Source organism: Homarus americanus, unplaced genomic scaffold (genome assembly GCF_018991925.1).
Source record: "Homarus americanus isolate GMGI-L3 unplaced genomic scaffold, GMGI_Hamer_2.0 scaffold5434, whole genome shotgun sequence".
NCBI classification, from domain to species: domain Eukaryota; kingdom Metazoa; phylum Arthropoda; class Malacostraca; order Decapoda; family Nephropidae; genus Homarus; species Homarus americanus.
This window is the reverse complement of record NW_024722814.1, coordinates 88,305-160,393: the sequence shown is the minus strand read 5'-3', so window position 1 is coordinate 160,393 and position 72,089 is coordinate 88,305.

The following is a 72,089-nucleotide window of genomic DNA, read 5'->3' as shown; positions in this document are numbered from 1 at the left end:
CAGTACACGTTTCTTAGTATTTACGACAAACTTCATCTGCATCTAGTAGAGTTCACGAGCAGTTTATGTACATGAACAGTTATGTAAAATGGCAGTTGGTTCACGACCTGCTTCGTACCCAGACCTCCTTGCGAGTCACCGACCTTGTTGACTCAAGCTTCACCCTTTGTCCTAACTATGTCAACAATATAAAATTTTCTTTAAAATTTCACACATTTTGCTAGCGCGGGACAAGAGCGGCTGCAGGTAACGAGAGGTGGAGTCAACACTCGCCTTGTCAACTGCGGAGTTACACGATGAATATGGGGTGCACAATAAACTAGCTGGTGTACATGGGGGGGGAAAAAAAAATACTCATCCACGCCATCTTGACTACACACAACACAACACACACACAAATAGGTGATCAGTATGGATGAGCCTCGACCTCCCTGACAGAACATTACCGATGTTATGCGTTGTATCATAAAGTTTGGGCATTTGGATGTATCTTTTGTTATCGCAGATGGTAAGTGTAATGTATGAGAACAAATATACTAGATTATTGATAATTACAGAGGTCAGCAGAATTTATTATTTACAATTTATAAGTGGGCAACATACCATAGGACGTCAGTGATAATAATTTAACAAGTCATTAGGGACTCTGTAGGAAGTTTGAGCAACCAATTATGGTGGCCTGTGCGTGCGGGGACGGTGTGTTGCTAAACGTGCACAAGTAATTAATTTGGGTCAGGAGGGAAGTGGTGATTGCTTGGGCAGGTAGACGGTGTTCGTAGCTCACTCAGGCGTCACAGGTCACCATTAACGCCTCAGGGAACGAAAACACGCTATCGTTCTGCCCCAGGACGAGAAGATCTGATGAACAGGTTATTTAAATATCAGTGATTTATTTTTTTGTATATCAACACGTGTCAGTATTGTTGAGGCGTCAGTTGTCTAATTAAAACAGTCTTGTGTTCCCTGTCAGCAGTGTTAATTTAAGCTTCATGTCTCAGTATAGTAAAACATTATATTGATACCTTACTAGAGTTACAACTATATGTTATTGATAATGTTAAAATGTTGTTATAGTTATTGTCCACACATAAAAACACAAGAGCCGTGAGGTAAAACACACACACACACATTAGACAAATAGGGAACAAATAAATGAACACAGTGAAGCGCTTTAAAACACTTCGCTATCACAGCCGACTCAAATCACAACAGGAAATAGTCGCTAATTCTCGACCAGTTCCCCAGGACTCGCCCTGTTCTCTCATAAACGTTTATCCCTCACCTTCATATGAATCCTACACTACACGGCTCTCCACCATAATATTTATAAGTTATCAGTCTTGTGTGGAGGTCAAGGGCGACGTTTACCACTCGAGAATAATGATGCATCACTTAGGTATCGTTTTTATTACCTTGGGGGAAATATGTAAAATGTTTTATGGTGTTTGATGGTGTGTGTGTGTGTGTGTGTGTGTGTGTGTGTGTGTGTGTGTAAAAGAAGTCCACATAAACATACACGAGTTAACTATACTATATAATGTAATAAATCACATATCCTAAAGTAATATCGTCGTCTCTTTAGTCTGAGGAGAAATAATTTATAGCCAAGGAAGAAACAAACGGTGCAAGTTGTCTCATATGTGTTACTTACCGTCTGCACCGTGTGTTGTTTACTGTCCTTGACTTATTTATCTCATATGTGTCAGTTGATTCTCTTGCCATGTCGTTTCTAAAGTGTCACTTGTCGTCAAACGTGTTGCTTAACATATTTTATTTGTCTTTAAACTTAATGTCCCGTATGTGTCAATTTGTCTCGTCTAAGATCCCCACTTTCCTGGTATCTTTGGTCACTGATATAGTTAACATATAAGCCTCCTCGGTAACTCGGCTTCATCTCCCCACACTGATATAGTTAACATATAAGCCTCCTCGGTAACTCGGCTTCATCTCCCCACACTGATATAGTTAACATATAAGCCTCCTCGGTAACTCGGCTTCATCTTCCCAATAATTAATCAGCCATTTTATTTGAATTGTAAAATCCATTACCCAAAATGAACCGAATGATTAATTACGCGTCGAAAAAGCAGCAATTTTAGTAATCAATTGATGCGCCATCTACATAACTGAGGCCGTCAGGCTGCATCGGTAACACCATTATTTGTACTACTTACTTTTCTCGCGCCGACCGACACCCGCCTCCCCGACACCCTTCCCCTCCTGACACCCGCTTCCCCGACACCCGCTTCCCCTCCCTGACACCCCTTCCCCCCTCCCTGACACCCCCTTCCCCACCCGGGACACCCGCCCCCTTCGGGACGCCCCCGGGACGCCCCCCCTCCAGTGACGCCCCCCTCCAGTGACGCCCCCTCGGGACGCCGCCCCCTGGGACCCCGCCCCGGACACTCCCCTCCCCTAGGACACCTGTTTGTTGACACTCATAACATACACTGTGGGTCGTCGATAAAGGGTTGTATAATAAAACCAATACACAAGTATACATTTAAGGACGGTTAGGCTGAAGAGCTGCCAGTAAACAGATTAAGGAAGGTTAAAGTGGCGTCAGGTAACAGGATCTTGCAGGTAGGCGGCTGTGACCTAAAGAAATTATTTTTTTAATGTCTTGTGTAGATGCTGTGTAGTTCGTCATTACCTTTATCGTTCATATCCTGTTAGATGATTTGTTATGTTACCTACTTTAATCATTACTGTGATAAACTACTAGGCTGTATTAAAGATCATTTGCTATAAGGAGCTGTCTCTTAGTTTTTTTTGTGATACGTAATGTTATGTCTGTAATGTCAACAGTTTCTTTTTTTTACCCAGTCGTACGGAGAATGACACTCGCCAATTACACGTTATATTTTTTATTAAACTGGAACAGCCATACAACAGGGTTTTAATTCATGACATAATTAATTATTTGCTGGTCCATTATGGTGATTGTTGGGAGAGCCGCCCTCCTACCTTCCGTAGTCCCTCCTTCTCCCTCCCTCCCTCCCTCCCTCCCTCCCTCCTCCCTCCCTCCCTCCTCCCTCCCTCCCTCCCTCCCTCCCTCCCATCCTCCCTCCCTCCCTCCCTTCCATCCGTCCGTCCGTCCTTGTCCCCCTTCAATCCTCTTACGCCCTTAATGACAAACTAATAATAAAAATGCCCCTTAACCGTTCATCTATATTGGTGAAACTGTCCTAGCTAACTCCTTATGTATTTACTATGAAAACAATTATATGTCATAGCTCTTTAGATATTTAAATGCTTTCATCAGGGGAGCTTAAGAGAGATATCCAACCCTCACTTGTTCTGTTACGCCAGTGTTATTATTATTCAGCAATTAATATATACCTCTAACTCTCTGGCAAAGTAAACTGTTTTAATTTCATTTTCAATTATTCCAGTTTTCATTTATCTCCTCCCTCTCATTTCCCGTTCTTTCCCTCTTCTCCTCTTCTTATAGTCTCTCCTTTGTCTCATTCCTTCCTCCTATTCCTTAATCATGTTCTCCTTCACCCTTCCAGTGTTCCTCACCTCACGTGTCCTTCGCGTTTTTAACCTCTTCTTCCTCTCACTTTCCTACAGCCCTCCTTTCCTCTCCCTCGGCACTACTTCCTCCTCCCTGTTTTCATAATCCTCTCATTTACCTTCATTATTCCTCCCTGTGCCTGCTTCTCCTTCGTTCTTTCTTTTTCTTCTTCATTCCTAACTCCACTTTCTTCCATCTCTCTCTTTCATCTCTTATATTTTCATTCCTATGCCTCTTCACTACTGACCCTTTACTTTTCCTATCACAAACCCTTCATTTTTCCTCTCTATTTTCCTTTATTTCCCCTTATTCATTCTCCATTTCTCTCCCTCTCCCTGCTTTATCACTTCTTCTCTGCCTATCAATTTCCTGCCTCCCTTCACCCCTACTTTTATCCCATGGTAAATGTATCAGTTACCCTCAGTAGAGATAAATGTTGAGTCATCGTGATTCAGCATTTATCACATAAGCGAGAGAGATTATAATTTGCGGACCTTTAGTTAAACAAAAATATGAGAATATCACAGTGATATTCCTCAGAGAAAATCCAGAAAATAATAGTCTCAGGCAGAAATATGAAAAGACTCTAAATCGATAATATGTCTAAAATAATAATTTTAATATTGTTCATCTGCGAGAAACGTCAGAAGTCGTTTATATGACAAAGATATCGTTGATCAGTGGTTCCCAGTATTGCATGATCGCGACAATAATATTCCATGCTGACACAGTCGACCAGAGCTATCAATTTTCTATAGGTATCAATGCTATTACTTAGTGTATAGATATCTATCAAACAGGTGAATAAGAATTAGTTGGTGAGCTTAGTAAACGATAGGGAAATGTTGGGATTGTTATCGCCTACTCAGGCCTTAAATTCTCCCTCTAAATAGACAGTCGAACTTAATATGTTCCTGTCTCCGATAATAAGACAGTAACTTAAGAACGTCTGCGTATGTTAAGAAGATGTTTAATGGCCAATTGATGATAATAGACGGAAGAGAGAGTAGACCAGATAGGAGTAACTTCCCCGGCATGGTGGAGGTACAGCTATAAATTTAACACCTATGATGGAAGTTGACAGAATTCATTACACCTCATTACACCTGGGCGAAATACCTGGATATAAAGTTAATTAAGGAGCGCCGGTCACGGGGACATTTTAATTTGTGTTGTTTCAGCTGCATGATGAAGTAATCCTGAGAGTCACCGTGTTGGTTGGTGTTAGCAATGCAGTTCCAGTAAGGCAAAATATGAGGAACCAACATATGTATTTAGGAGCTTCGTTATTCATGTTGATCTTCCATGACCCACAGCAAATAAAAAATGAGGAAGGTGATAAGAGGATAAGAGACGGGTATTCACGGTGGGGGGGAGGGAAGAGGATGTAAGAGAGTTTAAAGTTTTAGTGGCGAGAGTGAGTGTAGAGGCGAGTTGGAGCCACTGTATATCTTGCCTTGTTGAGGCAGAGGATGTGGCTCAGTGATTTACATGAGATAAACTACGTGTAAATCACCTACAAAAGATGATAACATTATTGGTGTCTACATAAACACTTTCTATTATCTTAAGTAAGAATAAACATAAAATTCTTTTACATAGTCACAAAGATAGCTTCCTAATCACCAGATAGGTAAGGGGCAACTTCTTGAAGGTTAAACTCATTTGGTGAAACACAACTTTAGTACATTGCCATGGTACACGGCGATTAGCTATAACCTGCACACACAACAAACCTGACTCACCAGCCACAGCTGACTAGGAGTGCCCCTCCCGTGGTAGTGTTCCCCCATCCATAGTAGTGTCTTCCCACCATGGTAGGGCCCTTCCCGCCTATAGTATAATAAACCTCAACAGGTCAAGTTCAGGGGGTTAGGTTAGGTTCAGGAGGTTAGGTTAGGTTAGGTTCAGGAGGTTGTGGTAAACGGTGTAAGAAAGTGTCCCTGTTGGCGGCACCTTCAGGGGAGGAGGGCGGGACACCTCCTCATTATGGTGACTTTTATCGTCTTTAGTATTGCAAGTGTCGCTGTCACGGCTGATGAGACCCACGAGGAGATGGTGGTGGCGGAGGAGGAGGAAGGTCGGAGGTGAAGGAGTAGGAGGGGGAGGAAGAAAGGCAGGCAGGAGGAGGAGGAGGAGGAGGAGGAGGAGGAAGAGGAGGAGGAGGAGGTCGGGGATGGAGGTGGCGGAGAAAGTGAAGAGGAGGATTACGGCAGGCCCTCTCCAGCCATCCTCGTCAAGGCTTCACTGTCTTGAGATTCTTTTACAATAAAAATTCTACGGACAACCTGCGAATTCTCCCAGCAAGGTTAGGTTAGGTTAGGTTAGGCTCGGCTAGGCTAGGCTAGGCTAGGCTAGGCTAATATTGTTTATGTGTTGAGGGAAATATAGCTCACGTGAAGTTATACGTTAAAATACAATGGAAAATTGAAAATAAAGGAAATTGACCCCAAGTAGAATGGTTGTCGGAGTGTCGTCTGCATCACCTGGGACAACTCGTGGCCGCTGACGCTTATCGCAAGTGTCAATAATATCTCAAGTGTCTTCAGCTTTACTTACTTTCTCTTCCAGGCTAGAAGATGGTGTCACAGAGAGATGGTGGATGGTTGTAGTTGTGGTAGAGAGATATGGTGGATGGTTGTAGTTGTGGTAGAGAGATATGGTGGATGGTTGTAGTTGTGGTAGAGAGATATGGTGGATGGTAGCAGCTATGGTAGAGAGAGATGGTGGATGGTAGCAGCTATGGTAGAGAGAGATGGTGGATGGTAGCAGCTATGGTAGAGAGTGATGGTGGATGGTAGCAGCTATGGTAGAGAGAGATGGTGGATGGTAGCAGCTATGGTAGAGAGAGACAGAGGAAGGCAGGTCCATAACAAAGGTCTCCCTACCATTCGTCGACTACCTGGCCTCGCACTGGTTATCCGCTATGCAGTTAAGGCAAGTTCCCGTCTCTACCATAATAAAAAATATAAATATAAAACTAGAGAACAGAGTCTAGTCGTGTTGGTACGGACGAGAGTGATCCCATCAGGTCCCTACCATCTGACCTTTACGTAATACAATAAATATAAATATAAAACTAGAGAACAAAAATATAACCACTACTCTTTATTGATGTCTAGTCGTGTTATATACGTTTAAAAAATGACGAGAAACTAAGTGATTTTCCTTATCAGGTAATGACCCACGTGATCTGATAAGGAGACATGTTATGTAGCTTTCACGTCTTCCTGTTTCCTCTGTGGGTAGTGGATACAATAGGGCAGTGTAAGCCACCGATAAGGAAGGTGGGTTGTCCTTTTTAATTTAGACCGACCTTAGTTAGCCCCACCTAGAGCTGTTTATTCGTGTAAAATTTTAGAGAACCAGGTTTTGTTGGATTAGGTTGGGGTGGGTTGGGTTAGGTTAGGGAAAAAAATTTATGTAAAACGCAAAAGGAACCGCAGTCACAATCAAGGGTGGCGGGGAAAAATATACCAACTTGGGAGGAAACACTGGGGAAATGTTTGTTCATTAAAAAAAAGACAGTGGACATTTTTCTCGGTAACTTGTTCAGGGTTTCACGCACTGGGGCTTGCTAACACAGCCTCACAGGATGAAAAAGTCAGGTCTGAACAAGCGTTAGGGAAGAGATCGACAACTGACACGGGAAGTTGTTGTAACCCTTATGATGACAAAATTAACGTGAAAAAGAAACAGGTTGGTGTTGAAAATGAGAGGAAGACTAGTGATGTCAGCTGAGAGACAAACTAGTGTTGTCAGCTGAGAGACAGACTAGTGTTGTCAGTGTGAAAACTAGGCTGGTGTTGTCATAGTGAGAGACAGGCTGGTGTTGTCACTGTGAAAACTAGGCTGGTGTTGTCAGGGTGAGAGAGAAGCGGGTGTTGTCATAGTGAGAGAGAAGCGGGTGTTGTCATAGTGAGAGAGAAGCGGGTGTTGTCATAGTGAGACAGACTAGTGTTGTCAGAGGGAGAGACAGAAGCGGGAGACAAGTAAGAAAAACTTAGGTCATCAACGTTAGCGGAGTGAGAGTGTCTGGCCCTTAACTTTACCACAGCGACGGAAACGTAAGACATGTTTCCCTCCCTTTACAAATTCAGTTTTCATCTTCGTCAATAGTTTAGTCGTGAAGGCATCTGTCCATCAGGGAGAATAAATTGAGTGTGTGACGCATATAAAGTTCTGGAGTATAGGAGCTCTTGAAATTTTTATATTGAGAGACCTAACTTGTTGGATGGAGTGTATGGGAGTTCGTGGCTGTCACTTATGGTAGACTATGGTGATGGTTGACACTTATGGTAGACTGGTGAGGGCTGACACATATGGTAGACTATGGTGCTGTCTGTTCTGTGTGGCAGTGTGGTTGTAGCTATCGTTTGTGGCAGACTGTGATCGTGTCGGCCATGTGGCCGTGGTGGAAGCTACTTATCTTACGCCAGGCGCACATATTTCACAAGCTGTTGTGTCTCAGAGAGAACCCTAGTGAGACAATCTTCACATCAAGTGTACATATTTCACACCTGGGGGAACCTTGAGGAACATATCTCACGCTAAGTATACATATTTCACAGCAGTTTGTGGCATATGTCTCTCGCAGAGGACAGATGGGGTGCATATCTCAGGTGAAGTATAGATATATCACAGCAAGGGTCGCCTATATCTTCCTCAGGGCATTATTGTGTAATATATACTGTAGACTTTTTACCTGGTGTTATAGCTTGTTTACATCACTTTTCTATCGTTCGATTTGTTGAAAGACGCGTGGATCGTGGGATTAATACATATCATCACACCCACTGTTGATGTCAAGATCATATCCTGCTGGAAGCCTCAGTGGACCGTAATGATTCGTCGGTATTAAGTGTTGATGCAAATGAAACTGTTTTAGTGCGGTACTGTGATGATTATGGAAATGCTTTAAGTGCAAGATAAAGTAAAGAATAATGTAGATATAGATTATAAATTCACTTCGCTGATGAATCTTGGGGTCTTACTTATTCATTATACACTTTAAACGATATAAATACCTATAAGTCATTCATTATCCCGATCAACATGTATAAAATTGTCCAGAGACGAGAAAGGGCTGTGTGTGTGTAGGTATATATTCGTTTGTTCTAACTCGGGAACTCATCTCCTTAATGCTTTAATCTTCAATATTTTCCTAAGTCACTTTTCAGTCTGGGTCAGCAACAGCCGCCAGAGATTATGTTCCTAATATAAAGTTGCAAGTCAGGTTATCTCCGGAGATTCCCAGGAAATTACCTGAGACGGAAGATGAGTCAAGTTACCTGTAGGTGAAGTTTGTTGTGGTATTGTTGTTTCTATCTTGACCTTCCTACCGTAGACTGTCTGTGTGTCTTACTGACTGTCTGTGTGTGTTACTGACTGTCTGTGTGTGTTACTGACTGTCTGTGTGTCTTACTGACTGTCTGTGTGTCTTACTGACTGTCTGTGTGTCTTACTGACTGTCTGTGTGTACTGCTGATTATCTTGTAATGCTCCTGACTTTATATGTTGAGTACTGCTGATTATCTTGTAATGCTTCTAACTGTGTATGTGGTGCTGAGGGTCTGTGTAATGCTGCTGACACTGCTACAAGATATATGAATAAACTAGATCGTAAATAAACACAGTCATTCTCAGTCTGACGAGGAGTCACAAAGTTTACGACTAATTTGTTTACAAAATTAAGGTTAACATGAAATAAAAGTTTATTTTTCATGCAAACTCGAAGGGAGAAAAGCTTCTCTGCTAAAAAAATGATGGAGTTGACGTGTTGTGATGTAGTTAAACTTTGAGCGTACAACTGGAGAAGATACGAAAAAATTACACCGGGAGGTTATTGCTACATCAAAGTCTTGGGAGGACTTCTGGCCTGTGTAAGACGAGGACTTTATCGTGATGCTGCACCGAGTTACTTGACCGTTGTTACACACACACACACACACACACACACACACACACACACACACACACACACACACTTCCCCTTGCCATGGATATCGATGTTAGAAACTCTTGCAATATATTAATAAAAAAAAAATGACAGAGAAATTCTTAAACATACATCTGTTATGATCACGACCATAATAATTTACTGATTTTTTACTCCCTTATTGATCTTCACACGAATATAGTGATAAACTTGACACTGGTAGATGTGTGGAAGGCAACATAGACACTAGGTACTGAAGCTGTGTCACCACCCACCACAACTCTGCTCTTCACTCACTGTCTCATCCTAGCTGCCTCACGGTCCCTGCACGTTGTCCTGTTAAATATAATTAAAATCTGACGACCCGCACTAATATATTTCCAGGTTAATTATGAGTGAAATTTTTGGTTAATATAATAAATTTACTAGTTATGATTATGCTAATGCATCATGGGTCGAAAAAGAATGTTATTATTATTATTATTATTGTTATTATTATTATTATTATTATTATTATTATTATTATTATTATTATTATTATTATTATTATTATTATTATTATTATTATTATTATTATTATTATATGCCATCAATCTGTTTTAATTGTAAAGAAATCATTGATACGACTAAAAATATTAACGCTCTGGGCGTGAGAGAGGAAGCCGTCAGGATGGATGTATTCCTTAGTAAGCTTGACCTCGCCCGACTCCTCAGAGTGTTACTAGCTCAGCGTGTATAACGTGAATAACTACTGAGTCGTTGAATAACTTAGTGAATAATTTGGGTGAATATTTATATAATGCTAAAGGTGCTGTTGCATCCTGACACATATGGTCCAAATTGACACATATGGTCCTAATTAGCACATATTGTCCTAATTTCCTCGTCCTTGCCCCTAACACTTGCCACCAGAGACTACTGCCAAAGTTATCTTCCACAGTTGCTAACCTTTACGTTGATGTTACACGAATGATTTTTGTCTGTGTCCTTTGTCTTCTCTCATGACCACTGCCACCAGCTGATGCCGTACAGCGACACAAGCACCGGAGAGCAAGACACCCCACCGAGGTGAAATGTTTTACTGTGAGAGTTGGGGAAAACAGAGAATTGTTTCTTTCGTAGTAACTTAGGATAACTAATTAATGGTAGTTTTTATTCGCCGTAAGTTTGTTGACTTAAGTTCATTGTTTCTTATTCTTAGACTATTTTTTTTTACTCAGGGTGTCACAAAGTTGATGTCAATTCATACCACACTGCTTATATCTGGTGTTGTCACTGGATCATAACTCTTGATATATGACAACATCAAGAGCTCTTACAGTAGATGTATCTCACTGACGATGGTACATTTGTAGACGTTTTCTTACCGCACTCAGCTGAGGTCGTTACTTAGGTGACTCACACACTTAGATGAGTATATAACCTCGGTGAATACATAATGTGAACGTTTCACTATATACCCAGAGAGATATTGTGACGTTGATGTGGTTGACAATAAAAATAAACCAAAAAGATTATATAAATAGCCTGTTATGTGTACACTAACATCATCTCTCACCGTCAACATATATTTCCTCGTTCAAGTTATTCTCTCTCGCTATACATATATTCTAACGTATGAATTAATTGTTTTAATTTAAATTTACTTAATTAACAGCGGGATAATGGAGTTGCCAGAAGCATTAATATGATTTCGTGAGAATAATTAATTAGAATACAAATATAAACACTATTTTAATGTGGCATCGTAATACAACACTGCAGGTGGACACAGGTTAAAGGTACAGCCACTTGATGGTGTGTCGGCCTCGCTAAGAAGAGTAACGGCTGGACTCTGTTGACAATCTTGTTTATTGATGCACTCAATTCATCCCGGTAAAATGGTGTAATAAAGTACACAGCGAAAGTTATTGTGTTGTTCCCAGTGATTGGTGTGTGTGTGTGTGTGTGTGTGTGTGTGTGTGTGTGTGTGTGTGTGTGTGTGTGTGTGTGTGTCCAGTAAATACTATAAGTGTGTCGTGTTTCTCTGTGTTAAGTTAACTCAACTCTCACAGTGGGGTAGAGAGTCGAGATAAGCGGTTTAGTGAACGTTGATTACGGGAACTAAGACAATTGAATGGTCGCCTTGGTGTTAATTAGCTGTTCTTTAAGTATACCAGACCCACTGTACCATTAAGGCTACACCACTTGGTACAGTAAACAGCTGAGGGAGGGGGACCTACAGGACTACATAATGCACTGCTGACGGAGGGGATGAAGAAGGATAGGTTGGATTGATGGCATCTCTTATACTATATCGCGTTAGTCTGATGGCCGCCCGTCACCTTAAGACGAATTTAATACGTCCTAACCCAACCTAACCTAACCTAACTTAACCTATTCATAAAAAAAGATGAACGTCAGATTCTTTTAATTTTTATGTGAAGAAGGTTTTTCTTTCTTCTTCACACGATAGAGTTTGTTACATGAATCTATGATCTATGGTAATGTACATTGAGATGTTAACAGGGACAGTCTAGTAGATGTACAGTAGTAGTAGGTAAGGTAGACTGTAGATGTAGTAGTAGGTAAGGTAAACTGTAGATGTAGTAGTAGGTAAGGTAGACTGTAGATGTAGTAGTAGGTAAGGTAGACTGTAGATGTAGTAGTAGGTAAGGTAGACTGTAGATGTAGTAGTAGGTAAAGTAGACTGTAGATGTGATGGGATTAGGTGCGGTGGTAAGAGTATGACGTTACATAAGACCTAATCAATACAGAAATAAAATATCTCCCAGATGTAATTGTGTTGTGAGTGAACTGATGTTTGGCGTTACGTTCACATAATCCAAAGCTCGAGGCAACACACTTTTGGTGTTTCAAAACCTGCCACTAAAACTTTCTCGACCAGAAATTGTGGAGTTAGGCACTCCTGAATAGCGACACACACACAGTCTCTCTCTCTCTCTCTCTCTCTCTCTCTCTCTCTATGAAACAAGTCATCTCTTAGTTACCTTCCATATACGTTAGCTCGTGTCACTACCAACTGTTTCATTACCTAAGGAGAATCAGTAACAAGTGTTCATCATACAGTTTGCAACAAGACATTCCCTTGTGACGTACCTTGGAGTGAGTTTTGTTTACTTATTGCGATGGTTTTCAAGGAGTGTTAATCGTGTAGTTTTTAGGCCATAAATAGAGACTCGTCCATATTTTTTTCTTATAGGGAGAACACTTAAGCTCGTCAAGATACGGTAAATTAATATGGTAGGTGTCTGGGGGGGGGTACCTCATGGGGTCAACACAGGACTATGGTAGGTGTCTCAGGGTTACGATATAAGACTATAGTATGGTGTAAGTTTCTTTACGTCAATTGCCTCTGTCTACCCAGCAGTATTGGGAACCTGGATGTTAATCAATTTGCGGATCGTGTTCCGGGGTAATGGTTAGCCAGTGGAGTTGGCGAGTTGTCCGGTCTTTTCGGACTGTTCCTTAACACTGGGTCATACAGCTCGTTAACTCAGGGTGTGGTTGTTGTGTTGGCGACAGCTTCTACACCTTAAACAAATTCACGCCTAGGTGGCCCTTGGGCCGGCCATCCTCGGCACACGAGGGGCAACCATTATTATTATTATTATTATTATGGTAGGTGTCTCAGGGGGTCAATACAGGACAATGGTATGTGTCTCAGGCGATCAACACATGATACCTGACTCCCACAAATGCACCGAGGATCGCTGCCTCTCTGACTGAGGTGTAATGTGTGAACGTGTGAGGCTTCAGATATTATGGAGAATATAGTGTTAAGTGTGTTGTGTGCGCGTTTGTGTGCGTGTGTGTGTTGTGTGTGTTTATGCACAAGAGGAGGAGCATGTGTATGGCAACAGAGAGGCTGTGTTTGAATGTGTGTTTAATGTCACAACAACCTTGGTCAAGCACGCCTCCGAAGCGGTTTCCTCTTGGTGAATATACGCATGTACTCTTGTTTATTTATTGATTTTATTTTATTTTTTTCAGCTTTTTGGTGGCCAGTTTAACTCTTTGGTGTAAGTTTAAATCTTTGGTGTAAGTTTAACTCTTTGGTGGCCAGTTTAACTCTTTGGTGTAAGTTTAACTCTTTGGTGGCCAGTTTAACTCTTTGGTGTAAGTTTAACTCTTTGGTGGCCAGTTTAACTCTTTGGTGTAAGTTTAACTCTTTGGTGGCCAGTTTAACTCTTTGGTGTAAGTTTAACTCTATGGTGGCCAGTTTAACACTTTGGTAAGTTTAACTCTTGGCAATCTTTTATTTCTCTTTGGTGTAAGTTTAACTCTTTGGTGGCCAGTTTAACTCTTTGGTGTAAGTTTAACTCTTTGGTGGCCAGTTTAACTCTTTGGTGTAAGTTTAACTCTATGGTGGCCAGTTTAACACTTTGTTGGCAATTTTTATTTCACGTCAATATGTGCTATATTGTATTCGCGTATCATCAACATTTCGCTTTATCACCTTCCTGCCAGGTTCCCCAGTTATCGTAAATCAATACTGCGTCAGCTCGGCCCTCCAGGTTTCGAGGGCGTGTGTGTGTGTCTTGTGTTCCTCAGTGTTTAAATATGCTGGTCTAAGTCTCTGTGATATGTGTGTACAGTGGCGGTCCCTGACACCATCTCTCCTCCCAACACCAAAGTCTTATAGCGATGATATTTATTTTTCTGACGTTTAAAAAAGTTCTCTTAGCTTACAATAAAAAAAAAAACTACAGTGATTATATAGTACATTTGCTCCTTTAAAAAAATCTTATCACCAAGTTTCCAAATATTAGGTAAATCACTTTAAAAGTTAATTTCACAGGAAAAGACGAAAAGATAAACTGACAGACTGCCAGAGAGGCTTAACACCCGGGAGGAGGTTGAGGCGTAGAAACGAGAAACGCTCTCTGTGGACGTTTCACATTCTTGTTTTATGTATGATTTATTCAGGTCGCTTTGCTGTGCCTTTGTGGGTAAAAAAAAAACGCGCTAATGTCAGGTTGTGTGTGTGTGTGTGTGTGATATAAGGTTCACTGATCCATCACATTACGTTAAGTTCACCGGTAAGCAAATCGGTTCACTGATTTTGTAGCTCGGAATTCTCTGCTTTTCATTTTAGGTTTCACAATATTCTCATACCTGGCCAAGCCGGAGGTCGAATCGCTCTACTGTATATACATTAGAGTATATTACGATACCTAATTAACACTCTGCACAGTAAGCATTTCGGTATTCAAATCAGCTATACCAAAACATTATCCTGTGAATATATAATGTGTATACAAAGGTCACTCCACAAAGGTCAACGGTCTATCACAAGAAGTCACCTGTTTCCTGTGGTGCTGTGGTGGTTTGAAGAGTCCAAGGTGTGTAAAAAACATTAATTCAATTAGTTAGAATAATAATTAATCCCTGATAGAAAGGCTTGAATATACGAAGGCTTGATTATTAAAGTTTCTTATTGCGTGTGGTGCAGCAAACAAGACTTAATTATATTAGTTATATGCGTGTTATGCTGTGTTGAGTGCAGGAGACTTTTTGCTCAGGTAAGAGACTGAAATACCTGGCGAAGAATGACACAGGATTGTATTGGCAAGATGTAAGATGTGAACAATGTGTAACTCTGTTCCTGTGGATATTGTCTCAGACTTGTAAACAAGAGTGACAATAACACACTAATACCACCACAAACTTCAGCCAATAGTTCAACACTCCAACTATTTAATGATGCTTTAACAGTCACAAAGTAAATTGATAACACTGCCAATCAGGTTTTCTGAATACGACACCAGATTTAGAACTTGAGAAAAGACTCGATATATTGAAGAATCACGTAATGAGTTTGTCAGAAATGTAAGAGCGAGGATGGTGGAGATGTCGACACAGACAGACACACAAACTCCATCGCTAGAATACCACTGATGTGACTTAGAACTTATAGAACTTTTTCCCCCGTGTGACGCCTCGTGCTGTACACAACCACTAAGGACATCGACTCTGAGGGGAATATTGGAACAAGATAGGGAGAAATATTAAGTAAATTTAGAGAAATATAAAGTAAATTTGAGAGAAAAGCTCAAGAGAACAGGAGACAAAAAGGCGAAAGAAGAGAGAATGAAAGAGAAGGTAAGCAGTTGTCGGAAAGAGAGAGAGAGAGAGAGAGAGAGAGAGAGAGAGAGAGAGAGAGAGAGAGAGAGAGGAGGGAGGGAGAAAGACAGGAGGGAGAGAGAGAGGAGGGAGGGAGGGAGAGAGAGATTATTAAGGAAGACACATAGTTTCATTAACGTGTAATTGGATCATCATTCAGGCGACATGAGTTACGTTATAAAGGTCAAAGTCATGCTGGTGTTGGGTATGGCAACTTATTATCTTAATTATTGTTTGATGGCATAATTTTCCTGTGTGTGTGTGTGTGTGTGTGTGTGTGTGTGTGTGTGTGTGTGTGTGTGTGTGTGTGTGTGTGTGTGTGTGTGTATGTGTGTGTGTAATAATAATAATAATAATAATAATAATTAACGGTTTATTGAAAAAGTTCTGCAGCCCGAAGGCTGAAAATATACATTGGGCATAAATGACTATTACATACATTGGTGGTTTAACAAAAGCCTTCATTAGAGAAAGGTAAAGGAACATACAGTGAACATACAGATTAATGTAGGTGTTGAACAGCAAACACGTAGTGTAGTAACTCTCTCCCAGATGGTGTTAGGAGGACCTGTGGTGTAGTACCCTCACAGATGGTGTTGTGTTTCACGTGGTGTAGTAATTCCTCTCCACGGTGTAGTGATGGTGTTGTGGTGTGTAGGTGTCTCACAGATGGTGTTAAGAGGGGCCTACGTGGTGTAGTAATTCCCTCACAGATGGTGTTATGAGGGGCCTCACGTGGTGTAGTAATTCCCTCACAGATGGTGTTATGAGGGGCCTCACGTGGTGTAGTAATTCCCTCACAGATGGTGTTATGAGGGGCCTCACGTGGTGTAGTAGTTCCCTCACAGACGGTGTTCTATGAGTGAGGTGTGGTCCCAGGCCTTCCTATCGTAGACGGATTAACACATCGCTGTTGTTGGGTCGGGCCGTTATCACTGGGTACCTGGGACCTCACTGTGTGAAGGTCAACTTGGGTACCACTGTTACTGTTGAGTTGTTCTCACTGACTTAAGCACTGTTCACCACTGTTCACCTCTGTTTAACACTGGTTCCATTCCTTTCCTAAATGAAATAGTAACTTCTAGCGTGAACTTGTTGATATTCCGGTGGGGAGGAGGGTTCAGGGGAGGGAGTTGGTATGGGCCAACTTAACAGTTGACCTGGCTGCTCCGAGAGGAGCGCCAGGCACGTCTTGACCCTTCGGTGGTCAAGGATGAAGTGTGTGTGTGTGTGTGTGTGTGTGTGTGTGTGTGTGTGTGTGTGTGTGTGTGTGAGCGCGCGCTTTCGAAGCAAAATTACACGTTATGAACATAAAATATAAGCGTGTAATATGATGATGTTTCCAATCTAGTCTTAGGTTAGGTTAAGTTAAGGTTAGGTTAAGGTCAAGTTAGGTTAGGTTAGGTTTAAACACATAGACACTTTAAATGCTGTTTTAGTCACCTTTCACAAATAATGACACATTGATCAAAATGAAGCAAGTTTTCCGAACCATTATTCGCATTATTCTCTCCAGTGATGTAATTCAAGACAAAGATTCGAAGTCTTTCATCGGATTAAAAATAAATGATGTAAATTTCCTCACTAAATATAAAATAAGAATCAATTACTCCGTCTGTGTATCATAAATGCTGAATCTGTTTTTTTTCTGTAAGACTAAAAGATTCATAGTCTATCTGAGTCAGGTTGTGTGGTGATTGAGTGTGAAAGATAGGATCAGGTACTTTATTTGGCGTGAAACAAGACAATCTAACTCCATCCAGCGTGAAACAAGGGATCCGAACCGTTGCTCATCTTACAACAAAGGATCTAACCTTTATCTGCCGTGAAATAGAGGATCAACTTTTGTGTTTTAGCCCAAATAACCTTCAGAGGCCAACTTGTGTCGTGAATCGTCTCTATACAACGCTTATTATGATATATTTTAATGTTCATATATCTATCTTGATATATAACTTTATATATTCATACTAAGATATATAAAATTGACTGAAAAGGGATATTTTAATTGTCTAATAGCTGACGATAAATAGTTACCGATGTTTATTCCTCTCCCGCACTGTGCAGTCTCCAGAAATGTGGTCATGGGAGAGTTGGTGCAAGATAAGTGTGGGAAGTGATTGGAAGGGCTGAAGCAACAAGTAAGAATAACACAAATACACACCCACTAACTCAATATCTTCAACTTGCATAAACTGTGTATATAATATATATTTTACTATCCTTAAGTGTGCATTATACACTGAGTATAATTATTATTAATAGTAGTAGCAACAGCAGCAATAATAGTAGTAGTAGTAGTAGTAGTAGTAGTAGTAGTAGTAGTAGTCGTCATAAAATTAGAGTAGCATAGAAAGCATGATTCACCGTAGCCTAAAATAGTAGTAAATATGGCGCTTATAAAATGACAATTCGCAATCATTCGTGTAGTAACCATCATGATCATTAGTATTCGTGTCTTGTATGGCCAGAGACAGCATAATATATTCAGGTAAGACAGGTGGGGTATTGCCTCGTATCGTATCGGTTGCTGGGCTGTCAATACAATATGTTGCTACCAGTGCACACCTGTTGTCGTCACATATCGAAGCTGTAAACATGACCACAATGGTACCACAATGACAAAGGTCTTTAATGGTTCTATTGACAATGTTGCCAACACTACTGTAAAGGCCTGGTAATTGATATGTATGTATATTATGTATGCTGTATGAATATAAATGGAGCACATACATAATATACATACAGCATACATAATATACATACACTTACCAAGCTTGGATGTTGTTCATGCGTTGATAGAAATTGACTCGTGGGTGTGATTCCATTTCAATATTCATAGTTCGTCCTTTTTTGGCATCTGTTAACATATTTTGGTATAGAAAACTGTTGACCTATTTTTATCGTATATTTAAGAACACTCACAGGTTTGTCATAGGATACTCTACCTACATAAAACTCTTGTGTAACTCAATTGTAATTATCACTCGGCTGGGACGTCAGAGGTAAAACTTCTGTAATGTAATCCGTGGGTTTGTGAGAGAGAGTGAGTGGGGGAGGGAGGGAGGGAGTGAAGGAGTGAGTGAGGGAGGGAGAGAGTGAGTGGGGGAGTGAGGGAGGGATTGAGTGAGGAAGGGAGATGTTTAGGTAGAGGTAATTGAGACTGAGACGAGTATAGGGTAGGAAAAGAATTCACCGTTAAAATAAAAATAAAGAATGAAGGTTATTAAACGTTACTCATAAAATGCCAAGGGAGGTGAACCTATGTATTATAAACTTCATTAATAAAACACAACGAATAGAAAGGTTGTTACAGTCACTCAGAAAACTAACTGTACTCGGGGTGATCGATGAATTTCAGAATGAACACTGCGACTCCTGTTATCTCGGTAGGGTTGTCAGAATCCTTTGTCCATTGTGTCATATTTTTTCAACACAATTTTGTATCGATAGTTTTTTGAGTGTATGTTCACTGTGTATTATATGATAGATCGTGAAGAACATTAGGAAACTCAACCTATCAGCTACTTGTATTATGTTGGTAGGATTTGTCGGTAATATAAGTAGGATTTATAAACGAGTGATGCAATATCGGGAGGATTTTTCGGTAACATTAGTAGGATTAATAGCGAGTAATATAATATCGGCAGCATTTATTAATATCAAATTAATACAAGCAATTAACAGCATTATAGGTAGATAAAATAATCTTAACATGATGTATTATTAACAGGATTTTATTTATGGGTCTACTGGAATTGGTAATGGTTATGACTGAGACTCCTGACAAATACCCATTTTCACTGTGGTTAGGTTAGGTTAGGTTAGGTTTGGTTAGGTTAGGTTAGGTTAGGTTAGGTTAGGTTAGGTTAGGTTAGGGGGCCTATTAGTACAGGGTCCATTTAACCAATCACCAGGCAGGAGAGATGAAGGGAAAAATATGACACTGAGGGAAAAAATGATTACAAGGGTAAGAAAGGTGAGGTAAGAGAGGGGAAAAAGGGTGAGATACTACAGGTAAGAGGAAAGACTGAAGAGGAAGGAAGAGGAAAGACTGAAGAGGAAGGAAGAGGATGAAAGAAAGTGAAAAAAGATGAAGTTAGAGAAAGACTGGGAGGTTCGCAGTCAAATTAATATACTCTGTTATATTAAACTTAACACAGCAGACACAACACACAGCAGACACAACACACAGCAGACACAACACACAGCAGACACAACACAGCAGATACAAGACAGCAGACACAAGACAGCAGACGCAACGCAGCAGATGCAACACAGCAGAAGGCAACACAGGAGACACAACACACAGCAGGCACAACACACAGTAAACACAACACAGCAGATACAACACAGCATATACAACACAGCAGACACAACGCAACAAACAACATAGCAGACAACACAGCAGACACAACACAGCAAACACAACACAGCAGACACACACTCAACTCATATTAATCAATCCAAGTATTATACTTATATCTGAGGGTTGGCGACCACAGTCCTCCACTCTATAGGTTCTCGGGCTGTTATTTTACCAATCCTCTTAAGGTTTTGTATCTCTCTGGGCACACAGCTTGTAATTTCATCCATCCCAACAGAAATAACTAGATCAATGGACGGAAATAACTGCATAACATTTTGGTACTGGGGAAGTACATTGGTAGTTTAGCATTTCATTGGGATACCGTTTACTTTATTATCAATAAAGTACTTAACATAACCTAACCTAACCTAACCTAACCTAACCTAACCTAACCTAACCTAGCGTAACGTAACCTTGATCAGTGAACCAGGTGGCAGAATCCGTCTAGCATTAACGTTGATCTAATATCATGTCGAGTTCTCCGGCTGCGTTAAAGGGTGGTGCTGAGAGTTGTGTGGTGGTGATGATGGTTGTGGTGCTGCTGGTGGTGGTATTGATGGTTGTGTGGTGGGTATGGTTGTGGTGTGAGTTGTGTGGTGGTGGTGATGATAGTGTTGGTGGTGATGGTGGTGTAAGTTGTATGGTGTGGTGGTGATGATGGTGGTGTGAGTTGTGTGGTGGTGATGATGGTGGTGGTCGTGGAGGTGGTGAGGGTAGTCGTGGTGGTGATGTGTGGTGGTGATGGTAGTCGTGGTGGTGATGGTAGTCGTGGTGGTGGTGATGGTAGTCGTGGTGGTGATGGTTGTCGTGGTGGTGATGGTAGTCGTGGTGGTGATGGTAGCCGTGGTACTGATCCTCACCGTAAGGAGCAATATTATTGTTTACACAATAGTGAAGCATCAGGGCGGAAAATAGTGACCATAAAATGAAACTCAATATCCGACAACCTTTGTGCCGCGTGGTGAGTGATGTGTGGTGGTGATGTGTGGTGGTGTGTGGTGGTGATGTGTGGTGGTGGTGATGTGTGGTGATGTGTGGTGGCATTGAAGTGTTGGTAATGTGTGATGTGTGGTGGTGAAGTGTATTGGTAATGTGTGATGTGTGGTGGTGAAGTGTTGGTAATGTGTGATGTGTGGTGGTGAAGTGTATTGGTAATGTGTGGTGATGTGTGGTGGTGAAGTGTGTGTGTAAGTGTATTGGTAATGTGTGATGTGTGGTGGTGAAGTGTTGGTAATGTGTGATGTGTGGTGGTGAAGTGTATTGGTAATGTGTGGTGATGTGTGGTGGTGAAGTGTGTTGGTAATGTGTGATGTGTGGTGGTGAAGTGTATTGGTAATGTGTGATGTGTGGTGATGAAGTGTGTTGGTGATGTTTGGTGGTGAAGTGTGTTGGTAATGTGTGAAGTGTGGTGATGAAGTATAGTAATGAAGTGTATTAATGATGTGTGATAGTGATGTGATGATGATGAAAGATTAGTGTAATACTGTAGGTTATTCGGCTGTCATAATAAAAGCAACACAAATATTCAAGTATTAGATCAAGTCCTTTACCGCACGACTCATCACTCTAGCAACATTAAGCTTACACAATGGCGGCAGAAATTAGTAAAGCAAAACACACAATTGTCCCTCTTTATCGTGAAATAGTCCTCAATAGACCACAACATAGTCCTCAATAGACCACAACATAGTCCTCAATAGACCACAACATAGTCCTCAATAGACCACAACATAGTCCTCAATAGACCACAACATAGTCCTCAATAGACCACAACATAGTCCTCAATAGACCACAACATAGTCCTCAATAGACCACAACATAATGTATTCCATATGAATATTATATTATAGTAGAACTCTCCCTCCAAGACTACACAATAATTTCTGACTAGGGATTCCATAGTGATGTAAATAAAATAATGTCTTGGCTCAAGGCTAGAGGAGGTCTGTATGTGTAAGCCCTATACGTTTCCACCGCTGGCAGATAATAACGGGGCATAAGACCTCAGAGTCCCAAGAGATATGTATCCATCAGAAATTATATCATGATGACTTGGAGTTTCATAATCTCTCTTAAGACTCGTCTATAATTACGTTATACGGGTACTCAGCTTCGAGAATTAATTATTAGTTTTAATTAGGAACAGAGAAAAAAAAATACCATGCCGAGTATCAAGTGTCACTGAATTAATTAAAACTTATTAATTTTCGTCTTGTCCTTGTGTCTGGCGGGGAAGGGTGGGGGGGAGGGGATGGGAGAGGGGGTGAGTGATGGGGGATGAGGAGGGAGGGAGTGGGGGGGAGGGAGGGGGTGAGTGATGGGGAGGGGTGGAGATGGGGATGAGGAGGGGGTGAGTGATGGGGATGAGGGAGGGGGTGAGTGGTGGGGATGAGGGAGGGGGTTATAAGTTCAAGATAACTTCCTCTGTGACATAAAATAATATCAGATCAATAAATCGTCCTTTATAGCGCTGCCCTTACTGACCTCTGTACTAAGTGGGAGTGTCTTGAAAGCCTCACCTGCCTGTAGTGTATTGATGAGTGCATACTGTACCTCTGAGGTCTTTATCCTGTTGTAAGTTCAACCGGAGATTTCACTTGGACCTTTAAGGCTCAGCTGCCACGATACACTATATAAAACACGTCCAGACAAGAAAAAGTGACAACAGACTGACACACTGTGGTTCATAACACCATAAAGAAAATAACTTCATAAAGGTGTTAAAATTAATTATAAGTATACTCATTTATATGCTGAGTGTTAAAGGGAAATATGTAAATTACTTGAGTCCTCATTAATGGCCGGTAGTTGAGTTATTTATCTAATTCTAAATGACGGATTGCTTGGACATTTTTTTTTTGTAATTTAATTTATTTGTTGTAAGTGCAGGGGAAAATGACATACTGTAGTAGAGAGCAGGTCGTACGGCGAGAGAATCAGACTAGTGTAAAGAAGATCCTCGATTATACAATTGGGTCCCATGGATGAGAAAAGAACCTTGAAAAAGACTGACTACCAGGGAGATAAAAGAAATTTGAGAGTTTGAAAGTGGTCAAAGGTCCAGGAAATCCTCAAGACAGAAAGTTGTAAAACCCTATGGGGGACCTTTATCATAAATACATATACAGTACATATTCATACATGAGTACTTTATCAGCTAACTAAAGTAACTGTGGGTAGTGTAGTAGCAAGGCTGTGTGATATATGGAGAATAAACCTAAAAATAAAGACGTCTTAGTAAAGTTTTTGTTGCCAATGCTGATTCTTGGTAAAGTGGCTCCTGGTGGACTTTGTTTAGCCTGACGAGGAAACTTTGGTTATATAAAGTCCTCTCATCTATCCCTTTATTTTGTTTTTTCTGGTGTGTCTTTTTCTTACACACACACACACACACACACACACACACACACACACACACACACACACACACACACACACATTTTTTACGAATCCACACATATATGCACATCAAAACTCACATACTAGTGCATATACGGATTTATACATATTTTTTTCTACGACACCAACACCCAAACACACCTAAACAAGTTCTATGTATACACGCAAATACTCATACACCCGCACATACAAAACATTATTACAGTATTATTATTATTATTATTATTATTATTACTATTATTATTATTATTGTTGTTGTTGTTGTTGTTGTTGTTGTTGTTGTTGTTGTTGTTTATTATCCATACAAATACACATATACACATACATGAATACACAATACACCCACGCAGGCAACAGGGAGCTCCTCTGTACCTCACACCACTACTGTAATACACGGCACAGCGAGAGGAACAACACTTTGACCTTCTGATGTGACGCCCTCAAGGCTAACCTCTCTCTCTCTCTCTCTCTCTCTCTCTCCGGCGCTTCAAACCATTCTTCATTCTCCACTGTTCTTTCCCCTTCAATTCTCTCTTTCTCTCTTTCTCCCACATCCGTTATTCGAATATTTTTTTCTTTTTATCTCCCTCACTATCTTTCTCCTCTCACCCAAATTTCTCCTTTCCGTTTTTCTTCCCCACTACCTCTTTCCTGCCTAAATTAATCTCTTGTCTCTCCCTTCTTCCTATCCTCCCTCCGTCTCTCCTTCCACTCTTCCCTCCCTCCCTCCCTCCTCCTCCTCTTCCTTCCCATTCTCTCCTCCTCCTCCTCCTCCTCCTCCTCCTCCTCCTCCTCCTCCTCCTCCTCCTCCCTCCTCCTCACCTCCTCCTCCTCACCTCCTCCTCCTCACCTCCCTCCTCCCTCCATCCCTCCTCCCTCCTCCCTCCTCCCCCCCTCCCTCCCTCAAACCCTTTACCATTTCTTTCACAGCTTCACCACCCTTTTTTTCCCATCACTAGTACTTCAATCTATGCCAACTATCAAGTGTTATAATATCAGGTCACTTCGAGGAGCCACACACTTAAAGAGAGGATAGCACTCAGCGAGGTAAGCAACAGGTGAAGTTAACTGGCCGGGTAATATATTTCTGACTTTGTTGCTCCGATTAGATTCATCAGAAAACAACTTACACAAGACATTGCAGTGAAGGAACAAGTATATCTCACTCATTAAGGTGTAGCTCCACAGTGACATATTCACCTATGAATTGCCAGGATAACAAAGAGCTGGTCATTAGGGAGATGTGACAAGTAATTAGTGGTAATTACTACTAGAATTTCACTTACATTTTTTTAGGGGGAAAACACTTATATTTCAGTAGAGTGAAATTCTTTATAATTTATAGAAGATAATCGGGGGTATAACGTTACATATGAGACTTTATTAACATTATTTGTGGTAAGAAGTAAAGTTTTAGACGATCATGTACACACAAACCTTATAAATCCTGAGAACATAAATTCCTGTCAGCTGAAATAGTGTGTAGCCATGGGACGAGGTGAAAGAATAATGAGGTCGCGTTTACAATGAGCTTTCTATCACTGACGCTTTTTTAAACGACATGAGGTGAAGTTTACAACAGTACCACTTCTGTTTCCTTAGGTTTAGGTGAATTATGGAAAGTTGTAATGGTGTAGACTTAGTGATATAGGATCTGACTTCATAGATCTGAATTTCGAATCATTTGAATTTGAGGTTTTTGAGGCCAAATGATGAATCAATATCTTGAAAATCATTCCAAAGGTGAGATTTTATTTTTTACAAGTGCAGTTCGAAAAACAAATATCCCACCTTGATTTAAAATGATATTATATGTATACTTCAATGTGGTATTTGAGAGTCAAGTTTCACATAACTGCACTTGTTAATTAACCGAGAGTGGCAGGTGAAAATGATTTAATAGCTCAGTATCGCCCGAAATTCAACTTTTTGAGGACGGATCGTTAATCAGCATGATGATGAGGGGGGGCAATGCAGACTAATACAGGTACAATGAAAAAGCCATTTGTTTTTAAATCGCTAAATTGTCTATATTAAAACGTGATAACTTTCTGTAGAAAAAGATAAATTCATGCAAACTCTCAAACTAGTTACCCGTTTACGTGCTGATTAAGGACCAATACCTTAACACTTCAATGTTATTTCAGACTTTGAGACTTACTAACGACTTACAGATTAATTCCAGCCACAACTCAAGCGTCATTAGTAAGTACAATCCGTAATTAGCACCATAAAGATTCCTATACTGACATTCTGAAGGAAATCTATTTATTTTTTGCGTCTTGGCGTAAAAATATTAAATCCTGAATTAGTTGAAAATTGATGCGTCTTCAACAAGCTAAATATCTGTCATTTACACCTACTGGTGATCAGTGAACAGTGGTGATATTAATTTGAGGATCATTAGCACATGTAGAGGAATCCGTCAAAGTTCCATCTTAATTACTGAGGGTTGGCGGCCACAGTCCTCTACTTTATATATTTTGAGGCTGGTGTATGATGCTGTATGTTCACTTGAGGATAGCTTAACGTCTCACAGCACTTATTTCTACATCATATAAATATAAAAGGATATATACACACACACAAACATTACCACAATACTCTATATATACACTAATATACACATCCACCCCCCACACGTGCATAAACGCTCTACTTAACCTTTAAAAAAATATTCCCTAACAAATAAAATTAATGTCAGCATTAATACAGACTTACTGCAGTATCAAATATGGTGATAAAAGTGAAATGGGAAAACGTTGTCGTGTGCTCAAAACTACGTGGTCATGATATAAAAGTTCCAATTAGTGGAGATATTTGTAGGCCGTGGTGTAAAGGGTGAGCCGTGGATATTTTTGGTCCTCGTCTTAATCTGCAGAATGACTACTTCCAACTCCAGTGATTTAGGTAATTTATAGGAGAGCTTTTGTTACTGCTATGATAACTAACCGAGTCATAACTAGTGCTGCCTCGGGGCTCTTAGTATTACTATTACCATTATCAGTATCATACTATACTGTTATATCATTATTGTATGTTCGTTTTTGTCCCAGTCTTGGTGTTACTGCGTATTATGATGACACTACTACTACTACAAACAATAATAATAGTGGTTTCCCCTCGTGTTCAAGGATCGCCAGCCCTGGGCCACACTTAGACGTGATTTAGATTTAGGTATAGAAGCTGCCGCCAACACAACAATGAGCTATATGACCCAGTGTCAAGGAACAATCCCAGAAGACCGTACATTTCGCTAATTGCTCTGGCTAACCATTACCCCAGAACACGACCAGTAAAACCGATTAACATCCAGGTTGCCAATTACTGCTGAGTTGACAGAGGCAAATGGCGTAAAGAAACTTGCCCATAGTTTCACCCTGCCCGGGGATCGAGCTTAGGTCCACTTGTGAGGCCAGCAAGAGAGACGAACCGACAGAGTCAGAGAGAGAAAAAAAAAAGAAAAAAATATCGAATGCAATTTTACTCACTTGGATGATATAACGTTGACTCTCTCTCTCTCTCTCTCGCACTTGATCACGTAAAAGCTTGATGATGGCGGCCTCTCGTGCTGCTTCTAATTCATGACAACCAGCCTTTCATGTGGGAGCTTCCGCCTTTACAACGATTACTCAAGACTCTACACTAATCTCTTTATCCCTCACCCTCATCATCCCAAGCTGCGTTCTCTCTCTCTACTTTGTAATTAATGTTTGCTAAATATTATCATTAAAATAAAGGTAACAAATTATATTCTCTTCGCTTATATAGCGTCTGGATGGGTGATGTTAGTTCATTTGGTGGTCGGTACACACATGTCTGTCTCTAGGTATTGTCAAGTGCATATCCAAACATATGTATGTTCGTCATCTTGATGTTATCGAACACGTGTATCAAGATGTGACAACAGCTGATAAATATAAGTATATTGTCTTAAGTATATTTGAACACACACATACATAATAATGGCTGCCCCTCGTATAACGAGGATGGCCGGCCCAAGGGCCACCGAGGCGTTAATTGTTTAAGGTGTAGAAGCTGTCGCCAACACAACAACCACACCTTGAGTTAACGAGTTTCATGACCCAGTGTCAAGGAATAGTCCGAGAAGACCGGACAACTCGCCAACTGCACTGGCTAACCATTACCCTGGAATACTATCGGCAAATCTATTAACATCCAGGTTCCCAATTACTGTGGGTAGACAGGGGCAAATGGCGTAAAGAAACTTGCCCATGGTTTCACCCTGCCCTAGGAACGAACTCGGGTCCGCTCGCTTGCGAGGCGAGAATGCTAACCATTACACCACAAGTCGCCACACACAGGCATGCATATATATGTGTGTGTATGTATGTAGTGTATGTATGTATGTATGTATGTATGTATGTATGTATGTATGTATGTATGTATGTATGAATGTATGTTATGCATATATCCCCCAGAACATATTTGCTAAACTTGATCTCAGTGCAACTATTTCACCGACATTGAATATTTCGTGCAAATATCAGTTAACTTTCGGGACTATCAAGTAACTCATGTCAGTAAGAGATCCAGGGAGTTGAAGGCGGGTTAGAGGCATCACTGCTCTCCATCGCCATCACTGTTCTCCATCACCGTCACTGCTCTCCATCACCATCACTGTTCTCCATCACCATCACTGCTCTCCATCGCCATCACATCTCAAACTGTAAACTCAGGCATCCATTCATTGCAGGCTCGACTAAAGGTGTCCAGGCGCCAACTCGCGATCCTCACTGGTATTCTCTATGCCAGATTTAGTTCATAGGGAGAATATTTAATGTCAAAACTCGTGTACAGGTAGTCGGTACACACACACACACACACGCGTACATCACTTGTTGACGGTCACTTATAGACTCCAGCTGTTGAGAGAGCGGAGTGGTCTGCTTTAGATTTACTCTGTCTATATGCATTTAATTTGCAGACATTGTGTGATGTAAACAGAGCCGTCGTGCAGGTGTGGCTCTCTGGCTCTGTTGTGACCAGTGACACCCAGACAACATAAAGATTATTCGACTTATTTTTTTTATTATATTGGGAACATAATTTTTGTCTTTTTTCATCACGCGAGACATAGGCAATAGTTTAGGTTAGGTTAGGTTTGGTTAGATTAGGTTTGGTTAGATTAGGTTTGGTTAGATTAGGTTAGATTTGGTTTATTTAAATACCCGATAATATGATAAATTTTTATTTCAAAGGTAATTAGCATGAAACTCTAAATTATTTCTACCGTAAAATCCAATTGGTAGATTTTTTTTCCATTTAGCAGCGTGGAGCCATAATTTACCTCCATGCTAGAATTACAAACTTGAATTTTTTGTATTAACTCTGAAATAAACTGCAGCTTAAATTTCAGCTTGATTGTAATTTGAATATTAAATGCTGCAAGATATCCCTCCTTTTTGTGATAAATCTTATAGAATCGTATCATCTGTCTAGTGAGAACCAAATTTACCCTATTATGACATTATTAAAACACTTCTTATAGATTTGGTCAATATCTAACAGTATCCTCCACATAGAGCGTCACAACACAAACACTGGAGGTACAGATCTTTGAGAGAATAAGAACAATCAAAGTATTTCATTCCTCTTATGTTATACGATCAGGTGTTTACTGTTTACTAATGAATGATCTGTTTACTCGTGTCATCTGCAGGTATAGATTGTACAGTATATGAACTAGATAGTATGTTTACCGTCTGTCTGTATGTATTTCTCGTTTGTTAAATTAATAATCTTCATTTGTGATATATTTTGAATCGCTCTTTAATTTTATTCGTATATACACTTCATCTGGTATATACCCTTATATTTATTATTAAATCTTATCTAATTAACCAGAGATGTTAATTACCTGCAGTCGTTTATGGTGTTTATGTTAACGTTAATTTACCACGAGACCCAATACAGGAATTACTTAGTTTAAAGTTTAATAAATTCTTCTTCCCTTAACATAAGTTCACCAGTTTCATTTCCTTGGTATCCGAGTCTTCATTCCCGGCAAACTCATTCCTCTACCTGCGTCTGATTAACTCTCTCTTAATTTATTGTTATTTGCGCTTAATCCCACGAGAGCAGGAAGTATATTACATGTCAGCTGTTGCCTCTATCTGCATAACACTGCCATCCTTTTCCTACGCATTTCTCCAGACTATCAAGCTTATAATATATTTCGTGTAGAGTCTTCCTGCATCTCTCTCTCTCTCTCTCTCTCTCTCAATACAGACTAAAGACCACTACTACTACACCACTGTGGCCTCCCCTCCTTTTCCTTCTCCCCCTCCTCCTCCTCCACACGGGAAATAGTATATAACTGACAGTGAAACATGAGTCAGCCACCAAGCCATACATCAACCTGTCTCCCTGACGACTGAACAAAAATGGCTCGATTGTTACCTAAATTCCGTGTGTGAGTTAAATCCTCTTGATATTTTATTCCCCCTATAATGTACCCATCGAAGTTTTGAACTGGAGTTTGGTTTGGTTATATTAGGTTAGGTTAGGTTAGGTTAGATTAGGTTAGGTTAGGTTAGGTTAGAGTCTTGATAACATTATGAAACGCAGATTTTATTTTTATTTTTTTTATGTATTTACTTTTTTTTTTTAGTAAGAATTTTAGACGAAAAGTAAGTTTGTCTAGAACAGTGTCTGGTTGGAGGAGTCTTTCAGGTTGTTGATGTGATAAATGTTTGCTATCTGTGGACCAAACGGTAAGATAAGGAAGAGGTCCAAGTGGAGAGAAGGATTTTAGGAGGGAAGAAAACGAATAATGATGAGGAAACTGGAAAAAAGGTTATTATAAGAGAAATGGGAGGAAGACAAGAGGAAAAATGAGAGAATTGGGGATAATTAGAAGGCAAGAGTGTAGAGTGAAAGGGAGAAGGGGTATAGGGTGATAAAACTAAGGAAGAAGGAAATAACGATGAGAGAGAGAGAGAGAGAGAGAGAGTATGATAACGAATGGTAGGAAAAACAAAGAATAATGAAAGACGTACCAAAGAAATATATGAGAATAAGATATAGACAAAAAGGAAGGAATAGAGAACGAAAGAAGAATATGAAATATAAAGAGAAATAAGATAAAGAGAAATACTTAAGAGAGTTGTAAAGAAAGTTGAGCCAAAGACAGACTAATTAGAGAGTAAGAGAAAGTGGTGAGAGCAAAAGAAAGAAGAGGAGTAAAACAGTGAAATGAGAGGGAGAGTGAACGAGAATGACAAATGGATGGGAGGTAGAAGGAAAGAGACGGATGGAAGAGTGGAAGCAACACAGACGGTAAAAGGGGGAAGAGAAAGAGAAGACGAGGAAGTAGGAAGTTAAGAAAGGCAATAGACAAAGGAGTAACGAAGAGGAAGGAAATTAAATAAATGGAATAGAAAATGAAAACAGGAATGAACAAAGAGATAGAAAGACAAATAATACTAAAAATAAGTAGACAGCCAGAAAGAGATAAATGAACGACAGGAAACGAAGAGACTAAATGACCTATAAGATAAGACCTAAAAACACTAATATATGGAACAAATATTAACTCCAGGTCACATACGATGCAAAACACAATGTTTATCGCCACTTTCACTCACCTGTTCACTAGCGGTGGTCACCTCTTACTGCCCCTTGGCGTTGATTTCAATATTTGACATTAATAACTAACATCATTAAGTATGTAATTTAAGTTGTTATTTCACAGTCGCCATAACTATGACTTCAAGTGTGATTCTAAAATATATCTGGAACAATGATTTAAAGATGTATTAAAAAAATATATATATATATGCTTTGATGTGGTGAGAATTATTATTATTTTAGTTTATGGTGGAGCGTTACTTCACTGAGCCAGGGGGACTGAAGCTGATTAACATTACTTACTAGGTAACACTTGAGGCCTTATCACCTCACTACCTCAGAGTTTATAAGTTTAGTGGAAGGGAAAGATTTAATGTTTTGTATTGGTGATTTTTTTTTCATGTGATTTCTGTGTAATTTCTAGTATAAGTTTGTGTATTGTATAAAAAATATTATATTTAATTTATGTACAGTATATCATGTAAAATATTCATACATGTATGTTTTGTTATAGATAATTCATCGTTTATATACAAATTATACCGTTTATAATTGTTATAGGATATATAATTTTAATGTCTTGGACTTGATTTTTTAAATAATTATCTTATTGTTTTACATATCTTGCAGTAATACGTAAACAATAATAATAGTAGTTGACACCAGTGTTTGGGAATGGTCAGTCGAGAGGCCACTGAGCTAACGAACTGTGTCAAGGGTAGAGTACAGGAGGATCGGACAATTTGCCAACTGCACTGGATAACCACTTCCCCCAAATTCTAATGCTCACGGGTCATTTAACCATGAAGAGGTAGAAAGATAAAGAGTTTTTTTGGTTGAAGGATAAGTTGATATTTGGGAGAGACGAGTAAGAGATGTTGACAGACAGACAGACAGACAGAAAGATAGACAGACAAGTTAATAATATACCAGTTAAGATAATGGAAACAAACTTAATACAGAACATAATGACATAAAGAGTTCAAGATACTTTACAATTTCAATATGATGAAGAAAGACATAGACTGAGAGAGAGAAGAAAACAGTGATGAGAAATATCTATGTATCTGAGAGTTACTGCTAAGAGTGGGCGGGGAAGACAAGTGATGAGAAATATCTATGTATCTGAGAGTTACTGCTAAGAGTGGGCGGGGAAGATATATGCAAGAAGACAATTGATCCTAGACAAAAATTGGTGTTAAAAAAAAAGATTGGGATTATTTTTATATTTTTTGGTAGTTAAGGAATATGAGGTGTAATGGAGAGGCAACATTATTCCTTTTGGATGGACGAGGAGGAAAATATGAGCAAGGGAGTAGATTTGATGATGCGGAAGACAGGAAAAAAATCATATTTATATACTCTGTAATACAAGAGTTATCGTCTGGATATAATATTGTAACACATTGAGAAAAGGAGTTGTAGACGATGTAAGAACATGATACCTTTGTTGTTGTTACTGTAATATGCTTCAAGTACTAACAACCAACACAGTGCCAAGGCTGACGTGAAAAAAACATCTACCAATAATTCCTGATTTGTTTAAACTAATGCTGATAAATTCACTGGTTATAGAATCAGTCGAACACTACAAAAATAAATATTAAATGGAGTTGATTGACCTTTGGTGGAATATGACGACACACACCACGGTCTAGTATTTTATTAAGCTCTCTCTCTATTCCTTTCACCTTCCTTCCCTCTCCCCTCACACTACAACACCTCACCTCCTGTGGACAACACGCCAACAGCTTCACCTTCACCACCACTCTCCGCTGACCCCAACCCTGCTCTCTAGTACAGACGACAAAGAAACTACCCCGTCGGCCTCACAATCCTATTCCTTACATAAATTCTGGTTCAGTCTTTCTTAACAATCACCACAAAGTTACTGGCGCGGTAAATCGACCATAATTGACAAAATTTTCTGATCAGAGAAACAATAAGGTGAATCTGGGTGTCAGCGCAGCGACAAAATGATGACAACAGCTGCGTGTACAATATAGTAAATGTATCTATAGCGTATTTGAAGCATTGTACTACGACTGCTTTTTTCAGGTAGCCACCAGCCTCCCACAATAGCCACACCTTCGCCGTCATCTTATTATATATAACGTATTTAAAACATACTACTACTACTACTAATGCTGTCCTCTTAATATTTATTTGCTTAATAATCGTTCCAGTCTTCACCCTTATCCCTCCTCTCATTTATGGTGGCTCTTTTGAACGTATTCCTTCACCCCGATCAAGCTTCTAGAACACTCTTAAATCCTCCCCTTTTCTCTCTCTAATTGTTTAACTCAAACACGGTAGATTTTCGGACAAGATTCAACGTAGTTTTGGTCGAGATCTATGCCCGCAGCTATTCCTATCAGATATTATTTCACATTTATAATTAGGAAAAAAAAATTAGTCCTACGATTTTTGTTTATTTCTCTAGGTTTTGTTACGAGAAATATCATGATAGCAAACGCGAGGATTTACCAGCCTCAGCGTGAACAGGTGAAACTGGTGATACGCCAATTAGCTTGTTACCGCCACCCCTGTGTTTAACAGTATACCTTTATTTTAATACCATAAAATACTTAATAACAACTCGAAATTTAACATACATACTCATTATTAACTTTTCCAACACCTTATATAATAAAACTGTTTAATATAACAACAAAAGTAAAGAATTTAAGGTAACGGTCGCAAACAACCTAACTAGCAAACGAAATAGTTGTCAACTAGAGACGTGACGATGTTGGGCATTACTCTCTTCCAACACTCACAGTTCAGACTCCGGTATTGGTCAGTGTGGAGTGGCTGGTGATGCTGCTGATATTAACAAGTGATTTTATTGATATTACAAGAGTTTAGCGAATAATACAAGTGATTTTATTGATATTACAAGTGATAGCGAATATTACAAGTGATTTTATTTACATTACAAGAGTTTAGCGAATAATACAAGTGATTTTATTGATATTACAAGTGATAGCGAATATTACAAGTGATTTTATTTACATTACAAGAGTTTAGCGAATAATACAAGTGATTTTATTGATATTACAAGTGATAGCGAATATTCCAAGTGATTTTATTTACATTACAAGAGTTTAGCGAATAATACAAGTGATTTTATTGATATTACAAGTGATAGCGAATATTCCAAGTGATTTTATTTACATTACAAGAGTTTAGCGAATATTACAAGTGATTTTATTGATATTACAAGTGATAGCGAATATTACAAGTGATTTTATTTACATTACAAGAGTTTAGCGAATATTACAAGTGATTTTATTGATATTACAAGTGATAGCGAATATTCCAAGTGATTTTATTGATATTAACTTTTATTTTTTTTATTTTAACCAACAATTTATTGATATTATAACACTAGTGATATTACAAGTGTGTTAATATTAACTCTGTGATATTAAGAATTGTGTTGAAATAAGTGAGAGAGAACTGAATCTGTTAAATTATACATTAATTAACATCCGCGTGTCAGATGAAGTTAATTGCACTTATCACTAGTCTATATAATTAAGGTACAGTAATATTAACATTTGGTATTAGTTAGCATTTGAGATAATATTAACTATGGTAGTTTTATAATTATACAGGGATATAACTTTATAATGCATTGGGAATTATAGATAGTTGTAAACATAGTTGTATTTATGTGCAGAGTTCTAGTTCAGCTTGATAGTGAATTTCTACTTTTATTTCGAAATAACCCCCAAAAAATCTTGTTAACTCGGGTTCATATTTGTCCGGTTGAAAAAAAAGGGAAAATATTTCATCATAATAACAAATAGATATGAAATGAATCTTTTTATTAATTAGTTAATTTCTGTCATCAAGCACAATAGATATTATGTTTCAGTTGACATCAATTTTCAGTGAATGATTTATGATTAGGTTTTTTTATTCATCACTTACTAATAAGATTAATATACCTTTCAGGATCTGTGTTTTACGTCGCTTAGTGTGTTAAGTCAGTGGAAGATGAAGAGAGAAGAGGAGAAGCTTAGGAGGCGAATCTTATATCATCACCATTATAAAGGTTAGTTAAGTTGGTGTGTGGCCTTAAGCGTACTGTGTGAAGGAGCTCATGGCCTTAAGCGTACTGTGTGAAGGAGCTCAGATCTGTTTAATATAGAGTAGAGTCCACTACCAGGGACACCGTGACATACTGGAATATAGTTTTTCAATGTGCTCTGTAGCCCTTCATGATTCTCGCCCTATACCAAAAACACTTGTAGCCTCCCTTCCCCCCTCCCTCCCTCCCTCCCACTGTTCTGCACCTTCCTAGGACGAGTACAGGGAGTGACAAACACGGATGTACACTTAACAAGGTTGCATGAGAAAGACATAGAGTGTTAGAAGAAGAAAAATTATCTACCTTACGAAAATACACTGTGGAGACATAGAAACACCTTCATTACTAAAAACCTTAATACAACCAACTTCAGAAAAATCACCAGAGTTCTGTGCTTTTGGTTTCCGTATATAAACAGATTTCATTAAATGGCAAAGAAAAAGTGTTTCATCTGTACCAGCTGTGAATATTATATACTTTGGGATTATTATTTACATTGGGTAATTTTCAGGCGGAATTAATGCAGTTGACAGTGGTAATAAAACTCCACATTTGTCCAGTTCAAAAGTGTGTAAGTTTATTACTGTGACACAACTGAGGGGAAATGTGACGTAACTTGGGATTATTCTCAAGTTGATTAAATGTTAAAATTAATCATTCTATTGTTGTTAATGTTAATATAAATCATAGTTATGTCAACACGTCGGGGTGTATGTTATTATGGCGTAATATGAAGTAATTTTCAGTTTTTAGCCGAAAATTATATAAAAATATTGAAAAAAAGCACAATTTCGTTCAGTATGTTTTTTTTTAAAGTAACAGTTAAACATAATTCAAAACAGGTGCATCAAGTCAAGACAACAATGAGAGGAAGCAAAAGGAGTCTTGGTCACACTCTTGTTATGTTTACTCACAAAAGTCTTAAAATACAATACATCATGTGGGTAAACAAACACAAACAGAAAGGGATATTTATACAAGAGGTTCAGGTGATGGCCACAAGAGGGACGACCTGAGTCATTCTACATCACCTTTATCAGTAACTCGTAACCTAACCTAACCCAACCTATGCCTTGTGTTCACTGCTCAAAGATCTTAACTATGATACCACATTAATACTTGAAAAAAAAGAGTTAAAAATCAAGATATTTAAATGTATTAATCCCAACTCACTAATTCACTGGGTGGTAAAAAGAATTGTGTTGCCTTAACGGTGGTGAAACGCGTGTAGTAGAATTTATTTAAGTATAGTGAAAGGTTTAATGGCTGAGGGGTACAGCGAAAGCAAAACATCATATATCAACATTAAGGTAACAGGTGTGAGGTGAAGTGTTATGTTGATATTATTCTACGTCCTTGTTATCCCAGATGAGACTTCAAAGCTTATGATCACCTGAACGACCAATGTTGTTGTAGTACCCCAGCGTTACCCTAGTTTATTTATCCTCTTGTCTAGGGCACTTACTATCTCAGATCTGCAGAGGGTGCGATTTTATTTTTTAAGTCGTTAGCTCTGTTATTTAGTTATATAAGGAAAGTAATTAAAATTCAGATAATTGCTCACTTTTTCTCGTGAGATAAAATGAGATAAAAAAAGTCCTATGCTTCATGTAGCTTCAACTTAACACTCAAAAAAAGGTCAAATTTCTTCACTTTGTGTCAAATAGTCATTTTATGTTTCTACTCTGCCTGTGTCGTCACCTCTGATTTCTCAACTTCCCCAACCCTCTTCCTCCCTCCTTCCCCTCCTTTCCCTTCCAGGCTCAAACGCCTACGTGAGAAAGAGATGAAATGTACTCCTCTTAATCTTTAATGGTTGAAAACTATTATACTATATATAAAAAGAAAAATACGAGCTTGAATACCTTAATTGTTATAATGTCGACGCTCATGCTCTTTTGTATATAAATTATCTTCCTTTTGCTGCATTCTTCTCTCTTTTATTCTACACAAGAGCGTATTCACCTTCTCTTCCGCATGTTTTGTATATTCTTTTCCTCTACTTTTATCCTGTTTCATTTTATTCATCGGTCACCCTTGGTCAATCTTCCCTGCTTCTCTCTTCTTTCACTGCTTCTCTTCTTCTATTGCTTCTCTTCATTCACTGCTTCCCTTCGTTCACTGCTTCCCTTCTTTCACTGCTTCCCTTCTTTCACTGCTTCCCTTCATTCACTGCTTGCCTTATTTCATTGCTTCCCTTCTTTCACTGCTTCCCTTCTTTCACTGCTAAAAATCATCCATAATTTCTGTTCTTTCCTTCCTTCTGTAGTCTTTTTTGTGTCCGTTCTATTCTCCTATTCTTCTTTTTCTTCAACCTCCCTTCCTTTCTTCCTCCTTCTCCCTTCCTTCTTTCCTCCTTCTCTTTCCTTTCTTCCTCCTTTCTCTCTTCTCCTCCTCCCTCTCTCATCCTCCTCCTTTCTTCCTCCTTCCTCCTCCTCCTCCACCTCCTCCTCCTTTCTTCCTCCTCTTCCTCCTCCTTTCTCCCTCCCTCCTCTTTCTCCCTCCTCTTTCTCCTCCCCTCTCCTCTCCTCTTTTCTCCTCCTCCTTCTCCTTTTTCTCCTCATCCTTTTCGTCCTCCTCCTCCTCCACCTCCTCCTCTTCCTCCTCCTCCTCCTCCTCCTCCTCCTCCTCTTCCCCTATGACCCAATCATCTCACACACGTCGACAGAACCCGTATATTTCTCAATTAGTGTCATCGTTCATTGGAGCGATTTGGGTTTGTGCAGGACAATATGACCCTTGTCGTTGACGCGATGAGTATAATTCGGTCAAAACTTGTTGAATACAGTACTACAATTCACATATAACAACTGCTGGTACATCAGAACACATAGTTTGAATAATACGATATATATACAGTACATAATTACACTTATTAAAGTTATTTAGAGTTCTCAGAGGATTCAACAGTTCACAATCACACTCACGTTTTGGGGTCTAGGGTTAGACCAACGAGAACAAATCTAATGTCCTGCTGGAAATTGTTGTGGGCGAGAATCAAGATGTTGCCCTCAGACAGTCACACAGCTCCTACCAGTTCCATCTCGCTTAGTAAGCTATTCTGAGTTGTAAACAGTTTCTTAACTAAACATGTGGCCGGCACGTGGCGATAACAACTCGTATCCATTACTTCCTGGTTTAATATAGTTAATCCTATTTGTCTTTGCTATTTACTATTACATCTATCGTTAACAGTCTAATTATTCTATATTAATCTTCCCTCTCAGTCATTAACGATCTTGTTCCTGTGTGTTTGTCTGTCATGTGCAGTAAAACCTCCCTATAACGGACTTCTGTCTATGTAATCCGTCAGTTAGAGGTTTACAACTAACGGACCCTCGATATAATGGACTTTGCTCTCCATATAATTCGTAAGTTAGGAGGTTCACATCTTACTGTTCCTCGATATAACGGAATTTCCTCTTCATGTAGTCCGGTAAATAGAGGTTTCACAGAATTTATCGTTTACTAGATCTAGAGTGTATCCCGTTTAACTTGTTTCTCATTAAAATTAAATGTTCTTTATCTCACTCTTCCAGTGATTCCTCTACTGCGCCTCCTACAGGCAGCCGTCACCTCTCCCACCTTCTTGTGTAAACTATTCTCTTTAAGCCGATCGTTCTCTCTCTCTCTCTCTCTCTCTCTCTCTCTCTCTCTCTCCATTCGTACCACAATACCCTGATAATATGCACGTGTGTGTGTGTGCGTGTGTGCGTGCTAATCTGTAGCCAACACTGATTTCTCCCACCTGGTATTTACATAAGTCAAAATGGCGTATTTTATCCCTAAGACTACAACATATATTAAGGATCTGTTATTTTGACAATTTCCATAAAAGTCATAAAAGCTGAACGAACAAACGGGGTTAATATACAACAAAGATTCAACATGTCACACTATTGAGGGTTTTTTTATAGTTGCTTTCATTTGGTCCGGCATGAATATCTACAATGATCTATACAACACCTTTACATGTATTAGCTTAACCAGTATATTACCACACACCTGCTTGTTACACTCCACACCTGTACTGTTATACCTCATATGTCTCTCAAGGGGGAAGTACTGGTGGTGTAGGTAAGGCAAATAATAATTCAGAAGAACATAATCTTAATCTTTCCTTTCCATTGTAATAATAATAGACATGTTTGTTTAGGTTAATTTAAAAAGTTAAAACTATGATAATTTTACTGTGACTCTTAAATGTAAAAAAAAAAAAAATGCTTCGTATAAACTTTCAAAAATATACAAAATAGTTATTGATAGTTTGGTGACAGCATAAAAAACCAGGTGGATGTGTCAGAGATAATTCCCTACGGTGAATAGGGTTAAGCTCCAGCGATACTGATTATTATCGCTTGTACATGCCATCACCACTGACGCTGAGCACTGTCACTGGAATATATATATATATATAGTACTTCCCGTTAGTACCTCCTGTGGTGTAAAGATCGTCTATAAGGGAATATCTGCCCTATACTTCCTCTTTAACTTCTCTCTTACCAAAACATCAAAACAGATGTTGTGTGAATCGCTCTCGAATTATTACAAGCCGCGCCAGATCTGTAGAGACTTAAGCTTGTTCAATGGCTGAGCCGACGTCAATAAGCTTATGGTTTTGCTCTGACGAATTCAAGGAATAATCAGCTTAAAGGGGATGAATCTATAAATGTTCACCGCGTTACCTGACACAGTTGGGCCGGGGAAGATAGAACAGTACACGGAGAGAGAGAGAGAGAGAGAGAGAGAGAGAGAGAGAGAGAGAGAGAGAGAGAGAGAGAGAGAGAGAGAGAGAGAGACTTATCTACGTCGGAAACTAATATCCCAAAGTATACAATGTGGGAAGCGATGCAACAGCTCTGGGAAAAGTAACCCTGCTTCCCCGTTCCACCACCTGTGTTGTATAGTTAGTTAAGCGCCTACTCTGGTATTCACTTAATCAAGGTGTGTGTCTCTGCCTGGTGAGTGAGTGGGAACAGTTGCATCAGCTTTAGGGTATGTATGTATAAGACCCAATGCCCAGTATAATAGGATCCATAATTTGATAGGTTAGTCTTGTTGTAGTAATTCTAGACTATATGGTAAATTAGTTCACTTTAGTTACTTTAGGTTAATATAATCTTGACAGGTTATTATTGAAATCTTAAATAGCAGTATAGTTCTTAAGTAATAACAATTGTATATGTCCTTTTGTTTTTCTAAATTGATTTATTCGAATTAACAAACATCCAAATAAACTGTTTAATCTGCCATTTGTAATATAGCCAAGACAGTAATTAATATATAGTGTCTAAATTGCATTCTGTAATACGTAATGTATCATCCAGCAGCACTGTTTGAGGTTAGCGATTATTTCTATCCTCTAAAGACACACGAAAGTTATATCTCAAGTATATATCACAGAAGGTACAGTACACGTAGTCTTCAGGTATAGCCTTTGTAAAATTGGCTAAATAATTCCCACTGAGGTGTGTAAGGTCAGAGGTGACTTACACAAGAGCTTGGTGTATGAGGTAGCTTATGTTTGATCTGAATTCACTGAGGCGAATACGAAGGCTGTTATGATGCGTGTGATGGAAAAATGCCAATGTTATTATTTCTGGTAGTTTCCTGTATCGGGAAATAGAAGATAGAGACAAAAGTTGTAAAATTTTCGATTTCATTTCAAGAAGTCCTGCCTGCGTATGTGTGTTTGTTTGTGTACCAGTTTTCTCTTGTAAACTTCTCAGACTTAATGAACCAAATCATCTCTGGAGGTCAACGATAAAGACGCTTCTCTTTAACACGTAACTAAACTGAAAAAAATGGGCCGCGAAAATTTATTATGTACACATAAATCTGTTCTTGGAGAGCAATCGTTGGGTGTATTTTATTGAAATGTATATTCGTGTAATACTTTTGTGAACAGAGAAACATTTGTACACACACACACACACACACACACACACGCACGCACGCACCCCACCACACCACAATTTAACATACGAGCATATACTGTTCCCATCAGTTGACTTGGTTTATGGCGTCACCTGACCAGCGCCCGTCTGATATTGAAGGATAAACACATGTAAAGGAAGAGAAGGAAGAAGAGTCCAAAGTATTCTTATGAACTTTTATATTATTTATGATATTCTTGAAAAATTGTGTAGAGTCATAAGAATAATTCACGTAACATACTGTAATTGGTTATTAGGGTTTTGACATGTTAGTGCTGGGAGACTTAACTCAGTGTTTTTTATGTTAGGGCGGAAGATAAAGTGATGACATGAGGATGAGTGTCAGTGAGAGGAGGGGAAGTAGGAGGAGGAGGAGGAGGGCGTCTGATCATTAATTTCCTCCGAGAGGAAATTGAGAATTTCAGTGTGATGTTACTCATCATTGTCCGCCGTTGGGGTTACTAATTTCTTTGACCCAATACATAGACCAGAGTGAACATTACTATATATCTTGATCATAAACACAGGCATAAGGGAGAGCACATTCTGGTGTCTTGTAATGGCCGAAAATAAACCAAGTTTGTTTAATAGATTTTTCCATAGCACTTGGATGTCTTACGTCTTGGAACTCTACAAGGAACAGACAATTTTAGTGTTATTTTTACTTTTTACCCCCAGAATTCTCTGCAACTGTCCTTTTTGAGTTCGGGGAAAAAAATATGATCTGGAATGTTTCACTTCTCTTCCTGGTCCACACAGACACACTACACCTCCCCTCCGTGGCCTCGTGAGTGCCAATAGTCAAAATAACCTTAGTTCAGCCTCTACCAGCAGCCGGTTCATGTTATCATTAGACGACCAACGACGAGGGATAGCTGAGATCCGAGTCTCCTTGAAGTGAGTGGCGATCTATGAGGGACTTAATTCACCTCTAAATTGGATATGTCTCTCTGTGTTCGAGTGAAGGTAATAGCATTCACGTGCAGGTGTTGACGATGATTGCTAGTGACTTCTATTAGCGCCATATCCCCTCTAGTTCTCGGCCTTCACAGTGTATTGTACGAATGCTTCTTATCTGTTTTGGTATTTCTATCAAGTTCTTTATGGTAGCCAACATTGCAGGACGAAGGCTGTTATTAGGATGTTCAAAACGATTTTTTTTTTATAAACACAAGCTGTAAGTCTTCGTTTCAAATATAGCGACAATAATGATCTTCAAGAAAATATTGGCTAAAGTGAGCATAGAAATTTTAACCATTGTTCCATGTAATCATCTCTGTCACGCTTGTTATGTAAAGCTTGTATATTCTCACCGACAATAGTAGTTGTGCTGTAACTCAACGTGCTATTACATCCTTCCAATAGCCATAATTTCTCTCAAGCTCCTCATGATTCAGGTAATATGACTTTAGATATATTTCCCCGATTGTGGAATATATTCCAAAAACGTCGGTAACTTAGACGATCCATCTTATTTTATAGCCGCTGGATCTCAACCGGAATTCTCTCTCGGGCGGATAAACAATGATTAGTATTTTAGTGATGGAATTTTTTTTTTTTCATGTACACGTAGACTATCCTGTCATCAGTATAGACAGGTTAATACCGTCTTATAATGTCTTGTAAATTATTGTGCGTTCAAACCTAACCACACCCTAAGATAAGGAGTTGAAGGACCCAGTGTCAAGGAATAGTCCGCGAAGATCGGACAACTCGCCAACTGCACTGGCAAACCATTACACCGGAACACAATCTAGAAGTCGAATCCTGGTTCCCATTTACTGTTGAGTAGACAGAGGCAATTGTTGTAAAGAAACTTTCCTGTAGTTTCATGCTGCCTGGGGATCAAACCTGGAGATCAAACCTGGGACCACTTAGTTGTGAGGTGAGCATGCTGACCACAACACCACACGTCTTATAAACCAATACAGTATAACACAACCATTCATAGCCCCACACACCTAAGCTGGGCTTTATGCACCATCTTAAGTGTGAACAGCTTTTGAGGTGAGTTACTATGATGCACTAATAGAATATCGAGGTCATGTACTTCATGCTATACATATGTACATACACAGAACTCATAGAACTCACATATACAGTATACCACGTGAAAAAGGGATTATAACAGGGTGTTCCGTAAATATCCTTCATAAATCAGGGAGTGTATTCCTGAGAAATAACTAAATGACCAAATTGTCAATTTTCAATACTTTTAAACAATTGCAGCGACGTCATGATTGAGTGGCAGTCAGTAGAATGACCATGGTCATGATGGCGGTTGATTTGAAAATTTAATCGGGGGACTGAGTTTACAATTAAATTACGATTACATGATTATCATTTAAATTACAATTATATTTATAATTAACTGATTAACTTTTTCAATTACAATTCCTATTTTCGTGTAATTAATTACATTTCAATTAAATTACAAATACAATTACTCCAACACTGTTACGAATGTTTCTCACACTGCCCTGCACACGGCGCCACAGTTCCTCACGGTTTGGGACCTCTGTAACATACACCTTACATTTTATGTGACCTCACAGGTATAAATCAAGGGGATTTATGTCAGGTGACCGAAGTGGCCATGGAACAGAGCCGCCGCACCCTATCCACCTTCCAAACCTGTCGTATGCTTACAAAACTATTTAGATTTAACAATTTGGTCATTTAGTAATTTATCTTTATTTATGTCTCAGGGATTCACCCCTTTATTTGTGAAAGGTATTTACGGAACACCCTGTATAAAGACTCGGATAATTAACGTTTTAGTTTACCATGTTACTTGTTAACAATAGACATGGTAGCAACACAAGAATGGGTCACACATGTCACACACTTGATCTCACAAAATTCAGCGCTCAAGAGTCCAAATTCATGAAAGTTCTTGAAGCAGAAACTTTGTTAAGTTTAGGCGCCTCCAATGATTGGTAAGAGGATTACTGAGGCAGTATCAGACTGTTGATGGGTCAGAACCAGCAAAAGTTTGTGTGTTGCCATAATTTATGATCTCAGTGTAATATCGCCATGATGAAGAGTGTGATCATAGCGCTCATGACAATTAAGACTGGCACCTTTATCAGCCTTATAAGACTGAGGTGGTGAATGTCGTCATCACCCATGGTTACTTAACCCTAGTGAACCACCACCAGTAATGGGTTCCTTCACATGGTGTGTATGTGATTATTACACCACTTAGGGAATAACCACCAGTAGTGTGTTATTCTAATACTATATTCATCACTGTGTTTACATTTATATTTTATCAAGATAAGTATATTCCATGGGATTAAATTTTCGTATAAAGTATTTATTGGTACAAAGAAAATTAATGTAACTTACTTTTTTGTCTTAGAGTGATGATAGAACTTATTATATTATACTTAATCTAAGGAATGTTAGATAATTCTCTTTTGTTGCAATATCCTCATGTGCACGTGCAACATCCTCATGTGCATGTGCAACATCCTCATGTGCACGTGCAACATCCTCATGTGCACGTGCAACATACTCATGTATTGCCAGGTGATGCAAGCAACAATATCTTACATTGCTAGATGACACGTGCAACACTCCTATAGACTACAGCAAGAAGAATGGGTTATAATTCAACTAGTTATTCTTTTAATTTTCTTCCCCTCCAGTTCATCGTTATTCTTTTCTATCTCTTCCCCTCCACTTCATCTCCCTCAATCATTATTCGTTTTTCTCGTCACACTTCTTCCATCCCTATCCGCACCAGCTCTCTTTCTCTTCTCTTTCACAACCTTTATTCTTCCTCTTCTCTTCCTTTCACTTTCATAAACCTTAATCATCATCATCTCTCGTCTGTCTCTCCGTTTCGTACGCATTTACTCACCCGAGTTTTGTTATTCATCTTTATTCCACTTCTCTCTCTCTCTCTCTCTCTCTCTCTCTCTCTCTCTCTCTCTCTCTCTCTCTCTCTCTCTCTCTCTCTCTCTCTCTCCACAAATGATGATGACAGTGGTTGCGTCTGCCGCTTATTAGCCAACATGTTACCTAGAAATATGACTTTTTTACGAGCCATAAAAGATAAGTACTGGAATTTCCGGCCAGGTCAGGTCTTTGAGTATAGAGGAAGAAGAGATATACTTTAAGGCAGAAAGGAAGCACCAGTCTCGTAATATTTTTTAGTCTGGTGCTAAAAGTTATTGTAAGAACATGGAGGCGTGGTCTGACATATATACACTCACTCACTCACTCACTCTCTCTCTCTCTCTCCTTTTCTCTCTTTTACTCTCCTTCTCTCTCTCTCTGTCTGTCTGTCTTCCTTTGTGGGCCAAACTGACAGGCTAATAGACAAGTTATATCTAATATATAATGATAAAGACGCACACACACACACACACACACACTACATAATGACGGAAAGGGAAGACGAGGAAATTGTTAAACTTGTTCCTCAGGTTGAAAACTGTGACAGGGAAGACTTATTCCGGCAAGAGTTGATGAGTTAACACTAAAGTGGTAAAGATGTGGAGGAGGAGGAAAGTTTAGGGTTGGCCTGGAGGAGTAGCAGCATGAGGAGTCCTTAGACATCCCTGGGTTAGGATATGGTTAATGAGGATAAGTCATCATTCTTAGAGGTGCTCCTTCAATATCCCTATCCTCTCTCCTCTTCACTAGACTCAGGTATCCTCACCTTGTCCCATGTATGAGTCTCACTTCTCGGATAATAATTCTCACTAAATTTCCGAAAAAGAAGTCTTGAGAGTTCTCATTGCTCACTGGGTGACAGCCTCACTCCTCCTGGGTAAAGAGCTTTACTCCCTCGCAGGAAAAGCTTCAGGTCTTCTTGTTAATGAGACCCTTACGTGACCTCGCTTCTCCCCAAGTGGGAAATTTAGGTCCTCATTACTTCTCAAAAAATAAGAACAGGGAAAAAGCAAATGTTGTGCCACACTGGTGTTCTGTACAGTAAAAAGTTACATAACAAATAAGTAATAGTCTTTTACCAGTCGTCCTTCGTGTTAAAAAATAAATAAATAAATAATTAACTCCATATCACACTTAATCCTTTATTAAATATCAAGTAACTGTCTCCTGATCTTCACCACTAAGGTCACCAAGATATGTCAGCGTTCTATGGAATTATCCAATAATCCTGCTGTTGAAAACTGTCCGCCAATATATTTTATCTTTATGCCAAAAGTTTGCAAAATGGCTAATGATCATCAGCGAAAGATAAAAGACTCCCAAAACTGCACAATTTTATATTAAGTTTAGAATTATGGCTCACTAAGCTCACGTCTGCTAATGTATTTCGATAGTTTAACAGCATAATTTTATATTTCTATAATAGAGATGAATATAATTACCAGTTATATTCTACTGAATTATATCGCCTTGTCTGTATGTTGTGTTGGTCTGTCTTATTGAAATTCAGGTTCAGTTGTGATCTCATGACAGTATATAATAATAATAATGAACTCTGTATATTGGCCAAGTTGTGGAAAGTTTCATCTGTGTTACGAAGTTACAAGTACTCTAAAAACTGGAGAAGGTGCGTGCGTGTGTGTGTGTATGACCAGCATATTCATTTCGGGGGTAATTATACAACACTAAAATAAACAAGTTCAGTAACATCATTTAGCTCTTCGTGTTGTGTTAATTTGACCAAGTTTTCCATGGTTATCTTTACCTGTTGGTACCTTGACTTGATTAGATACTAAGCAACTGACAAACAACACCTGAACACCTTTGGTAAATTATTTAAGCTCCATATAACTAACAATTTAACTTTTAGATATGGTGAGTAAACGTTAAAGAATATATATATACTGTATATATACTAATATTCTGTCATAATTTACATAAGATAACTTTGCCATAATAAATTCTTTGCTGTTCTAGATTCCAGTTCGATTAATTAATTATAAAAGGAAAACTTATTCATATTTACTAGTGATATTTAATCCATTTAGTTGTGATGCTATACTGTACATCTGTTACGGGTTGGTCTTTCATTGATAGATTTACACAGGGAAATATAGCATATACACACTGTTACCCGCTCGACTGATACACCTCTACGATATTGGAGATTAAATGCTCGAAATGACGAATAAAAATAAGTAAAGCGAAAAATGACTGGCGAACTAGTGCAATAAATTCTCGTTAACATCCATCCAGAAAATTGGTAGAATTCGGTGTAACAAACCTTAGTGCGGAGGGTAATGTTGCAGTGGTGGTGGGATGGCTCGCTGCCAGAATACTATAAGCTCAGTCAGTGGTCGTAACGTTCCTCCTCTACGTAACCTGGTCGTTTTTATGTTCTATTTTTCCCCTCATTTGATACCAGGACACAGTCTGGTGTCAAAAGTTATCATCACCGTCGCTTTGTTCTGATGCACCGTTCGACACACACACACACACACACACACACACCTTGCAGTGTTGTTGTTCTCTGAGGGATTTCGAATGCCTTACGCTTCCTTTATTTACTTACTGTTGACCAATAGATTGAAATACTGATTTTCTTGCTTATATTACAAGCTTGTTGATGTGTATTTATAATTTTATTTTATGAAAATTAGCCCACCCGGGCACAGGTCGAACGACCCACAACGGGGACTAGGGGGCGAAAAAATAGGAACAGCAAGAAATTATAAATAGAGAAGAAAAGGTTATACTGTGTTAATCTACACCGCGAAGATGCCGGAAAATCAGCTTTTTAGAATGAGACATTGTTTATGTTTGGAAATACAGAAGAAGGCAGAGCATTCCACAGTTTGGCTGTGTGAGGAAAGAAGGATGATACTATAACGGGTTTTTCTACTGTGACCGACATCCACAGAGAAACGGTGGGCACCGCCGGCAATACGTGTGTACCATGTCCTTGCCAGCGGTACACAGGATGCCAAATCACCGAACATTGCCCGTTAAAGTACCTGTAAAAGAGAGAGAGTGAAGCAACATTGCGGCGAAGAGAAAGGGAAGAAAGATTGTCAACTAAAGGAGGAGAGTTAATAAGACGAAATGCCTTTGATTCAACCCTATCTAACAGTTGGACAGAAGAAGAGCCACCCAGATATGAGAGCAGTATTATTTTCCTCAGCACACCTTACTGTTGTACCATCTCTCTCTCTCTCTCTCTCTCTCTCTCTCTCTCTCTCTCTCTCTCTCTCGTTGTTGACAGTCTACATATAAAGTTCTCATCAACTTTCCTCCTTTAGCTATAAAATTTGTGCCTCGACCCTGAGAGCTTCTGATAGCCAAACACTTTCTATAATCTATTCCAACATAAGCTTGGGAGATTTCCCCGCCTTTCACTGCACGGGACGACCTAAAGTGCTGCCTCTTTCATCATCATCCTGACCGGGAACTGTTCGAATGAGTCTTATATTATTACCGTGGCATGTTATTCATAAAATAATGATAAATTTGTTAAGAAGTAAAGTTTCTCATAGTTCTCTTGGTTCTTAGATGAGGCTTCCACTTCCCGTCTTTTTTTTTTAATTAACAAAGAATATATTGTTTTATTCGATGGGTGAGTGATTATCTACTTGACCCGGTAGACAAGTCATCCGTGGGGCGAGACTCCAGTGATTAGACAATAGGTTGATGCCTGCCTTAAGCTAGAAACAGGTATTGTGTGACCCACCTTGTTACTCTCAGCTCCTAGTGGCCTGGTGTGACCCAGCTGAAGGACAGTCAGTGTATCAGATAATGATTTACATATTCATGGAGGAGGTGCCTCAGCCAGAGCGATTTTCTTATCATTATTCAAGAGGAGTTTTATGGCTTCAGTTTTGTCTCGTTCAATGGAGGATTTACTGTTTTTCATGTGTACCATATGTTTGTTTTCACCCAATTGTAATTAAATGTAATCTGAATTTATTATGGGTTTTGTCGATATGAATATAATGCCTTAGTGTGATATTTGTGAGATCTTCAGGAATGATGGATAGGAACTAGTGATTGGAGGCCATGTCAGTCTCACGCGTCCTGTGATCAGTCTACATGTGTGAAGACTGAAAGTTCTTTTTAAAGAGATGAATCAATGACAACCGAATTGAGTATGTACAGATACCAAGGGAAATTCAAAAGCTTCGAACAGCTATAAATAATATTACAATTGGAACTATCCATATGGAGTAGTGAGCAATATGACACAAGGTGCAAAACTCGCCTATATTGATGTTTCGCTCCGGATAAATTGTGCTTGGGAAATATGCCATCAAAGGTCTCTTGATTGTCAAATGTTTCATCATACACTTATAGGAGCGAGGAGAGTGTTGCTTAAGTAAACTTATGAAAATAATTAGAAAAGAAAAGAAATAGGTAGAGAATATAACGGAAAACTATATAATTTTACAGACGAAAACAGATTCTAACAGTGCACCTGTGAACAGAACTAGGAGGTATCCGTCTAGTGGAGTATTAACAACACAGGTTATGAATCCAGGTCATGTTCTTCCATGCAAAGTGGCTGATGAGATTGATCAATTAACGTGCGGACGATGAAAGTCAAATTGAAACAGTCGTCAGCCAATGAATGCCCATTTGTTAAGGTGATTAAGATGTGCTTTGTAAATAGGTGATATAGCTAACGATTTTTTTTTTAATTTAACGTTAATTTTATATATTCTATCCCGTTTAAGATGTTAACCCCTTGTGTATGGATACCCCCTCTGAGCTGAATAAAATATTAATAGTGGCGTCTCTGTAGTAACGTATAATACTAAAAGACTCACGATGTTAGGATTTCTTAACATAAACATGTACAGTCACTCAAAAAACTATCTATACAAAATTGTGTTTAAAGAAAATATGACACAATGGACGAAGGATTTTGACAACCCTACCTAGACAACAGGAGTCACAGTGTTCATTCTGAAATTCATTGATCATCCCAAGTACAGGTAATTTTTTGAGTGACTGTACACGAATAGTTCTTAGGACTAATAAAAAAAAAATCACAAAATACAAATATACAAAACTGTTCTTACAAAATCATTAACAAGATTAGAATACAATACCATAAAAACATAACAGATAAAACCATATAAAATGAGATATAAATATGTAAAATGATCTCATAAACATTAGGCACCAAAATATATCTGATAAACATGTAAACGGGAACCTCCACTAACTGATTATGATATTACATCGATATAAAACTTTTATTATATTTTCAGTAGGATTGTATTGGGTATTCTCCACTCATGTCCAGTATATCGAAGGAATTTTTGCCTTTAGGTGATAAACAGTCTGTAAGATCCAATAAGTATCAATAAAAGTCATGAATATGCGATAAAAGGGATTTTAAAACATGTTGGTAGCGAATTAAAATTAAAAAAATCCATGTTTGTGTTAAGTAAAATATCGAGCACCTCTGAGACCATTTTAAAAATACTTTATATAATATTGTTGTTTTATGCAGTGTGGAATATCCCAGGCATGAGTTTTATCCCAGGCGCTCAACACATTAAAAGAACAGCGAATTAGGTGTCCTGAAATCGATGTGTAAGAGGATTAATGTAACAGCGAATGCAAATATTCCGCCTCACTTCTCACATTACACGTCTTAACTTAAAAAAATAACAAATCCTTATCTCTTTATCAATTTTTTATATGTTTGTTTAATGTTTCTAGATGAGTTTCGAGTTTTCGTTTTATCTTTTTTTTTTATCATTTCAATTACAGTGGTGTTGGCAAGGTGGCCAGGAGTACTCGGCAGGGTATTGATGTTGTCCCTTGAGTACGCGGTTCTAAGCTATGTTCTCTCGTTCAGCCTCGTGGTCTGGCTCTCCTACAGTACAACATGGTAGGTGTTTGAGTTTGCTCGTACACGTAGAAAACTGTAGTATGGTTCCCACTGGTATGTTCCCTTTTATGGGCTAGATGACACAATGTGGTGATGAGTATCTAACCTAACCATCAACAAACCACACCAACACTCTGCAACACCACCACACCAACACACCACACCAACTCCCTGCAACACCACCACACCAACAACAGCACCAGCACCACATCAACACCCTGCAACACCATTACACCAGCACTACATCAGCACCACAAACACCCTGCAACATCATTACACCACTACATCAGCACCACACCAACACCAAAAACACACCATCACATCAGCACTACATTAGCACCACACCAACACCAAAAACACACCATCACATCACCACTACATTAGCACCACATCAACACCCTGCAACACCAACACCCTGCAATACCATCACACCAGCACTACATCAACACCACACCAACACCCTGCAACACCATCACACCAGCACTACACCACCACCCTGCAACACCACAACACCAACACCCTGCAACACCATCACACCAGCACTACACCAGAACCACACCAACACCCTGCAACACCATCACGCCAGCACTACACCAGAACCACACCAACACCTTGCAACACCATCACACCAGCACTACACCACCACCCTGCAACACCACAACACCAACACCCTGCAACACCATCACACCAGCACTACACCAGAACCACACCAACACCTTGCAACACCATCACACCAGCACTACACCAACACCTTGCAACACCATCTCACCACCTCTACACCGCCACAACTCCCCCAAGAGAGTCGTTGCTCCAGCAGGTGTCATCGTCGTCAGTGGCTCTCACATCACCAACATTTGGGGGGAAGTAAAAGAAACAGATTTTACACTCGAGATGGTCACAATAACTCCCTACATTGGTTAATCATGCGTGAGGTAATCCTGTCACCATGTTTCATTATTGCTTTCCTTAATTCCCCAAACACATGTTAAAACCTTTCGTTAAATTCAATTAAATTTATCTTGATATTTGCATGTGATAACGATTGGATTATTTTTCCTTTAATTCCAAAGTAATTCGACAGAAATACAACATTCGTATACAAATGAAAATTTTCCTCCAGCTGTGCGTTGTAATACTATGGACAAACAGACAGACAGACAGTAGGCATTTCACACCAGCAGAAAGCAATAAACCATCTCTGCATAACATGAATTTTTAAACCACTCATTTGGGTCCACGTCTCTTATGGCTCACAAGCTTCTAGTTATATTATGTCTCTCCTGAACCAACTAAACCTTTACACACACACACACACACACACACACGATATATTACTGAGACGAGAAAAAGAACAAGCCCTTTTAAGCGGATTTCTCGCTACTTTACACGGTACCGGAGGCTGTCCATGACTCACTCAGTACAAGAGTATGACGGAGTAAAAGATTAGTGAAGGATAGAGGAAAGGGTACGGAGAAGGGTACGGTAAAGGGGAAGGGTAAGGGGAAGGGTACAGTGAAGGGTACAGTGAAGGGTACGGAGAAGGGTACGGTAAAGGGGAAGGGTACAGTGAAGGGTACGGAGAAGGGTACGGTGAAGGGGAAGGGGAAGGGTACAGTGAAGGGTACGGTGAAGGGTACAGTGAAGGGTACGGAGAAGGGTACAGTGAAGGGTATGGAGAAGGGTACGGAGAAGGGTACGGTGAATGGTATGGAGAAGGGTACGGTGAATGGTATGGAGAAGGGTACGGTGAAGGGTACAAGCAAGGGTACGACTTGAAAAGGAAAAATAAACATAAAAATTGCAGAACAAGAATAGACGTTGATAACAATACTGTAGCTTGTGTTAAACACTTGGGGTCATATCAGGGATTTTGTTCACAGTTCAACAAAGACACTACTTTTCATGCTGATTAATGATCTGGGTTCACAATTAAAAAATTCGAGAGAGAAGTGTTTATTAATGTCCTGTGAAATAATCGAAGATATTTAGAATATTTAAAAAAGTAATTTATGCTGTGTCTATATGTTCTAAATCACTTATATATACACTAAAGAAAATATGGACTATTTTTACTAAATTAACACATTAGTTTTCAGTTTCTAGCCCCCAAAGACTGTCGTTTAACGTAAGAACAATAAATACAATAATAATAATAAAGAGAAGGAGAAATGGAAAGAGGAATAAACCAAACGGTGAATAAATAAGGAGACAGGATGAAGATATTGACCACAGAGAATAGGATGGAGGAATTAAGCCAAGCGTAATAGAACGAGAGTGATACACGTACTGTTAATTAAAAGCACTAAAGTAAGATACAAAATGTTATAGGATTTTATGTACCTAAATGACGTTCATATATAGACTTTAAGGATATATCTTATTTTGGTAACTGAAATAATAATAATAATAATAATAATAATAATAAGAATAAGTTATAAGGAAATACAGTACATATCTAAATAACAACAACACGCATTTTGATGAACACTCAAGGGGTTAACCCAGTGACTCTTCCATCTTTATCTTGTCCCATGTTCCTGTGACGAGTAAACCGTTTTCCTCAAATTAATAATTATATTAACACAAACGTAAAGGGATTTTCGGATTATTCTGTTTGATCTTATAATATTAAGCAGAGTGGAAGGTAATTGGTCTTGTGCATTCCTTAATTATCTTTACATATTGCGGTGGAGTGGATTATACAACCTGGTATTTCCCTCTCGTTGCGTCTCCATCATATGTGTGTGTGTGTGTGTGTGTGTGTGTGTGTGACTCCTTGTATCAACACTTACACGCCTGTAAGAATGTTCTGAAGAAACCTCTTGTCAGGAATTGTTTTTTTTTTGGGGTAACGTTATTAGTTTGTTGATGGGGAGGCGGAGTACAGGCTGAAGTGATGTTGTTTGTGTAGCTTGATGAAACAAAGGGCGGCTTTGTGCTGGAAGTGAGGGATTAAGGAAGGATCGGTAACTGCACACGATGAAATATATGTACAGAATGCAAAAATGATACTGGAGGCAACACCTTCTTACCAGTTTCTAAAATCCTAATAATAATTCGTCTTCACAAAACTTGGCGACCAACTTATTGCTCGTCCCTCCCGCCTTTCCTCTCACGGTAGTTCATATGTCCCTCAGCGGCCTGTGAAATAGTTCACGAGGAGAAAAGCTGCCCTAATGAAGAGCTCTGGCGTCCTGCCTCGGGGAGTGGCACCCACTAAACTTTTTCTCCTGCAAAGTCGGAAAAATGAAGGTAATTTTTACTATGGCTGAGCCTAGTCTTTTTCTCTTTATTGTAGGAAAGAGACTGAAGGAAATTAAGTTAATTGACCATCACAAGAACACTTGAATTTTAACAGTTTATTTAGCCAGAAAAATACAGATACAGAGTGGATAATAATAACAATATTAACATGGCTGAGCCAGTTGAGAACCTGAGCTCTCTTTGAGGCACCTGATATATACTATACATTTATCTCAAGGAAGTATTATGTAACATTTAGTATCATCTGGAATAGTACAATAGCATGGTAGTAATAAGTACATCTCATAATGTTACCACGGTTATCACTTCAATATTTATTTACATCATATATATACTAACTGGGGATAAGTATGGTTTATTAGTGGGAATTTTTTGTCTAATAACAACTGACAAGTGACATAACCTGCTTCTTATTAACTGATCGGAAACACCTTCATTGTCTTCATCAGCACTTGACCACAGCTTAGCACGGATATTCCGCACTGCCTCACCTCCCCTGCCAACACATCATTTGCTCTCTCTCTCACCTAGGAATCTCTGACAACTGTTGGGGTGTTACCAGCGAGGTACAGTACACCTGCTGCAGTGTCTGTGACAACTGAGGGAAGAATCTCCGTGTTGTATATTAATCGGTAAAGACTATTTTTTTCAACATTCTTAAACACAAAACACAGAATTTGACTACCAAAGTGATTATAAAGATTTAAACTAATAAAAAAAATTTGTGGGAAGATACCTAACCCAACCTAACCTAACCCAACCCATCTTAGAAAATAAACAATGTCTTAAATGAAACAGAAAACTTTCCCATATACGAGTTAATTCCAATTTAAGTTGTAGTAATAAAAAAAAAAGATCCTTCTTTGTCAAAAACATTAGTTGCTTTTAATCGCCACTATGTAACTGTACACCGCTCCCGCACACCTCAGATGAAGAGTGAACAAAACCCAGCTACCGGCCCACCTGTCTTCTCACACCTCAAATAATCCCAAACGATACAAAATGCCGACCAAAAGGTATTATACGACAAGGAATATCACTTTTTGATGCCCCAAACAAGAGAAGATGCCTCACTTTTTCAGCATGCCAAGGTAGAACGGGAGATACATGTGTGTTGACAGCATATCCGACTGAGTGAGCGTTGTGCTGTGACAAGCGACTCGGTATTGACTGTCCGGAGTACTGCTGACTGTTATTGCATCTCTATCAGACTGGCGGCAGGATATTTCTCTATGTTACAATATCCTGTCCTTTCTTCCTCAACACATTCTCTCACTCCCCCTGTCAGTGCACCATATTGCATGCATATTGTTACCATAGCCGTGTGATGTAGATATTTTCTCTAGTTTATCTGAATAAAGTTTGGTTTTCTTAGATACAAATGATCGCCCCAAGTACAAGATTATTCTTTGATTTTAACTCTAATCTTCACTTACATTATACAGGTGTCGTTAGAATAATTGACTTACACAAAGTTCATGATACACACACGCAACAGCGGCCCACGAGAAACGCGTTATGAATAATGTTGAAAAAATCACTTATGAAACATCTACTTGGGTTTAAGTCAATAAGCTTTCATGTAAACTGAGTTATCCACCAAAAGACTCCTCTAAATGTAACTCTTTCGTAGCCAGACGTTTTATATTTCACAATGTTTCGCCTGTACTGAGTATAATTCAAATATTTTTTTCATATAATGAACATCAAACCCATAAAAGGCGTGACTCTTCAGACGATAATTATCATGGGAGAGGGAGATCGTCGGGGCTTCTCTGTTTAATTCATGAGTGATAAACCCAGCTGGGGCGAGATGGTGACGGGTGCAAGTGTACCAGCACAGGGAGGGGGGCTGATTGATCCCTTCTGCACCACAATGATCCTCACCACCACCTCCTGCACCACAGTGATCCTCACCACCACCACCTCCTGCACCACAGTGAGAAATATTACACCTGCCGCGGGTGGTAGATAAAGTCCTCCGCAGGACAAAACACGAGACGCCCAGGTCACGCGGCGCCATACATCAGCGTCTTGTGTATAGATAAACCAGTGGCAGCGTCGAGTGTTCCTGCAGCAACACCACAGTTTATGTTGCTGGCCACTACCACAGCAAGACCAGGCCTGGCCACCACCACCACTACAGCATGGTCAGGCCTGATCACCACCACCACAGCAAGACCAGGCCTGGCCACCACCACCACTACAGCAAGACCAGGCCTGGCCACCATCAACACAGCAAGACCAGGCCTGGCCACCACCACCACAGTGAGACCAAGCTTGGCCCTCACCACCACAGCAATACCAGGCCTGGCCACCACCACCATAGCAAGATGAGGTCTGGCCACTGGAGAGAATTCAGTTAGATAAAGCCATATACTGTGTGTTTATTCTATTTATTTTTTATTCATATTGTTTTGTGTGGTCATATTGTCCGACCTGTGGTAAACAACACCTACACTAGAGCCGGGGTAGTAAACAATATTAACACGGTAGATCTGTCGGTGTAGGAGACGTCAACCACTCTAGGTGGGCTAAGCTCTAGAGCGCACGGTGCCTGGCGGTGAAACACACCCTGGAGTAATTTGCACCGAGGCACCGTGCACTCTAGAGTTTAGCCCACCTAGAGTGGTTGACGCCTCCTACACCGGCTCACCCAGCATCCCTGCCAGTTGGTCCACACTCACACAGTACACGTCTCTTGCTTCTCTACTAATAACTCTTTAAGTAAACTCCAGTGAGCTAATCGTGTTTTATTTCTCCGTCAGATTCTACCATCCACCACCACCACCGCTACAGCAAGACTAGGCCTGGCCACCACCGCTACAGCTGCAGGTATAGTCCATTATAAACTATGTGGCTAACTTATGGTAGTTGGTTAGATAACTCTTACTAGCGAGGTAACTGTTACTGGCGAGGTAACTGTTACTGACGAGGTAACGGGAGAGACGCTGGAGACAACGTGAACACTATACTTATATAATGTATAAGTTGGGGCTTTTTAAGAATGTAAACGCCTTAAGGACGTTCAGGTGACAGGTAAGTCGAAGGGAATGATTGAAACCCGCCTTTTGACGCATTCAATATTTATTGATATGGTCAAAACCTGCAGAGAACAAGGCGTTCATTAGTATTACATGGTGATCTATCTGATACATAATTAGTTTCTCACGCAATTTATCTTAATTATAGTTGATTATTGAGCATAGTGACATGATACAAAGTTTATAACTCTATTAATCTAAGCTACACGTCATTCCGCGTTGTCTTATTGCTCCAGATAAGGCAGGAACGAGTAGGCATAATTAGTCCACAATATTTCAGTACTGAGGGGTATGTCATCACTTTGGCTGTACTTACAAGTGCGGGTCAATGCGAACCAGTATGGTGTTCCAAGGGAAAATAGTACTGTGTATATTGTTCCAGCACAAAACTAGGCCAGGATTGGGAGTCGGTGTTCACCACTGCTAGCAGAGGGCTGATCCTCACAGCATCACTTGAGGGGGCAATGTCCTGGAGTCCAGGCGGCCACGCCACCCTTTAAACCATACATTTAGCGGAATCAGAACCTCTTGTCCGTAAACACTGCCCACCCCCTAATATTTGTTCGGGTAAGGCAGCAAACGCCTGCACTCACGCCAATGGCGATGACACTCCCGGTGGTAAACACCACCCCCCCCCAACACGAGTCTCTCCTGCCACACCCAGCACAAGGTAGAGGGAGAGAGAGAGAGAGCGAGCACTCCGACAGATAGGAGCAATTATGCAAGATGCAGATATTCAGCCAAATTGAACCAAGACATGATGGAAAACGCTGAATGTTGTGGTTGGGGAAATAAGACGAGGGAGGAGGAGCATTGTTGCTTCGCCGTCACAGATATGTGCACTGACATACACTCCACGCACTAATATGTCAAGAGTGACACGACGAGTGTTAATGACAAGCGCTTATCATTACTGTTAATTAAATTGACTTTCTCCAAAATTCCTGACCTACAAACATTAATACGAAAGTTGAAAATAAATGGTGTGGTATGATGCAAGGAAATCAACAGTGAATACAATGAAGAAATTATCAAGAGTAACGAAAACGGCTACATAGATACACCTAAGACAATATATATTGATAAACACAATTCAGGTGTACGATATGACAGATTATTCCAATTTACCCAAATCAATCTGTCTTCCCTTGAATAATATAACTGAATACAAGCAGAATGAATATACTGTTGTTAGAGAACATATATATCAGAGCACCCACCTTGTTGCTACACTCTGAGGAGGTTGCCAGGGAGTTCTTCGGGGCAGCTCCTGTGCACTTCCCTTACCCTCGTCTGTTATATTGTTGAACATGCATTAACTTAAGGACGGGGTAATTATCCTGTACATACACTAACAACTAATAAATTTAACAAAAATAGAGACAATAGCTTAAAATAACACACGTATTTCTTAACAATATTCGCATAAAAAAACTTGTATTACCTATAAACCAAAAATAAATTGAGATAGAATTTCGTTTTCAATTTATACAATATAAAAGTCAAACACGAGAAAAAATATATAAACGTCGACTTGAAATAACCAATATTGGCTTGGAGAAGTTGGGACGACAAACTCCATTGTTGGCACATAAATAAAACAAAAGAAAAACGTTTAAACCTTGATAAATATTGAGAGAGGGAGAAGGAGTGAGTTTAGAAGTCTTTTACGTTTCTGTTCTTCCCTGAAGTGAGGAGATGCTAGCAGGCGTTGGGTGCAGGTGTTGAGTCAGGTCTTGCGTGCTGGGCTCTCTCTCTCTCTCTCTCTCTCTCTCTCTCTCGTTCTTAGCTCTTTCTTACTTTTATATTTTCCATATTATTCTTCCATTTCCTTCATTTTACGTTCTACTATTCTTTCAATGTTCATTCATCCTCCAGACATCACCTGTGTCACAAAGGTCAATAACAATAAATCATGGAATCAGTTCTGTGTGATTTTATGATCTGATTTTCTTTGTTCTTATCAGTTCTTATCTCGTACACTTTCAACACATATCCGTTTTCCTATTATCGTTCCACTATATGGTCAGACTCGCGGGTGTTCAAGTGATACAGAACTCAACGCCTCGAGTATTGAAGGAGTAACCTCAGCATAAATTTGTTCTTGTCCTTCAATATGATGTTTTGCGGATGCCTGAAGCGGTCACAGCTGTTGGAGTACGGTGATTAAACCTTTCTATTTGGGATTCATAAATTGCAGTAAATTTACGTAATTTTGTTTTCCTTTGATAAACTCAGATTTTATCTATATAATTACAAGTCCTTGATTCTTGCTACAAATAACGGCAACGAATTATTTCAAATAGTATTAAATAATCACAAAGGCGAAATAAGAGGAAAGCTGTTGGTAACGAGAACTTCAATGGCGTTTGATTGCACAAAGGATGAACCGAGAGTGAATCACCAGATATAATCTTGGTGATATTTTCCGCCGGTGATCCGTGATGATGCTCACACTAGGAACTGCATGAACCATTGGTCAGGATGATGCTCTGTGACGCTCATACTTGAAGCTGTGTCAGCCATTGGTCAGGATGATGTTCAAGAGTGAAGCTCACACTTGAAGATACGCCAGTCATTGGTCAGGATGATGCTCAGTGAAGCTCATCCTTGAAGCTACGTCAGCCTTTGATCAGGATGATGTTCAATGAGTCTCATCCTTGAAGTTACGTCAGCCATTGGTCAGGGTGATGCTCAATGAAGCTCATCCTTGAAGCTGCGTTGGTCATTAGTCAGGATAATACTTATACACTTCAGGTCACACTTAAGCCGGTGCCGAGTGACTAACCTTCTGGAAACACGGACACTGATACACTGATAAGTGATAACCATTGTGAGAAAACCTTCAACATTCAACACCACATGAGGAACGATAAGTGATGTTCAGTGTCCTCTCATTCCGGTCATTAGTTCCTTTATTCTTTTTTCTGAGACGTAAACAAAAACAAAATTCTGGTCTGTAAACTGAAACTTTATTAAATTTCCTAATATAAAACTCTTCTACTTATTTCTTGAGGAAAAGAATAGACAGCTGAATGAATTGTAGTTTTTAAGAAGGTTCAACATGGATAATGTCATAAGTGATGGTGTGTCGTGGTAGCTGATCTGCTCTTTGTGTTATAATGGTAATACAAGTTGATTAGTTTAGTAGTTCAGTGATGGAAATAAAAAATCTAAACCTCGTCACTTTACAAATTCAGATGATTATCACAACATATTAACATCGTCAGAGTTATTTCACTTGAAAGACAAAATAAGTGAATGTTTTAGCAGAAAAGTCATATTTTTTGCGACACATAATGAAAAAAACTAAACTTAACCGGCACTAACTAATAATTGAGAGAGCTTGTGTTGAACTTGAGGTAAACAATGAAGTTATGTCTCCAACTTCGGCCGTAAATCGGAAATTTAGTTAATTTCATGATAGTGGACCAGAAACTCTGCAGACAGGCTAATGCTGACCTCTGGCGGCGGTCGACCGAGCCTCCCTACCCTCTTACGATTTATGTGAATGATTAAATTATGTTTGACTTCATGTAGTGGCTCCTTTAACACTTTCCTGCCCACTCCCACACATCCATCTTAGCCCCCACACACTATTCTACACTCCCACACACCTCTCTACACTCCCACACACCACTCTACACTCCCACACACCACTCTACACTCCCACACACCTCTCTACACTCCCACACACCACTCTACACTCCCACACACCTCTCTACACTCCCACACACCACTCTACACTCCCACACACCACTCTACACTCCCACACACCTCCCTATACTCCCAAATACTTGTGATAGCTGTTTTGGTATCACATTAATTGTGTTAATTAAGTTCTGAACTCTTTAAGTGGCTGGGTTTGATGTAAACACTTATAGCTGTTTTCTTGGGTTTATTGTTGAAGCAGCTATAGACACAGATATAAACTGAGAGAATAAATTATGAATTCTCTCCAGGGAAGTGTTGTGAATACACTGTGCGATACACTTGAGTTACGTGTCTGACTGAGAATCTACTGGCCTCTCTCTGTCTGAAATAGGCGTGGGAGCGAGCCAGCTGTTTTGATTAATCAGCTGACCTGCGTTCGACCTTTGAGAGAGTTACAAGCTCAGTTGTCTGTTTGTCGTCAAAAACAGGTCGACTCACTTGTTGAATAACTTGGTGAATAAGTTGGTGTTATTCATTTGGGTGAATATTTATATAAAGCAAAGGTGCTGTTACATACTCTTTTATATTCCCACACACCACCCCACACTCCCCCACACCTCCCCACACCCCCACACACCTCCCCACATCCCCACACCTCCCCACCCCCACCTCCCCACCCCCACCTCCCACCCCCACATCCCCCACCCCCCCCTCCCTATACCCCACAGACCCCACACCTCCCTATACAAGACCCCCACACCCCCTCCCCACCCCACCTCCCCACCCCCACCCCCACACCTCCCCCCCACCCCCCACCTCCCCACCCCACACCCCACACACTCCCCCCCACACCTCCCCCCACCCCCACACTCCCACCCCCACACCCCTCCCCACCCCACCTCCCCACCCACCTCCCACCCCACCTCCCACACCCCCACACCCCACACACCTCCCCACCCCTCCCCACCCCACACCCCACACACCCCACCTCCCACCTCCCCACCTCCCCACAGACCCCCCTATACACCCACACACCCTTCTCCACATCTCTCGTAACTCTACCACATTCTTCTCCTCACTTCCTCAACTCTCCTAAATTACCTCCCGAGGGATCAACAATTTGTTTCCCTTTGAACTGGTTTTCCACGAGAAGCTGTCAATAAAGTTGTCGTTGCGAGAACAGAAAAAAATACTCGTTTTAAAATTGTACTCGTCTTTCAGATAAGGAAACACGACAAAAAAAACTCCTAAATTACCTCCCGAGGGATCAACAATTTGTTTCCCTTTGAACTGGTTTTCCACGAGAAGCTGTCAATAAAGTTGTCGTTGCGAGAACAGAAAAAAATACTCGTTTTAAAATTGTACTCGTCTTTCAGATAAGGAAACACGACAAAAAAACCCCATAAGAAATATTAGATTAATTACAGTAAATGCTGCGTGACACTTCTTGTCGTTTTAGGTTATATAAAAGTAATGGTAAACAGAGTAGTTTGTTTAATAACACAGAATAATTTCATCAACGTAATTCTCACATTAAACCATTCAGTTCTAAAAATACTAGAATTAATTTTTCATCAGTAATTGAAATTGCAAGTTCAAGTGAAAGTACATGACGCACTGGAGTGTAATTACTACTTGCTGTTGCCGCTACTTGTTACACCTGCCGTGGCCCAGCAGGTGAGGACGTCATAACTTAACCTAACCTAACCTAACCTAACCTCACCTCACCTCATATACTGCATGGGAATTGTGATGTTACTGGGACTTTATTAATGTTGAAATGTAAATACTAATTAAGTTTATAATTTTATGGTGGTCAGTTATATTAGTTCATGTTGTAACTAAATGGGAAAATCCGTTGCTCGGACACAAGCAGTGACACGGGAATATTATTCTGGCAGTAATCAGTGCAGCACACGTCACTCTCCTCTTACTAATCTAATGTTGTTGTTCGACAAAAAGCTTTATTTAGGCAGAAACATGAGTTGCTGCTGAATTTAAAGGGACGTCATTACGGAGAAGAGGGTTGGAGGCAACAGTTTCACCGCCACGTTACATAACCCGTTCAGTCAGTTAAAAATGGTTACAATATTGAGTAAAAAATTTGGATTGTGAAAAATAAAAGTAACTCCCCTCTTACCCACTTATTATGGGATTTCATTAAGACTGGCACCAGAAAGACAGTTTATATAGAAGACGGGGAAGTGGTGGGAGGGGGGGGGGTCATTAGTATATCATAAACTTCCAAGTATAACAATGTACCTGTCGTATATCTTGATATGTAAAGAAGGACTCGTTGGCGCTGTCCTGGCTGGTACCTGCCTGATATTACGAGTCTTGTTGAGTGAAAATTTTAATCGTCACACCTGTTGCTCTGAGCGGCGCTGAGGGACAAAGTGATTTACAGTATTTAGAAAAGAAACCTAAAATTTCATCTCGTTTATTCCTTTTGCTTCGTAATTTATTTCTCACAGTTATTCTTATATTGTGTGACTAATAGTGTTGACCAGCTGATGTGTTTTGGTATGTATGTTTATATGTAATCACTTCATGCTCATTCATACGTGTGTGTGTGTGTATGGAATTTTATCTCCCCGCTTTCTAACACCTGTGTGTCTGCCTGAACAAACATCTGCTTGTGAATATACGTATATGTACAGTATAATAATATGACATATTTTCCATTTTATCATAATTTTCCAAACAGTTTCTTCCTCATTCCAGAATATTGTATTAGCCAGTTGTTCCTCTTCGATAAGTTACAATAGTCAGATTTATACGTCTTTGCATGAGCAGCTTATGACGAACAACACCTTTATACTCGTTCCATTACCACAATAGACCACAAAACGACCAGTAGTTTGTTTTCCTGTGAGCGGACCGTCAGCAACAGTTGGCAGCGATATGTTACTCTCAGCCTCCACTAGCCTGACTCATGAGGCGCCTCCGTTGCCCCTCCTGCTTTTGAGCTTCTTTATGCTTTCACACAAATTAAATATATTATTATAGCCTTTTCACGTCTAAAAAAAAAATGACCAGAATGTCCAAATATTTGTTGTAGAAAAGTAAGTAATGTAAGAGGGAATATATTATTTTAAATAAGGAGTGTACAATTGTTCCAGTGATTTATATTTCCACCGTAATGTACAGCACACTTACATCATCATCTCCCGCGGTGTAGTTATTATGAGTGCAAGGGGAAGCTGTTGCTACACTTCCTGGCACTTCCAGTATATCACAGGATAGCTGCCACTCTTCCCTCTTACTTACAATACAAGAGAGCTACATTCACTTCACTAACCTAACCTAACACTTCAATTGACACTTCACAGATACGTTACAAGAAGCTTCTTTTTATTGTTGTTCTAGTTTTGTTCATCAGAGAGGAACTCGTCTCTAGCATTCCATGAATACTGTTCTCTGTGACTTTGATCATCACCAAAACAATCATCATTTCGTTGGTCCGTTTATCCCTTACTGAATATTTTTGATCATATGAAGTTCCATCAGAAATATTTGTAACAAGGATAAGTTTACAGACACCCAGACGTGTACTGAGAGATCCATTCCCTATGTTCATTGTTCTTTAAGGGAAAATAACTTTTTATCAATCTTTTGGCAATTAGAAAAGAATATCAGGACACCATAATACAATTAATCATATCTATATCATCGGTTCACACAAACTCAATCAAATTCCGACAGACCTTTATACTGTAATATTTAACCCCAAAGGAGCAAATGTTTGTGAGCGATGAAGCGACGTCTCCATAAATATATTGGACGAAGCAGGTCATATATTCATGAATTATTGATTGGTAATTTTGGTCTGATTTGATGTTGTTCAGGAAGGGCTTACTCCCGCCAACCATCCATCCTGGTGAGGCAAGTGTGTTTACCAGCGGGCGTGTTGGGTGCAAATATTGATATGCCAAGCGGCGCTGCTCTCCCCCGCACGCTTCTACACACATTTGAAGTATACATTGAAAGCTCCTGAACAAACACGATGAATGCTAGATTTAACCGGGATTTATTTTCAGTGCGAAGTTGGAAGCTTGACTCTTTAACTTATGAATGAGGAAGTTTTGAGTTAATCAGTAATTCTAATGAAAAATAAATAAGATAAACTGAATAAATTATCCGAAGAGAAGGAGAGTGTGCGCGTGAAGTGGGTACTCCTGGTGCTTGTCTCACCTTCCTTCCTCCCTTCTTTATCCTTTCTTCCCCCTCCTTCACCCTTCCTGCCTTCCTTCCTTCCTTCTTTATCCTTTCTTCCCCCTCCTTCACCCTTCCTGCCTTCCTTCCTTCCTAGTTGACATAAGCTTATTAACATTGACTGTGTACTCAGATCAATGTTTCTTAACAACCAGAAGGGGGAGACAGGTAACAGTGTGTGTGTGTTGCTAACGTTGGTGTTGTAAAGTGTAGGTATATTGGGCAACAACTACAGCTACATATAAAAACTACAGTGTCATATGTAGGACAGGTCACCATAGTTCTATTCGGGTTTGTTGCAGCACTTTATTTTATTCTAAAGTAGTAAATGAAGGTCGAGTGTTTACAAATGAAAATCATGAAAAAGTTACTGTTTTTCAAAGGCAGAAGTGTCGAAGTCATTGACATTTTAGCGCGATGTTATTGTTATCCGGTTAAATCTGATTGGGTGAAGCGTGGAGGTGCGTCGATATTAAACGTTTTGATTGGATGCTGACTTAGTGGGCGGGGCTTAGGGCTCCTTTAATGTAGTTTCCGTAATATCTTTTGGTAATAGATTTCCTGGGTAATTTGTCGGATTATTGGAGTTCAATTATAATGTGATCTCTTTTGTTTATGAAAAATCTTCCATTTTATTTTTCGACAATGAGACAAAATTTTTTTAATCTCGGTTGTAAATACTGTTATAACCTTTCGATGCTTCTCCTATCTCTCACCATAAGACCTTAATAATGTTCTCACCCTGTTATTAGACTTCGGTAGCCTTCTTAACCCTGCACTCAAACTTAAGTATTGCTCACAAACCTCAAAAAATAATCGAGGTCTATTTATTAGCATAAAGGTTGGCATCACACTTTTAAACGATTAGATGTGAAGTTCCTCAAAATTTTCGAGGAAGCGAGAACAAATATTATCCTACCTTCCGCCTCTACCCCTTTGATGTGTAACTAAAATACATTTATTCACGAACATACATTCATACTCCTTGTTCTTCCTCTCTGGTGTAAACATAATTATTCATCCACCCGCCAAGACAAATTTAACCGTATGAGTAATTCCTCCTCGGGCCCTTAATTATAACTCGTTTAATCATCAACATAAGCGTATTTTCACTCCCGACTCCCTTCATATTCCTTTAACTTAGGACTTTAGCGACGACCTCTTGACCTGTCTTGACCTGTGCAGAAACTTTGACCTTTGTTGAACTGTAAATATAATTTCATCATATCACCTGGGTAACTATGTGATAAAATTTTTTGTCATTCCATCGAAACTGACTTGAGATATCCAGGTGTGATACAAAATATATGAAACTATACTCACACACACACACACACACACACACACACACACACACACACACACACACACATCCTGAACCCACTGTATGAGCATTTTCATTACTCGTGGATATTTCGTTTTTGTTTATTGTTATACAAGGATGTACACTATTTGGTCTGATGGAAATATTTGGGTCAGGAGCGACTGTACACTGTGTCGGCTGCAGTACTTGTTCCATTTCTCGAGTGTCGTCGACGTGTGAACAAGTGTGAATATTGCGTGTTGCCCGTCACTTGTTAACCTAACCTACAGCACCAGTTATTACCTGGCGCGAGGCTGACACACTGACATTCCTGCCTTGACACATTCACCTTGTCCGTGTCTGTTTCAGGAGCACTCAGATGGAGCTTAAATTTTAGTGACTATTACTCGTGCTGTTACACATGAGTGCATATATATACACACACTCCGTTATTATAATTGAAATTGTGTCCATATTCAAGAATTTATGTTTATTTACGAGAATACACAACACGCCATCCCCAACACACCACGCCATCCCCGACACACCACGCCATCCCCGACACACCACGCCATCCCCGACACACCACGCCATCCCCGACGCCATCCCCGACACCACGCCATCCCCGACACACCACGCCATCCCCGACACACCACGCCATCCCCGCCATCCCCGACACACCACGCCATCCCCGACACACCACGCCATCCCCGACACACCACGCCATCCCCGACACACCACGCCATCCCCGACACACACACACACACACAAAAAAAGAAGCTCATCAGTCCAAAAGCCATCCCCGATTGCAATTAAATCACAGCAAAATACCCAAAGATTATTTACAAATATTACAGAAAAACAAAACACAAAACGCGAGTCAAAAGAGAATAAGTATAACCAAGTAGACAGCCTAGTCAAACAGACCCCCAGACCGTTGCTGCTGGCAATGTGTGTAATCTTGTTGGGAACAATTTGAGAGAGAGAGAGAGAAGCATCGTGTAGCACCCAGCTCGGTGTATATACCGAGGAGAAGTACCTATAACCTTTGACGGTAAACCTTGCCTTTCTGGGAATTACCTTGATTAAGATACTAACGACTACCCTCAGAAGAACATTGTACCCCGACCTAATGTACGCAGATGATCTCCATTATATTCATACCGTACTGTATACCTTCACAACCCGAAGAAAATTATTCATTATCTTTAACTGTATCCTAACCTAACCCACCTGCCCTCTAGTTAGTACTGTACAATTGACCTTGATCTTTGACCTATTGACTCCAGAATCTGTATGGTCCTATCTTTAATAAACAACATTATAATAGTGTAAAGTGATTCAGTGAAGAGAGTTAATATATCACTCAGGAATCATCTTCTCTATAGACATGATGATGAGCAGGTTGACAGACTTCATTACACTCACACCACTAAATTTTGACTTCTGGGAGTAAAAATAAGTGACACTGGAATTGATAGTAAATAATAATAATAGCAAAAAATAATTACAGATGCAAGAGAAACTAGTGATATCAAACACCAAATACTGTGAAAATCGGGGGCAGAGAAAGTGTAAAATGGAAGGGATGCTTTGATAATTTTAAGGATATAACCGCTGATGTTAATTGCCAAATTGTCAATATTTTATCCCAGAAAGAACAGAACAGAACTAGAGATCCTGGTAAAAAAAAAAAGAGAGAAGAGGAGGAACCTGCGAGAATAAAGTGATAAGAGAGAAGAGACACGTGATAATAGGCGAAAAGTTTAGTGGTAAATTTTGACCTTTCATCCAACGACCCAAACTTTATATAGAAGAATTTCCTCTCCCTTGTGGCACAGTACATCATCATAATGAGCCACATTGGTACACAGAAAATTATGTTACAGCGCAAATACCGGTCACAGTAACACACAATGGCTTTATGATGTTATAAATAAAAGAAAAAATTAAAGACAAAATCATTTGGCCGCAACTGCCCTAGGGGTGAGAAAAATTGAAAGAAAATTTTCAGGAATTCTTTAATATACTCTGCAGTCAGTGTCATCTTGAAAGCACTTCCCGTCATAGAAGTCCTTTAGAAAAAAGCATTTCTGATCTTGAAATAAGTTTTACTAAGGATCAAAGAAGTGAGAGAGAGAGAGAGAGAGAGAGAGAGAGAGAGAGAGAGAGAGAGAGGAGGTATTATTAGAAATGTTTAAAAGAAAGAGGGAAAAATTAATGAAGAGACACATAAGAGGCATGATGATAAATAAGACCCAGAGAAAAAGAATATAATTAAATATAACATGGTAATAACTGAGAAAAATCCTATATTTGTCGAAATAAAGGTTGATGATACCAGCGAGAAAGACGAACAAGGTGATATACCTGTATATATATTTTCTGAAGGAAGTTTTGGACTCAATCGCCGCACAGAGCAGTAAAGAACTCCCAATTATTAGGTGTTAAGGCACTAGTGACCAGGCTGAACACAACTCTGTCCACCTAACCTAACCTAACCTTTAGAGGGCCGGGGTTTCTCTCAGCTGAATAATATCGTCGTGAGTTAGCCAGAATAAAATATCTGAATGCGCTCTCTAGAGGGTTAAGATGAAATATTTTCTGACTTTTGTCTAATTTTTCTCTTAACAAAAATCTTTGTTTTCTTGAGTAAATTGACTATGAAATAATTATTGTTTTCGTTTTACGTTGGCTTCCTGATCTCCTACAGCCGCGTGTATATGTTGTGATATAAACGATCAAAACTAACTAGTATGGTAGTTTAACTCACGAGTAAACATAAACATTATATTCCTAACACATAAAACATTACTATTAAACAGACTAACATTATATTCCTAACACATAAAACATTACTATTAAACAGACTAACATTATATTCCTTAAACTATAGTGTTCATACATAAACAAGATCACAGAGAGAGGTGGTCGACCCTTCGCCCCCTACAGGTTACTACTCAGTAATTACCATCTGAAATATTGTGCCCATTTAGACAACGTGTAATACATATATCAAAAAAAAAAAATTCTTTCCATACGGAGTTAAAAAAGTTAATTAAGGCAGACATGTAAATTGTGTTTGTAACCAGGATGAAGAGAGTTACTGTAGTTCCGTTTACTCAGTTAAATAAAATTCTCACCTTTATTGTACATGACTTCACCTGATTTTCGTGTCCACCAGGTGAGGTAACATAAGTCTCACTCTTATCATTAGAACTCACAGTGTATCTGATTTTTTTTTTGGTCCCCTGTTGAAATTATACTTTTTATCCCGTTAACGTCAGCGATGTTCGTAAATCTTTGACTCGGGAGAAAAGGTGTATATTAGTCCACCTGTTCTCGCTACCTTGATGACGTCATGAGCTTAGTTGCTTGTGTATTGATTCGTGTGTGTGTGTGTGTGTGTGTGTGTGTATATATATATATGTGCGCGTGAGTGCGTGCGTTTGTGTGTAATTCTATCTATAAAAACTCCTGCCATAGAATAACCAAGTTTAAACTACCCCCCCAAAAAAAAAAATCTGAAAAAATACGAATAAACTCTACACAGTTCAGTTATTTTTCCCCGAGTTTCCAGTTAATTCATCCGTAAAATTGTATTGTAACAAAGTGTGGGTAATGGGGCCATATATATCTCTCTCTAATCACAATATGAAAGTCAGTGATAAATGTCCATTGTTTACATTATATATATTTTTGGGGGTTAATTAATTGGCCTGACAATCACGTTTGAGGGAGATATTTTATCTTTCGTGATATATAACACAGTGAATAATTTGAGTCACGGTTTGTCGTGTTTTGGTGAAGTCAGCTGAGATTTTTCATGGCTTCGAAACTCACTGGATTTGAATTTTCATTTGATTTTTCTATTTTTGGTGTGGAATCTAACCCCTCCTCCCCCTCTCCCCACGTTTATATATAATTTAAGTGTATATATATATTTTTTTTTTAATACAAGTCTTATAGTACAAGAAATTTCCAAGTCCCGGTTAAATCCATGTTTTTTGATCCACCTCCCCTGCTCCCTCCTCCTTCACCTTACTAGAGGGAAATAAACGAATAATCAGTGAACAGAATAAATGTTTACATCCATATATTTTAGCATTAATAGGGGAATGTAATTGACCTAAGTATCATACAATTTGAGGTTGACATTAGGTAAAATATGAACCTTGTGAAGTTCAGAAATATACGCAGATTATGTAATGTTTGTTTTTAGTCGTGGATACAGTTAGTTCTGAACCCAATTAATCATAAACAGATGTTAGACCAATAAAGTCAGTTATGGATACAATCAGGTCTGTATTCAATCAACTCTGAATACATTGACCATCAGAACTCCCTTTATCGTGTGGGCGTGGTGTGGTGGGGAGCCCAGGAAACTCTAGAAAGTCTAACACATTTTCCCAAATAAGATTTCCTCCCCAAAGTTACATTGTTGTGTTTTGGTCGTAATTACCATAAGCTGTTGGAGTGTGGTGCTTCAGGTACATACATACATACATACATACATACATACATATATACATACACACACATAAATACACACATACATGGTTGTTCCTTCCCCTTCACACACACACACACACACTGCTGTACACTCCTTTTTCTCCACACACACACACACACACACACACACACACACACACACACACACTAATATGTTAGGGTAATGGACAAGCCTCAAGAGACACGTTCCAACACGAAATATTAACGAAAAACAAAATGGTTTCCGAGATTATGTGTAAGAATGTGACTTTGTGTTGGGATCTTATCTTGTCATTATTTTCTGTATTTTTATCATTTCACTATAATTCCCATTAACTCGACAGACCATGAGCGTATACATGTAATATTTCGTCAGCTTAAACTACTTTTGTATTGTTATATTCAAAAGGTTTTAGGGACATGGAAGAGTTTACTGGTTCATAGGATCATGATTCAAGCTGAGAGAGCGAGTCACAACACAAGCTGAGATATCAAAACACAAGCTGAGATATGAAGTCACAACACAAGCTGATATCAAGTCACAACACAATCTAAGATATCAAGTCACAACACAAGCTGAGATATCAAGTCACAACACAAGCTGAGATATCAAGTCACAACACAATCTAAGATATCAAGTCACAACACAAGCTGAGATATCAAGTCACAACACAAGCTGAGATATCAAGTCACAACACAAGCTGAGATATCAAGTCACAACACAAGCTGAGATATCAAGTCACAACACAAGCTGAGATATCAAGTCATAACACACTAATTCCACTGTTTTATAAGTATTATTATTAATCTAACATTGGTAGCTGTCATTGGCCACATCTCACAGCACTATTGTTAACGTTCATGGAAGCAAAAGATGAGTATAGGTTTTTAACTAGAAAGATGAAGCACAGGAGTCGTTATGTGATATATGAAAGAAACCCCGACTCCCACTGGAGACATAGCTCTCAGTATTGTATTACCAACTCTCGCGACACTCCAGTTATAATTAAGTAGAGCAGTGTGACCAGATTCCTAGGTAATTTTCTCCGACTTGAGGATCATGTAGAGAAAAAGAAGAACATTTTTTAATCATGAATTCTGCAAGCGTTTGGAATTACCACAGGGAACGTGAAACTATATTGTGTAAGAGCTCGGGCACATTCCCTGTAAAGTTCACTGAGGGCTGACCCAGATCTTCCATGTAGGTAACAAGTGCAATGTATATACCTTATAAGGGGAGGGGGTCAGCTATATCCTAGTTGAAATGACTTGACGAATATAATCTTCCAGCGGTAGTGCGGAGAGAGTGATTAAAGACCTTAGTTCTCGAAGCACA